General features: G+C 30.3%; 8 protein-coding genes and 1 pseudogene across 16 annotated transcripts in view; 4 read left to right on the top strand and 5 right to left on the bottom strand.

Annotated features, from left to right (window-relative positions):
- The window catches only part of LOC111301206 (CBL-interacting serine/threonine-protein kinase 3), an 8,597-nt gene extending 2,910 nt beyond the window's left edge, over positions 1–5,687 (top strand). For 3 of the 4 annotated variants that reach the window (XM_089744681.1, XM_022896710.2, XM_022896705.2), the window contains 11 exons: positions 53–160; positions 280–360; positions 1,445–1,498; positions 1,592–1,717; positions 1,798–1,887; positions 3,110–3,232; positions 3,354–3,464; positions 4,172–4,285; positions 4,369–4,425; positions 4,501–4,575; positions 5,294–5,687. In XM_089744681.1, coding sequence (XP_089600807.1) covers positions 53–160; positions 280–360; positions 1,445–1,498; positions 1,592–1,717; positions 1,798–1,887; positions 3,110–3,232; positions 3,354–3,464; positions 4,172–4,285; positions 4,369–4,425; positions 4,501–4,575; positions 5,294–5,368 — 1,014 coding nt within the window. In that variant the 3' untranslated portion in view covers positions 5,369–5,687. The remainder of the gene's footprint in view (positions 1–52; positions 161–279; positions 361–1,444; positions 1,499–1,591; positions 1,718–1,797; positions 1,888–3,109; positions 3,233–3,353; positions 3,465–4,171; positions 4,286–4,368; positions 4,426–4,500; positions 4,576–5,293) is intronic. The other variant, XM_089744682.1, reaches the window with a different exon arrangement.
- Positions 5,688–33,549: 27,862 nt separating this feature from the next.
- Positions 33,550–37,382, bottom strand: LOC111301205 (uncharacterized). Of its 3 annotated transcripts, none has more exons than XM_022896703.2 (5): positions 36,462–37,380; positions 36,232–36,324; positions 35,153–35,421; positions 34,263–34,328; positions 33,550–34,173 (listed from the first exon to the last, which is right to left on the bottom strand). In XM_022896703.2, exons 1-5 carry the CDS (start codon positions 36,522–36,524, stop codon positions 34,122–34,124), a joined length of 543 nt encoding a protein of 180 aa, XP_022752438.1. In that variant the 5' UTR covers positions 36,525–37,380; the 3' UTR covers positions 33,550–34,121. The 3 variants fall into 3 exon arrangements, with proteins under 3 accessions (XP_022752438.1, XP_089600806.1, XP_022752439.1); XM_089744680.1 differs by having other exon boundaries at positions 35,153–35,638; positions 36,462–37,376; XM_022896704.2 differs by lacking the exon at positions 34,263–34,328 and having other exon boundaries at positions 36,462–37,382.
- Positions 37,383–37,820: 438 nt separating this feature from the next.
- Positions 37,821–41,436, top strand: LOC111301204 (transcription factor GAMYB-like). Of its 2 annotated transcripts, none has more exons than XM_022896702.2 (4): positions 37,821–38,330; positions 38,872–39,219; positions 39,821–40,730; positions 40,875–41,436. In XM_022896702.2, the coding sequence occupies exons 2-4, from the start codon at positions 38,893–38,895 to the stop codon at positions 41,039–41,041; spliced, it is 1,404 nt and encodes a 467-aa protein (XP_022752437.2). In that variant the 5' UTR covers positions 37,821–38,330; positions 38,872–38,892; the 3' UTR covers positions 41,042–41,436. The 2 variants fall into 2 exon arrangements, with proteins under 2 accessions (XP_022752437.2, XP_022752434.2); XM_022896699.2 differs by having other exon boundaries at positions 37,827–38,330; positions 39,821–40,793.
- A 1,381-nt stretch (positions 41,437–42,817) lies between these two features.
- On the bottom strand, positions 42,818–46,472 carry LOC111301203 (proteasome subunit alpha type-3-like). Its single transcript, XM_022896698.2, has 9 exons — positions 46,161–46,472; positions 46,035–46,074; positions 45,846–45,929; positions 45,660–45,733; positions 45,370–45,541; positions 45,188–45,234; positions 44,432–44,497; positions 43,836–43,926; positions 42,818–43,211 (listed from the first exon to the last, which is right to left on the bottom strand). The coding sequence occupies exons 1-9, from the start codon at positions 46,262–46,264 to the stop codon at positions 43,140–43,142; spliced, it is 750 nt and encodes a 249-aa protein (XP_022752433.2). The 5' UTR covers positions 46,265–46,472; the 3' UTR covers positions 42,818–43,139.
- An 814-nt stretch (positions 46,473–47,286) lies between these two features.
- LOC111302034 (10 kDa chaperonin, mitochondrial-like) lies at positions 47,287–49,471 on the top strand. The gene is made up of 3 exons (XM_022897975.2): positions 47,287–47,496; positions 47,575–47,714; positions 49,205–49,471. The coding sequence occupies exons 1-3, from the start codon at positions 47,392–47,394 to the stop codon at positions 49,251–49,253; spliced, it is 294 nt and encodes a 97-aa protein (XP_022753710.1). The 5' UTR covers positions 47,287–47,391; the 3' UTR covers positions 49,254–49,471.
- A 678-nt stretch (positions 49,472–50,149) lies between these two features.
- Positions 50,150–53,906, bottom strand: LOC111301201 (uncharacterized). Its single transcript, XM_022896694.2, has 6 exons — positions 53,694–53,906; positions 52,771–52,824; positions 52,578–52,650; positions 52,285–52,325; positions 50,561–50,620; positions 50,150–50,457 (listed from the first exon to the last, which is right to left on the bottom strand). The coding sequence occupies exons 1-6, from the start codon at positions 53,757–53,759 to the stop codon at positions 50,407–50,409; spliced, it is 345 nt and encodes a 114-aa protein (XP_022752429.1). The 5' UTR covers positions 53,760–53,906; the 3' UTR covers positions 50,150–50,406.
- Positions 53,907–54,498: 592 nt separating this feature from the next.
- On the bottom strand, positions 54,499–56,598 carry LOC111301202 (uncharacterized). Its single transcript, XM_089744245.1, has 5 exons — positions 56,516–56,598; positions 56,270–56,375; positions 55,527–55,589; positions 55,196–55,296; positions 54,499–55,097 (listed from the first exon to the last, which is right to left on the bottom strand). The coding sequence occupies exons 1-5, from the start codon at positions 56,540–56,542 to the stop codon at positions 54,819–54,821; spliced, it is 576 nt and encodes a 191-aa protein (XP_089600371.1). The 5' UTR covers positions 56,543–56,598; the 3' UTR covers positions 54,499–54,818.
- A 1,607-nt stretch (positions 56,599–58,205) lies between these two features.
- LOC111301200 (tubulin beta-6 chain-like) lies at positions 58,206–60,741 on the bottom strand (annotated as a pseudogene). Its single transcript, XR_016328246.1, has 4 exons — positions 60,386–60,741; positions 59,892–60,303; positions 59,217–59,486; positions 58,206–58,605 (listed from the first exon to the last, which is right to left on the bottom strand). The product of XR_016328246.1 is annotated as a tubulin beta-6 chain-like (transcript).
- A 4,784-nt stretch (positions 60,742–65,525) lies between these two features.
- LOC111301199 (large ribosomal subunit protein uL30y-like) lies at positions 65,526–67,989 on the top strand. 2 transcript variants are annotated; one of them, XM_022896691.2, is made up of 7 exons: positions 65,527–65,683; positions 66,305–66,483; positions 66,577–66,674; positions 66,754–66,811; positions 67,267–67,346; positions 67,437–67,539; positions 67,621–67,989. In XM_022896691.2, the coding sequence occupies exons 2-7, from the start codon at positions 66,307–66,309 to the stop codon at positions 67,834–67,836; spliced, it is 732 nt and encodes a 243-aa protein (XP_022752426.2). In that variant the 5' UTR covers positions 65,527–65,683; positions 66,305–66,306; the 3' UTR covers positions 67,837–67,989. The 2 variants fall into 2 exon arrangements, with proteins under 2 accessions (XP_022752427.2, XP_022752426.2); XM_022896692.2 differs by lacking the exon at positions 67,267–67,346 and having other exon boundaries at positions 65,526–65,683; positions 66,754–66,851; positions 67,421–67,539.
- The last annotated feature ends 2,099 nt before the right edge of the window (positions 67,990–70,088 follow it).

Below are 70,088 nucleotides of genomic sequence, written 5' to 3'. Positions count from 1 at the left end.
ACTCACATGGCTTTACATTCCATATGCCTTTAACCATTTCTAAATTCTGAAGGTAAACCATGGACGGATGAGAGAAGATGAGGCACAGAGATATTTTCAGCAGCTCATTAATGCTGTTGATTATTGCCATAGCAGGGGTGTCTATCATAGGGACCTGAAGGTATTTTAACTTGGCACCCTTTAAAGACGAATATATTTATACTTGTATATGTGAGCATGCATGAATGTTATGCTGACAGGAAATGAAGTTCATTTATATTTCTCTTGATTTTGTTGCAGCCTGAAAATTTGCTGTTGGATGCTTATGGTAATCTCAAAGTTTCTGACTTTGGATTGAGTGCACTGTCTCAGCAAGTCAGGGTAATTATGATATCCTTCTTTTCCATTACATGATGGGTAATCATGAAACTTCAATATCTGAAAACTTAAGATTTGTTGAGTCTTCAACCTTTTACTTTGAACTACGGAGTCATTCAAATTTGTTCTATCCTGATCTTGCTGATGGTGAAGACCTTATAAAGTAAAATTGTCGTGGAGTGGAAAGGCAAATGAAAATTTGTCATAATGATTGGAGAGTGAAGCATCTTTATCAATGTGTTTTTAAACAAAAAGCACAAAAAGGATGAAGAATTGTTGGCATCTTGTTTAGTATCAAGTTTGAAGAGTTTAGAATAAAAGCTATTTTATTTAGCAATTGATTGGAAATAATAACATACCTTTAGGGCCTTCAGAGTTGTTGAAAGGACAAGTTCCATGTGAGCATATTGAATTATCATATAACATATATGACGGAAGTTTTAGTTTTAACCTCTTTGTAGAAAATATATATATATATATATGAAGGGGATTAATTTGTTTCTGGTACAACTGTGATAGAATCAATCATGTTCATTTTGCCATAGAAAATAGTGATTCTTTGACATCACCATTTCAAGTTACTTCCCACTGCACAGTGTCTGAATATGGAAAAGGCTTCGATATTTAGAAAATCTATACTACCAAATGAGAAAAGAGTGAATTAGATATTATTAGCAAGATAATTTGGTTAAGATCAAAATATTAAAGCATGTGACAAATGTTGTCTTCATTTTGTGGTTTGATCATTCTTGATGAGAAGATGAATTTTCTTCATAGATCATTCTCCTTAAGTAACTGTCTGTAATTGTAAAAACCAGCAATGTTGAACAGAAGTGAATTAATTGAATAAATTTGAGCTTGGTGACCTTAAAGCTTGTGAATAAGGAAAAGCATGCTCATTTCAAAATAAAAGATATTCTGTTATCCATGTTATTTGTCCACATATTAAGTATTTGTATGAGTTTTTTAAACTCCTGAATCCTGATTTAACGATTTCGTAAATGTGTAAGATTTGTTCCATCTCTATTTGTCTTTGATGGCTTTTGGAAAATCGAGAAATATTTCTAATCCAAAGTTGAATTTATAGGATGATGGTCTCCTCCACACTACCTGTGGCACACCAAATTATGCCGCTCCTGAGGTGCGGACAATGGTTTAATCACACTATTTTCTTCCAGCATTTGTAACCCCTTAGAAATACTGGTTATTAACAAATTTCTGTCTTCCTATATAGGTCCTTAATGATAGAGGCTATGATGGGGCAACTGCAGACCTTTGGTCGTGTGGCGTGATACTCTTTGTGTTGCTTGCAGGTTACTTGCCTTTTGATGATTCTAATCTTATGAACCTCTATAAAAAGGCGAGCATTCCTATTTGCATGTTACAGTTATCCATTGATATTCATTGCCTGTATTTCACTCTCATTTTCCAAATCTGCAGATTACAGCAGCTGAATTCACTTGCCCCCCTTGGCTATCGTTTGGTGCAATGAAATTGATAACTCGAATCTTGGATCCAAACCCAATGACTGTAAGTTATTATACTTAACTCTCTAACCTGAATGTGTTTCTGGCTTCAGTACTAAATTCTGTGTGCACCGAATAGGAAGAGGGGAAAAAGATTGCTGTACTTTGTATCATGAAGGCGTCATATTTGCTCTTCCTATTGCAAGTGATAAAAGATTGTATATTTCTATGATAAGTAAAAGCTTCTAAAATTAGATGAAATAAAGCTCTATTCATGAAAGAAAAAGATTGTCCAATCAAAACATCATCTTGGTTAAATTCTTGTTGAATGTGTATTTACCTATGTGCAATAATTCTGTGAAGGAATACATATTATACTGAAATATGGTTCCTTAGTGATGGAACTGTGAAGTTTGTAATCTGTGCTTTTGCCCTTTTATCTGTGGCTCTTCCATCAGCAATATAGTTTGACTCATTTTTCTTGTTAGTGGACACAAGAATGGGAGATGAAGTCCAAGAAATCTGCAAAATAGATATTAAATATGTATAGTTCTATCTACTCTATTGTTTTTCCTCTTTCCCTGTCCGACAGATAGGCAATTGGCAGTCTGAATATAGTTTCTAAGGAAGATAACTTGCCCCTGATGTAAGGTTTTTCATACTCTGCACTATACCTCCATATATTTTTTTTATAATCCATTTTTCATCAAATCCACAGTTGGATTTTACTCTCTATATATATAGATCATCTATGCCAAATTTGAAGTTGATTGTCTCTAATTATGTTACCAATGTATAATAATGTCAACGACAAGAATATATAATAAAAAAACTAGTTTCTTTAATTGCAACAATAACCAAATAACAAAGCCTGTCCCTTCCAGGTGGTTCGGCTATGAGGTTCTTATTATGGTTTTTTTTTTGTAATGGCTACAATTAAGATTATAGAAGTAAGGTACTTTTGATTGCGTTGATTTGGTCAAATAATACTAAATAGTGAAAGTTGTTAAGAGCTGTTAGTGTCAAATAATCCTGCCATTTGAATTTACTCAATGATCAAGCAATTATTTTTAGCTCTTCATCTGGGGCACTGCCTGCACATTTTGCGATGGCCAAACAGATGCTTAAACTGAAGTGCTCCACCATTTAAATCTTTGAGTAGCACTTTGGGCCTGCAAACATGTGGCCATGCATATTTATGTTGGCCTTCACAAGTTTTTGTTTTGCTTCTTTAATTATTGACTTGCATAATACTGATGTGTACATATCTCTTTCTTGTGTTGCAGCGCATCACCATTCCTGAAATTTTGCAAGATGAATGGTTTAAAAAAGATTACAAACCTCCATTTTTCGAGGAGAAAGATGATACGAACTTAGATGATGTAGAAGCCGTTTTTAAGGATTCTGAAGTAAGTGTATAAGCCGTTCTCCAAAGTTATAGCAATATTGAAAACTGCATACTGGACAGTGCTGTTATATTTGGTGCTTAACTTTTTTCTTAATAAGTTTGCCTTGTCGGTTCTATAACAGGAGCACCATGTAATGGAAAAGAGAGAAGAACAACCAACAACTATGAATGCTTTTGAGTTAATTTCTATGTCAAAAGGATTAAACCTTGGGAATCTGTTTGATGCAGAACAGGTTTGCATTATAGAAGGCTTTTCCTTCTTGACTTTATTTTTGTATATCAACTATCAAAGAGTGGTGGTTACGTTTCCTTTACATGACTTGTTATCATTAGAAGGGATATGCACGATATGTCCAATGCCAGATAGAATATTATAAGATATTGTTAGGTTATCAAGACCGATAACCATCTGGCCTCCTTTTGCTCTTGGTTTTACTTTCTTAATTGTGTTTTAAGAAGTTTATAAATTTGGGTTGTGAAAGTAGCAAGTGTTTCTAATATTGCATCAACAGGTCTTCAAGATTTCGGAGGATGAACTGAAACTGAATTGAAACTGAATTGGATGTCTCAAAATCATTTTATTGATTTAAAAGCAGACATATCGTGTCCCTTTGCTTGAGAAAGATAGCTACTAATATTACGCTGGCTATTTCGAAGTTTTGGCTACTAATATTATTCTGTGACAAGTAAATAGATAATATCTTCAAACTACTAGCTCAAAAGCTACTACGCAAAGTTTTGTTTTATTTTTATTGTTTATCATCAAATAATCAAAATGAGGTTTTGGCCTTTTAAAATTATATATGTAAATTGTGACAAAATTAGTTGGCTAGCAGGTGGACTCTATAAGGGGTTTACAGTGGCTAACTCTAAAAGTTTTACAATTATGAAAATTGAGTTTCATATTAAAATTAACAATTAGTTGCTCTATTTTCTGCAGGAATTTAAGAGAGAAACAAGGTTTACATCTAAATGTCCTGCTAATGAGATTATCCATAAGATCGAGGAAGCTGCAAAGCCACTTGGGTTTGATGTCCACAAGAAAAACTACAAGGTGAGCGAAATCTTACACATGCTATAAAGGTAATTATTGAAATCTCTATATCCAATATGCTTATTTCTTATTATTTTATGTAGATGAGACTTGAGAATTCGAAAGCTGGGAGGAAAGGAAACCTTAATGTGGCCACAGAGGTAACTTATAGCAACATTTTATTTAAATCTAGGCTTACATTTATACTTAAATCTAACTTTTATTATGTCAATCAGGTATTTCAAGTGGCACCTTCTTTACATATGGTTGAGGTGCGAAAAGCAAAGGGGGACACATTGGAATTCCATAAGGTACCATTTAATTATCTTGTTATAATTTTGTTACTATTTCTAAATATAGTGTTTTTTCTTCTTCTTTTTTTCCCAATTTGGACAAACTACTGATGAGAGTTAAGTAGTTGCATAGCATTAGTTACAAAGTAGATAATCCTATTGTCCCCTACTGATTGATTGATCAAAGCCAGTGGGAAGGGAGCCGAATGAATTTTCTTTCTGTCAAAATTATTGGATTTTTGTTTGTTTACTGCATGATCAGGTTCTAATTATGGATGTAAATGATGTGTATTGCATCAAAATCCATTCTACAAGTCCTCAGATTGTCTCTGTGACATTATATCATTTAGAGCATATTTGAGCGGCATAAGCATTTTACAGGTCAATAATGTCACCACAAAAGTTGCTTGTCAGATCTGCGAGGTCAAGATCTCTCTTTTTATGAGCAAATGTTCCAATTTTAAATATATATATATATGCTCTAATCTTCTTGCTCAAACCAAGTTTTCGGAAAGGAATAGTGCTATTTAATATTGAATTGACAGTGGATTCAAACATTGTTTTAATGAATATGAGACTGGTGAGAAGAAAAGCTCTTAAAAAACCTGTCTGGTGGTCTTGAAATCTCTTGGCCAATTTAATTGTAGTTGATTTCTTGTCTGTTCTAAAGTCACCTCTTCATTAATGAGATTATATTTTGCTGGCGATTAAACGTTCATATGTTTTTCCTATGCAGTTTTATAAAAACCTTTCAACCCGTCTTGAAGATGTTGTTTGGAAAACTGAGGAGGACATGAAAGAAGTAAAGTAAACGTGCGCCGTTCCATGTTTCCAAGTGTAAGGACTTTGATCTTCTGTCCAGCTGTTGTTAAATGTTCCTCAGTTGCTCTATATCTTCATTCTTTTTTCCCCTATCTTTTTGTTTTCAGGATTGTTTTCTTTTGTTTCTCTTTTCCTGTATGATTAAACAGCCATGGTTGTTCCAATTTTTTTCCATGTCGTTAATTAGTGTTGGAAAGCGTGGATGATTCCCATGGAACACAATGGTTTTGTTTACCCTTCTACACTAAAATGTCGATGATAAATGGTTAATGATATTTGAGTAGAAAAAATGAAAACCTTTGTCTTCATTTGTTTCTTCCTCGGAAAATTATACTATAGTTCTGGTAGTGTCTTTGTTCTTTTGGTAAGAATATTAGCAACTTTATCATTCTTTTTGTTCTTTGGAAATTATATGCGAGGAAAAGGTGTTAGGTCTGTTACCATTTTTGGAAAACATTGGGAGAGCTTCTGTCACGTCCTCAAGACTAATACATAATATGGTCATAATATCTTAAAATAAAATTTTAAAATAATATGAGACTTTTTTCTTAGTTGTTATAACAAAATTCCTCAAAATATCCTTTCAAAAAAATCCATAACCATAATCCAATAAAACTAAATAATATACATCTGATAAATTAGCCAAACTAATAAAAGTACTCAAATATCATTACACTCATTGATCAATAATGTTTTCAATACCCAAATAATTTTTTCATTTTGATCTTTAGCTTCTCACAAATCTAAATAAAAGTCTAAATAAATTTATCATTTTATTATTTGTAAAGAAAAAATAAAAGGAGATGAAGTAAACTACAACATCGTATATATAATTTCACACGTCTTGTCAAATTAAGAATCGTTTTCATACATATGTATAAATTATTTAGAAATATCATTCAAATTATACTTTCAAAACATTTAAAAAATCATTTAAAAGATGGATATCATATCAAAATATATATCTCATCCATTATAAATTATAAATCATAAATCATGATCAAGTATATATTATTTTATTCAAATCATGAATCAATCTTCAAAATCATAAATTCATAATCATAACTCATTTAATCATTATTATTATAAATTACGATCACTATTATAACTCATTATAAAAATCGTATCCATAATATCATTATCACATAATTACTAACTATTATAATTTGTTAGTCAAAGTTTTATGCTAACTATTATAATTTGCTAATAAAGTTGTATGATTATGACTGCACTAACTACTATAATCTGTTAATCAAAACTTTAAAACTAGTTTTAGTGTCAATAATCTCACTTTCATAAATGTAAATTCGTAACTTTCATAAATCATTCTTTAAATCTTATCAATCATTTCATATTTCATTCATAAGCTCACATTTAATCATAATCATTTTTTTAAATCAGTGTCGTAGCAATCTTTTTCTATCTGTCATTCATGAGCTCGTAATTCATCATCTATATATATCAAAACAATATATATATATATATATATATATCACTTAACCTTTTTTTTATAGGAAATTCGAAATTCACTTTCGTTTGTTTGTTTGAAAGTAAACTCAACTAACTTTTCATACATATATAGTTCATATAGTAAAAATATGTATATTAATATAGAATATTGATTTAACCCTATTCTGCAGACAACTCTTCGTCCAAGGACAGAAATTTCCCCTTTGTTTCCTTTACAATTTCAGTTCCTTCTTAATCTCTTAATTGACAATTAAATCAAAGTTTTAAAGTTCTCAATAAATTTAAAAACAGATTCCCAAAACATTGATAAACTCCTAGGGTTTTTCCTCTTTCAACTTCAAACTTCTCATTCTAGCAATCTGAACGATAATTTTTTTAAATTAAACGTTATTCTTTTGACATAAACCCAATCAAATACTCTTAACACCAGCAACCAAGAAGAAGCTTGAGAGATTTACAAAATCACAGGTTTTCTCCATGGTAAAGGCTAAAAATTTAAACATAGTTTTTTCCTAAATTGAAAGATGATCTTTTACTTACTTTTGGGAGGTAAATCCCCTAATAAACTTAGTTATTGATCTTCCATCTTGAATCTGCTTTAAAATTTTTCCAATTTTTTTTTGTTGCATAAGAAGAAATGAATAAGATTATCTTAAATGGATGTTTGGTTTGAGAGAAAAGTTAGATTACCTCTGAAATCTTACTTTTCATAATTTGATTTTTTAGTTTGATTCACAGAATTCGATTCCTGAGGGTATTCTAATATTTTCAATAGTGTACAAATAGCTCAACGTAAAAAAATCCATCTTTCCCTAAAGTTTTTTAAGATTCTTGAAAGAAAGTAAATTTTGTCTCACTTTTGATCTTAATAATAAAAATTTTGGTCTATTTTACATTTAAAAATCAACATAATTACATGATAAATCGAGACTCATTTTGATATGAAAAGCTGTATTCATAGCTATATGAGTAGGTAAAACTACATTCTTAACCATACGATTGAACACTTGATAATGACTAGAGATGTAGTAAATTAAATATAATAAAAATAACATTTTTGAAAGAAAAAAATAGCATATTACTGCAAATTTAAGATTTTGAATTTTTTTATTTTTAAAAGCACTTTGTTTTTACATATGAAATGTAGTTGATCAATTAAATAATAACAAAATAAATTGGATATTTTCAATATTAACAACATTTTTTAGTATGGAAACGTAGTAATAGAGATAACATTTATAATAGATTATTTATGATATTTTTAACTACATTTTTTATGTAAAAAAATACAAATTTGATAAATATAAAATTTTCTCTATATCAATAACTACCTTTCTTGTTATGAAAATGTAGTCATTGATAAATATGTATTATTATATGCACTACATTTTTTACATGCAAAACGTAATTGATCATTTAAAAAAATAACAAAAGAAATTTGATATTTATATTATCAATGACCTTGTTTAGTGTGGAAATGTATTAATAGATATAATATTTATAATAGAATATTTAAGATATTTTTAACTACGTTTTTACATAAAAAAAACTTAGTGTTTGATAAATATCAAATTTTTTTAAAATCAATAACTACATTTTTTGTTATAAAAACATAGTCATTGATAAATATAGTAATTGATTAGCTAGAAATGTAGTAACTAACAATGAACAGGTTTTTTAGTTTCAAAACGTTATTGATAATAGATACAAAAAATAACAAAATAAACTGACATATGAATATGATATAAACCACATATCCTTTTCAAACAACATTGCAAAGCTTTAATCAAACCTTAGATTGCATCTTTTTTGTTTCACACAACTCCACCTTCCAACTTTGTAATTTCATCTTCGTATGGTTCATTTTAGCTTATTTTTATCATTATATGATCAGTCTGCTCTTTGTTTTATACGATCTGTTTTGTATTATTTGTTTGCACCAAATGTCTTCTTGTTATATTGGTAGATTTAAGTTAGATCTTAATTGAAAAGCTATTAATTTATCATATGTGTTATTGTTATTGGTTTTTTTGTTTTTAATTTGCAAATGTTTTCTTGTTATTTCTTGATCTAATCAAATGTTTTTTCGCTATTTATTTTTCGTTGGATGTGGCTTAGATTTCGATATATCAAATGTACATGGTTACTTTCAACACATGTTTTAAACATTAAAAAAATCTTTCTTATAAGTAGTTAAGGCTCGTTTATCAATAAGAAAGAAATGTGTAGACACTTCATTTTGTTTGAGGTTAACTTTGTAGGATAATTCTATTTATTTATTTATTTATTGGCTTGGATTTTGTTAAATTAAAAAAAATAAAAAAAAAGAGTTTGATTTGATTTGAAGTTTAGTGTTTTTAATTGAAAAAGGGAATGTATTGGGTTGAGAGATGGACTTAGTTTAAAAATTCGAAATTGAATTTGATTAGAAAATATAAACCAAGAAAACATACTCATTTTGTGATTTGGACTAAATGGCTATGAAAAGACCCCATTACAATTTATGAGGAAAGATCAGAAACAATCATGAAATAAAAAATATCAAAGAAAAAAGCAAGAAAAATTCTAGCAGTATTTTTTTTTTTTGGGTTTTTGATTTTATCGAGTTCTCAAAATCTCTTCTTGGTATCGGGTTGAAACTTTCTATAGAATTCAAAGAGGGTTTAGGCGACAGCAAGAGGTGGAGTAGTAAGCAACAAACTATTGGATTTTGGAAAAAGAAAGGGCGTTATTGGTTGGAAGCATAAAAAGGGGAAAGAAGCTAAAGGCTTCTAAGAGAATGAAGAAGCCAAAAAATGAGGGCCATTTGTTTGATTCAAAAGCTTTGGATTTTAACCCAAATTTTGGTAATTGGTTGTCCATTTTTTTTTTTACTTGCATATATATTTATTTACTTATTTATATGTCACATGTTAGAATTTCTAGATTAGGAATATTTTTATAGATTATTTGAAAGTAAGTAAAAAGTGAAAATTTTAAGTTTTGAAAATAAATGAAAATTCATCCAATGATGAAATTTTAAGAAAGTTATAGGTGTATAATTTTCTTAAAAATTTCTAGGTGAGAGAACTTTTTCTAAATTTAGTTAAGGCATTGGAGGATTTAGAAATTTATCTCGATATCATAATTTTTATTTATTTCTAATTTAGAAAATCAAAATTGAAAATAATTTATAGTGATTTAATTACATGATTAATTAAATTATGCTTACATGATTATTGTATTTTATTGAATTGTGTATTTTTATTTATGTTTTGTGTGTTTTATTGTGTATTTATATGTATCTCTTTTTCATAAAATATTTAATATATCCTATGAAAGAGCCTCTTTAAGAAAACAAGTGTGTTACTTGAATACTCTTGAGGTGAGGAATATTTTTAAGAGATCAACCAAAGTGTTAGAGAAAACCTAAAAATATGTCCAATATTAAAATATTTAAATTAACAAAAACACATGAATTAAATAATAGGAATAAGTTAGGTTCATTGAATTAAGGCTAAAAAATAATTTTGAGATTAATTAGTACCATTTTAGGATAGGCATTGTAAGGGTGCTATAACCTTCCCTCCATGTAATCGAACTCCTAAACCCAGTTATGTTTATAAGATTAGAACCTATTCTTTTAGGAACCCTTAGTTAGGATAACCTTAAAAAAAATAGATTCACTTAGGTAACCAATCACATCTAGTTAAAAAAGATTGGTGGCATCTCTATATTTTGTATTTAATAGGTAGGTTCAAGTGTCACAGGTCGAGATTTAACCTTCAGACTCATACCGCTCTAAGACCCGAGCATGGACTCATCTAGCATCCCAAATCAACCTAATTGTCACAATTCATATCCTTATGAGGTATTGTCCACTTCAGCCCCCCTTGACCTTACGGTATTATCCCACAAAAGATGCCTCACAAGTTGAAGGTGGTTTGAACCCTTATATCCCATTACCAACTCTAGTACACAGTCAATATTGGATTCATGGCTCCTCTTTAGGACTGTGACATCCTCTTCTACTCCAATGAAAGCCCACGTCCTTGGTGGCACATCGTTAGTACGCTTAAAGCTAACTTTGATACCACTTGTTACAAGATGAGACTCAACCTTCAGGCTCATACGGCTCTAGAAGTCGAGCATGGACTCATCCGATATCTCAGATCAGTTTAACTGTCACAGTTCACATCTTTGTGAGGTATTGTCCGCTTTGACCATCGTTTGGCCTCACAGTTTTGTTCCATAAAAGGTGTCTCACAAGTTAAATGTGGCGTGAATCCTTATATCCTATAACCAACTTTAATATACTGTCGATATGAGATTCTTGGCTCCTCCCTATGACTGTGATACAAGGATGACACATTATGAAAAAATATAATTAGTAACAGTGTTTATTTTACAAATGAACCAGATGAGGAGTATATTTCAACTGTTGCTTATTGTTGTTGTGATATTAGTTGCTACAACACTTAGAAAAAAAATATAAAATTTTGAATGCTAATGAAACTCTTGATAGGCTTCAAATTAGGTAACTGAACTTAAACAAAGTGGTCTTTGATACTAATATATAGAGTGTGAATAATTGTAGAATGGATAGGAGCGCTTTTGTAAAATTATGTTAATTACTTCAAATATAAGAAAGATTAAAGGCATCTAAACATATATCAATAGAAGAAATGGTTATTAGCTTCCTTCACATTATTGCACATCATACAAAAAATAGGGTTTGAAATGTTAAGTAGCTGGATTTGGAGACAATTAGTAGGCCACTTCATGCTGTATTGAATTTTGTTTTGAGACTACATTCAACGTTGTTTAAAAAATCAAAATTGATAGTAGAAAATTTAACAAATAATAGATGAAAATGATTTAAAATAATGCATTCATCATTGCTTGCTTTGAATAAATATTAATAAATCTTAATTTTGTATAATGTATTAATCAGAGTTGTTGGGTTTAAGGTTGTTTGGGTGCCTTAGATAGAACATACATAAGGGTGAATGTAGACTCAATTGATAGACCTAAGTACAAGACTAAAAAAAATGAAATTGCTACCATATTTGCACACCAGACATGCAATTCATTGATGTTCTATTGGGATAGAAAGGTCCTGCAACAGATGACAAAGCATTAAAGGATGCCCTTACATGTAGAAATAGTTTAAGGATCCCATAAGGTATTAGCTTTAATATTTTAGTTTTAGTTATGCCATGGAACACAATTTAAATGTATATTAATGTTGTGACACTAGATTAAGTTTTTACTATTTGTGTGATACTAGATACATAAATAAAAAAGATTTTTTTTATACCTTATAGAAGTCAAATATACCACTTGAATGATTAGAGACCAAGACAACAACCATGATACCCTAGAAATACTTCAGTATGAAATACTTTCATGCAAAAAATTATATTAAGAGATATTTTGGTATATTAAAAACTAGATGGGAAATTTAAAAAAAAATCATTTTATCCAATTACAACACAGTGTAAAATAATTTTTACTTGATGCCTTCTCCATAATTTTATTTGGTCTAAGATACTAACTGACAATATTGAAGATGATGTTGTTGAAGTGACTAATAGCCAAACAGAAAAAAATGATGATCAAGATTTTATTAGACATGTTGAGCTAAATGATGCTTGGACTGAGTTTAAAGATAAACTAGCAGAGAAAATATTCACGAATTGATTGGAATTCAATAGTTAAAGACAAATTTTTTTTTTTTTGTTTGATTACTGACATTGTTTTGTGTATGATATGTTGAGTGTACTATTTGTTTTCTACATTTGTTTTACATTTATTTTCTTATTTGTTTTTTTGTTAAGTGCACAATGTAGTTGACTATTGTTTATAATAATATTTATTTTATTACCGTGTCTATTGGTTTTCTTCCTTCACTAATTATTGGTTCATCTTCATTGGTTTAGTTTGTGATATACATTTGTTGTATGATGTCTAATTATATTATTAGGATATCAAAATGTCATCATTTACTGCCAACATAAAAAGTACATCCTAAAGAAGAAAACAAACTTCATCTATTAGTGATCACACATGAATAAAGGTTAAGGATGTCATACTTGTCTAATGACTATATGTTTTGGCTGATGATCCTAGATGAAAAGATAACAATGAAACATTCAGATTTAGCTACCTAGGATATTTAGAAAGGATATTAGAGGACAATTTTCCAAACATAACTACTAGTAAACCCCTAAATTGAGTTTATGATAAAGTTATTAAAGAGATAGTATCATGCTATTTGTAATATGGTAGCCAATGCAATTGGATTTGGTTGGAATGATAGGGATAAATGTGTAATTATTGACAAGAATTTTTTTATCAGTGGGTTTAAGTAAGTAATTAATATAAATATAGAAGTTATTTTGATTTCTGATTTCTTATCAAAATATTTTATACATATACTTACATCTATTTAAGTTAACTTTTGTGTAGACTCACCTCTATGCTAGAGGGTTAAGGAATAAGGCCTTCTCTCAGTTTAATGATTGTCAAGATTTTTTGTCAAGACTGAGCTACTGAAGCAAAATTTGAAACTGCAACTGATGTCGTGGAGTCATTTCACACTGATGATAATGCTGACTTTGGATATAATAAGAATAAAGTCAATACTGATTAGGATGAGGACAAATTAAAGATTGATGAAAGGTTTAGCTTGCGCGACAATCCCCACTATAAGTAAAATGTTGTCAGGTGTCATAACGTATAGATTCGTAGACATACCACTAGACATAGATTAGAAAAGTTACCACAAATCTTTTTTGTTAAGGTGTGATTGGCCAACTGATCAAATTTGATCCATAAAATCAGATTTGAGTTTAAGAGTACGGTTACACGTAAGAAAGGTTAGAGCACCCTCATAGCGCCCATCCAAAAATGATACCGATTTGATTTCAAATTATCCAAGCCTTGATCATATTTGTAATTTATCAAATTATTTAATATTGAAAACTAGTCTAAAAATTATCCTAATAGTTTGGTAGCAATTTAAGATAATTTTTTTACCTCAGAAGTATTCATGAAGATTAATATCCTATTCTAAAGAGGCTTCATCATTGGATTTATTAATTTACTTTATTTCAAAAAAATTAGTAAAGTCTCAATAGTTTGGTAGGACTTACTTTGAAATAGATTTTCCAATAGTTTGGTGAGATTTTATGATAAAAAGATTTATAAAAATTTTTATGAATTTCATTAAATCTCCTAATAGTTTGGTATGACTTAATTTAAAAAGTAATATTCTAATAGTTTAGAAGATAAAAAAATATTTATTTATTATTATTGTTAGCTTTATAGGTTAGATGGTGATCCAATAAGGGGGTGAATTGAATTTCTCCAAATTCTTCTCAAACAAATGATTTCAATATAGTTGAATGAAAATTAAAACAATAAGTACTTTTGATGAAAATATAATGCAAACAATAACAATTAATGAAACTAAAATCAAATATAAACAACAATAAATTGTAAAGAGATAATGATAGAGAAATCAAACACAATGATTTATAGAGGTTTGGTCATTCTCCACAAGGCACATACGTCCTCTCTTTTTGGTTATCCATACCAAGGCTTCAATCCACAATTCTTGAATTGAAAATACAACCTATCTTTTTTTTTTCTAAGGCTTAAGATAGAAACCTCTACCTTTTGTAGTATTTTATCCAATCTTACTACAAAGCTCTCAAGAGGATACCTCACCTATTGTTCTCTTTCACCCTTGTATATCAAAGGTAATTTTGCCAACAATAGAACAACCTCTCTAAGGCTAAGTGTTTGCTAAGTTTAAGTACAAGAAAATGATGAATGAATAACAAATAAAAATTGGATACAATAAATACAAAGATATGGACTTTGAAGCTCTAAAAACTCTCGATTCTTTGAGAGAATGAAAATGTGGCTTATTGGCTCTTGCTAATCTTCTTGGTGTGTTGGAGTGTTCAATTTATAAAGAAATTGAAGAAGTAACCATTGGAAAAGCTTAGAGTGAAGAAATGCCCGTTGGAATGATGAAAAAATAGCCGTTGGAGTGCCCACGCCCAGAACCGATCAATCCCTTCCATGAGGGGATCGATCCTATCAGCTGTTGGGTGGTTGTTTCCTGTTTTATACTCTACTAACCAATTTGACCATAACTTGAGTTATACAAATCCAAATTACAAACCGTTTGAAGATTTAAAAACTAGACTTAAAGGGCTTTCTATCCATATAAATTTCATGACCTAATTTACTGTGTACGAATTATAGTGAATTTTCAAAGTTACACCTTATGCAGTTTTTTTGACAACTACAGAATGTCTAGTAAAAATTCAAAATCTTTTCTTAGAAAGTTTAGATTTTGATTTTGTTTAATCCATTAGAAAGTAGACTCAAATAGCTTTCCAACCATATAAAATTCAAATATTAAGACTTTGTGAATTAATACATAAAAATAAAACAAGTTCAATGTTGGAAAACTTTGTTCTTGTAAAACAGCTTTCTTAAGTTAATCTATTTCTCAAAACCAATATTATCAAAATTGTATTAAGTCCAAAATGAATAAGTTCACTTTAAAAACAAAAATTGGACTTTCATTTAAGCTCAAATAAATAATCTTTAAAGATAGATTTGGTTTGAGAAATATGACACCAAGAAAGGTTTGTTTAAACTTTGAAAATCATATTATTTATTTAGTACCAAAATATAAAACTTAAGAACATGTACTAAATAAATCCTTTTTCAAAATTTTGATCAAGTTTATTTAGCTTTAATATTTTGTCATTTCAAAATAAGGATCAATTCAAGGCTAACAATCTCTCCCTTTTTGATATGACAAAACTTAAAGATAAATTTGCTTGATGAAGAACTTTCTTTGAAACATTTAAGATTTTGAAAGACATTTTAGAAAACTCCCCCTTAATTAATGCATGGAAAAATTCCCCCTCAATTTGTGCATCCTAATCCAATGGCAAAACTCTTCCTCATTTTATGCATCATAATCCAACACAACTCAACAAGCACGCATAAACATATGCATATCAAGCACAAACAAATTTGTCTATATGATATTTCTTCCTCTTTTTGTCATAGCAAAAAGGCATGAGCATATCAATAAGCAAATAAACACAAATATACATCATTAACAAATATATTTATGATACATTTCTCTTCCTTTTTGTTTATGCTCTTTATACCAAATGTTTAAGCTCATATATCAATTGCAACAAGCATACAAGAAGAAATATCTCTAAACTCTTTCCCTCTTTTTGTCATTTCAAAAGAAAGAGAGATCTATTCAAGGCATAAGACAAAATGTTTGATACCAATAATATCAAGAGTATTTTGAATGCATGTAATCAAGTGTAATATGTACAATAAAGTTCACATACATGTATTCAAGCATAAAAGCATAAGTGTATCCAATTTTAGCATTTTAGCACAAGTCATCAAATTTTCTACATGAAATTTATGAGCTAACGGATAATAAAGGATATGTAACCTACTCATAAATCATGTTATCATAAGATGTGCTTAGAATCTAAAATATCAATAGCAATTAAGCATAAATTCAAGCACATGCATACAAGCTCATGCCAATTGTTAAAGATATGTTATCATAGAGCATACCAATTGTTATCACAAAACAAATCACGCAAAATTGTATTGTAAGATTTCTTTTCATTTTCAAAATAAAGATTAATCAATATAAGGCACACATAATTTTGCATGAGACGTACAAGCTATATCAAGGATAGGCACATAAATAAGTATCTATGAAAGTTAAAAAATTTTTAGCAATTTTGATACTAGTTGTTACCAATTGTTACCAATTTTATTCAACAACTTTTATAGAGCACACATATTTCAAGCATATGAAAGATTCATTCAATACATGCATAAAATGATAGTAATAATCTTTCATAAATTGTCCTATCCAAACAAGAACCAAAAGCTCATATGTATATAATAAATCATAAGTACTAATGAGCAATGAGGTTCAATTATCATCATGTCATAACAAAGATTATTCGAGTAATTTCCAAACATGATGAGCACATATGCTATAGCAAAGAAATAATGAAAGCATAATTGTTCAATTATAATCCAAATTATTTCAATGCATAACAATGTGCTTAATCTAAGCATATGCAAGTAATCAAACATATATTTATTTCAAACAAAATCACACAAGCATATGCAAAAACATTTCAAAACATGTATAGCAATATACCAAAAAAAATACAAACCTTTAGACACAATATGGTACATGCTATCTCAATGGACTCAATCAATGAACATGTTTAAAGAAATCAATCTATTTAACTCATATCTATGTCCAAAGATTCAAACGAATATTCATGCAATTAAAACTATTAATCAAAGTAATCAAGAACTAGGCATGAATATTAATGAATGTGAATTAATCAATCCAAGCTTTAAAAAAAAATTAAAACTAATTTTATCAAATAGCTTGGTGATTAATTTGTGCAATGCGTTGATATTTTCAATCATAAAATCATATATTTACACATATTAAAGCAAGTATGTATATGTATTCAAACTCATACATCATATCACAAAGTTGATACATTTACCTCCATCCATGTCAAGCTTTGTTGTTGTGCTCATTTGGCTTTGAATTCTCCAATCCACTTCATTTCAGCAAAACTAGGCTTGATTGATAAGGATGACATGCTTTGCTTGCTATACTTGAAATTCCAAAAATGTAGGCTCTCATTCATGCTCATTTCAAGTTCTCCTAGCATAGATTTAGAAAAAAATTTTGACAAAAGATTTTCATTACAAGCACCAAGAAAATCAATAGATAAAAATTATACCAATTGTTAGAAAACAATTTCATATTCTAAGTCATTATAGGCAAAAGAAAATTTATTAACTAAGCACAAGTTGCCAATTACAAGGGAGATATATACTTAAGCTAGAGGTCATATATCAAGTTAAGTATTAAATATCACAATATTGGCACTAAAGCTAAAGTCCTCATGTAATGTGCAAAATCAAAGTTTTTAGATTAATCATGAACACAAAATAGACATATTCAATATTCATATATATTCAATAAATCACCAAAGAATATGCCAAAATAAATTTTAGGTCATATGAAAACTAAAAACTCAAGGAAGACATATTTATCATCAAAAAAATGTTCAAAAAAAATTTAGCACAAAAGCACAAATATGTCTACACAAATTATAGGTCATAATCAACAATGACTTAAGTTAAAAATAAGCATCTTAAGAAATTCATTTACTTAAGTCATGTTGCAACCATGTCAAGTCAAGAAAAATCACATTTATCATATATGCACACACTTGGCAAGAACAATAGATGAACCAATCACACATATCATTTACAAGCAAGTAATTCATCATATTCAAAATCACAAATCAAGAGATATATCAATTGAGCACAAGATCCAAAATATTTCACAAAATTAATGAATCAATTTAGCACAAGAGCAAGTATATAAAAAATATTTTAAAAATCAAGAGATAAAAAATTTAAGTATTTTCAAATCATAAGCATTAAGGTCAAGTTGAACCAATCATCATATGAGCACTTATCTTGACCAAAAATATAGATGAACAAAGAATCAATATATATCACTTAAGCACATAATGTTCATCAATTCATCAACATAAAAGAAGAAATAAATCTTGAATTAATAAGGATAAAGAATTAAAACATATTTCAAGACTATTTCATAAGAAATCAAAAGAGGAACAATCAAACAACAATATTTATAATTTAAGCACAAGATGTTCATAAATTCATAAATCAAGAGTTATAACAATTTAGAATATAACAATCAAGTTTAAATAATATTTCACAAGATCTAAGCACTATAAACAAATTGACCAATTTTTAAACATCATGGTCATTCATGCTAAAATCATTCCAACAAATATATTTATGCAAAATAAATGCATGTTCAATTCAAGCTCACATTTTCTCAAGTAAAATCGATATATTCAAGATATATCAATAAAAGCATATACCAATATCCATTAAACATCCTATGTCCAACAAGAATAGGCAACCAAATTTTCTATAATCAATCAAGCATCCAAATTTTATCAAGAATAGGTAACCAAATTCAAATTCTCTTCAAATAAAAGTTTAGAGGTTACCCATCTCCATTATGTGTCTAGAGTATTCAATCTTCAATCTCACATTGTAGCTTCTTGCTCTAATACACCTACAAGAAACAATCTCATTTGATTTTTGGTACCCAAATTGCTTTGGGTCCTTGAGAGTTAGTCACCAAGTCTCTTGTTCCTTTTGAAACCCATACTTGCCTAATTCTAAATGGGACTTTTCTTCTAATAAGACAAGTATGTGTAGTATGACCATGAAAATTATAAAAATTACATTTAATCGTTTTAGTACTAAATGAATTCTTTAAAAGATTTTGTTTTTCATTCATCAAATCATCAAATTTCTTTTTCAAATCAAAATTTTTTTTTCTAAAAATTCATTTCTACTTAGAGAGGTTTTTAAATCTATTTTCAACTTTTCATTTTCTTTTTCTATAACATTTTTTACATTCATCAAAAGATCATTTTTAACTTTCAATTTTGAAATCATTTTCTTATATTTCAAATGCATATTTTCAAACTCAATTACTAAATCATTGTAAACATCTTGTAACTCATCAAAAGCATAAGAGTTTGAATCACAAGAGTTAGAGGTTACATTTGGTTCTTTAATAGCCATGAGACATGTTGGATGTTGGTTAGAAATTTATCTTTCATGTAGCTTATCCAACTTTCTTCATATCTCATTTGAGGTTGAGCGTTTTGAGATCAAGTTGAAGTTGTAATAATCTAAAGCTCCATAGAGAATGCGCTTAGCCTTTGCATCATCCATCACTTGCCTCATATAGTTTGTATCATTTAAAGGAGTTTCAAGCTCTCTTTCTATCATTAACCAAGCTTTAAAATCTTGGGCCATTGTGAACATCTTCATCATCTTTTTCCATTCACAAAATTTAAATTTATCAACCATTGGAGCTTTGAAGACTTTCTCACCATCTTGGAACTAAAATTGAGCCATAAGATCTTTTCTCAAGGTGGTTAAACCTACAAAAAGAGACCAAAGCTCTTATACCAATCGTTAGCTTTATGGTTAGATGGTGATCCCAGAGGGGGTGAATTGGATTTCTCCAAATTCTTCCCAAACAAATGATTTCAATATAGTTGAATGGAATTTAAAATAATAAGTACTTTTGATGAAAATATAATGCAAACAATAAAAATTAATGAATCTAAAATCAAATATAAACAACAATAAATTGTAAGGAGATAAGGATAGAGAAATTAAACATAATGATTTATAGAGATTCGATCCTTCTCCACAAAGCACCTACATCCTATCTTCTTGATTGTCCACACCAAGGCTTCAATCCACTATTCTTGAATTGAAAATACAATCTATCTTTTTCTTTCTAAGGCTTAAGATAGAAATCTCTACCCTTTATAGTATTTTACCCAATCTCACTACAAAGCTCTTAAGATGATACCTCACCTTTTGTTCTCTTCCACCCTTGTATATCAAAGGTAATTTTGCAAACAATAGAACAGCCTCTCTAAAGCTAAGTGTTTGTTAAGTTTAAGTATAAGAAAATGATGAATGAACAACAAATAAAAGTTAGATACAATAAATACAAAGATATGGACTTTGAAGCTATAAAAACTTTTGATTCTTTGAGAGAATGAAAATGTGGCTTATTGGCTCTTGCTCTCTTGATTCATCAATCTTCTTGGTGTGTTGGAGTGCCCAATTTATAGAGAAATTGAAGAAGTAGCCGTTGGGAAAGCTTAGAGTGAAGAAATACCCGTTAGAATGATGAAAAAATTACCGTTGGAGTACCCACGCCCAGAACCGATCAATCCCTTCCATGAGGGGATCGATTGGTTCATGTTTTGAACCAATTTGCATCTGAAAATCCCAACCCGATCAATCCCTTCCATGAGGGGATCGATCTTGTCAGCTACTGGGTGGTTGTTTCCTGTCTTATACTCTACTAACCAATTTGATCATAACTTGAGTTATACAAATCCAAATTACAAACCGTTTGAAGATTTGAAAACTAGACTTAAAGGGCTTTCTATCCATATAAACTTCATGACCTAATTCACTGTGTACGAATTATAGTAAATTTTCAAAGTTACACCTTGTGTAATTTTTTTGACAATTACAAAGTGTCTAGTAAAAATTTAAAATCTTTTTTTAGAAAATTTGGATTTTGATTTTGTTTGATCCATTAGAAAGTAAACTCAAATAGTTTTCCAACCACATAAACTTTAAATATTAAGACTTTGTGAATTAATACATAAAAATAAAACAAGTTCAATGTTGGAAAATTTTGTTCTTATAAAACAGCTTTCTTAAGTTAATCTATTTCTCAAAACCAATATTATCAAAATTGTATTAAGTCCAAAATGAATAAGTTCACTTTAAAAAAAACAATTGAACTTTCATTTAAGCTCAAATAAATAATCTTTAAAGATAGATTTGATTTGAGAAATATGACACCAAGAAAGGTTTGTTTAAACTTTGCAAATCATATTATTTATTTAGTACCAAAATATAAAACTTAAGAACATGTACTAAATAAATCCTTTTTCAAAATCTTGATCAAGTTTATTTAGCTTTAATATTTTGTCATTTTAAAATAAGGATCAATTCAAGATTAACAATTATTTAAAAAGAACTAATTTATGAAATTTCTCAATAGTTTGGTAGATTCCATAAATTTATTTAAAAAAGATTTTTTTTTTTTTAGACTTATTTGAAGAGATTTTTTATTTACTTATTTTTTCATTTTTATTCTCAAAGAAGAAGAAACCCTTTTTTTAATGAATATTGTATTACTAAATAAGGTAAATAAATAAACTAGTAAAATATAATATAATAAAAAATAAAAATAAAACTAAACTCAAAATATGAAAATAAATAAAAATCAAAAAATAAAATAGAAATAGAAAAAGAAAACCTTGCAATTGGGTCATGTTAGAGTGCAGGATAGTGAGTCAGCGCGCAAATCTTGGGTTGTCCAAAATTACATTGTTTTAGGCTACTATAAAAGGCACCTCTCAGTGTTTTTTATTTAGAAGCCTTAGCCCTCTCTCTCTCTCTAAACTCCATTTTCTCTGCCTTTTTCTTTAAAACCTTAAGAACAGCCACTGAAAACTTCAACAGAAAATTGAAGAACCCACCGGTCTCTAAAATAGTCACTAAAAAATTTAACTAAAACTGAAAAACCCATTAGTTTCTAGAAAAGCCACCGGAATCCCACCAAAAAATTCAACCTCATTGAAAAATTCAATCGAAAAATTCAAAAACTCATCAAAAAATTCATCCAAACTCAGATTTTTCAAAAAAATCCCAAATTTTCTTAGATTCACCTAGATCTTTTCAAAAACCCTTCAAAACTTTCATCCTAACTCCAAAAGCCTAAACCCAAACCCAGAAACTTCAAATCAAGCCTAGACAAAAAAAATCAAAATCCTAGAAATTTTTTGTTGCCAAAATTTTCCAAAATCTGCTCTTTTTAAAATCCACCATTTGTGTTTGTCCTCTATAATGCTAGTTCAATTTATAGGTAGCCTTAGAACCAATTTTAGAAAATGGAAAAAATCAATCTCATGCTTAAATCCTGGGATTGAATTCTATCAGAGCATGATTTTGGGTCTGGATTCTTACTAACATCCAAAATTAAGGGTTCTATGATCTTGTGTCATTAAACACTATTTGATCGTAAACATCTTCTGATCAATTGATTTTATTTCCATTCTCAAATTCACACCAGATTCAAAAAAAGAATGGAAAGAAGAAATAATAATAATAATAATAATAATAATAACAATAATAATAATAATATGATATGGTATACTAATAATGATAAAAATATAATAATACCAATGTGATGTAATATATTATACTATATAATATGATATAATAATACTAATAGTAATAATAATATACTATTATATTACTATATTATCATATTGTGTTGCTACAATAATATATACAAAGAAAATTAATCCCAAACACAAATGGGTGTTTACAACTGTCCCTCTTTTCACATCACTATTAGATAGAGATGATGCAAAGACCTAAACACCCACTCTATTTGAGTCAAATCAGCGAGTAAAATTGACTAGGACTGAACCGCGAGTCTAGAAATGATTTGGATGGTGCCGAGATCAAATGATTGACACAATGCCCTCAAGTTTGAAAGTAACTAGGATCGAGCCAAGATCGTAAATAAATGACTGAGATGATGTTACAAGTTTAGAAATGATTTGGCGTGAGTCGAGATTAGATGACTGGGATGATGTCGTGAGTTTAAAAGTGATCAAAATCGAGTCGAGGTCATAAATGAATGATCAAAACAATGCCGCAAGTTTGGAAATGATCTGGCTTGAACTAAGATCTGATGATTGTAAAGATACCGTGAGTCTAAAAGTGATCAAGACCGAGTTGATGTCGTAAATGAATGATCAAAACGATACTGCAATATGAAAATAACTTGCCTGAACCGAGATCAAATGACTGGGACAATGTCACAAGTTTTAAAGTGACTAAGATCGAGTCAAGATCATAAATAAATGACCAAAACAATGCCATGAGTCTAGAAATGATTTGACATGAGCCAAGATCAGATGACTGGGATGATTTCATGAGTCTGAAAGCGACCAAGATCAAGTCGAGGTCATAAATGAATGACCAAGATGATATCGTGAGTCTGAAAGCGATTAAGCTCAAGTCGAGGTCATAAATGAATGATCGAAATGATGCTGTAAGTCTGAAAATGATCTAGACTAAGCTAGGTTCATAACTTATGATGAATGAACATGCAATGATATGAATGTATACTTCATCTAAGATGCAAATGAAACACCCATCATGGTACTAAGACTTTCACAGCTTTCATTTGCATTCTCATTTCTATACATTTTTAGTAAGGAAACTATCGTTCGTTATCCTGAATAAGTATTTATTTTCATTTTAAGAAAAGTTGTTGAAATCAGTGATTTTCTCTTATCTAGAAAAGTTCATCTAGCCGTCATTGTCTCTTTCAATTTTCTCAAAATAATACTTAATTTTTTATGATTTTATTCAATTACTATTCATTATATCAATTTTAAAAAATGAGATGCAAGTTATACACTTCTTCTATCCATGGCAAAGTATAAAGAGAAAAGGTAAACATATAAGACAAATATAATTTATTAGGACAAGCAATAAATTACAAATGATGGCTAGAAACCAAATAAAGTTATATGATGATGACTATTCGGGATAGCAATGCACCAAAACAAACGATCAGATAATCATGATAGCAAATCTTAGATTTTTTCAAAAATTTTACCAAAATATGATTCCCTAACACCTCTAAGTTCTTTAAAATTTACTGTCTCCTGTATGCCTTTTCAAGTGATACCATATTACCCTCATTCAATTCAAGTCACCCTTCTAGGTTTTCAACTTAAGCTCTTTTTTTTTTTTTTTTGTTCAAGTTGCCCTTTCAAGTTTTCAACTTAAGCTATTTTTTTTCAAGATAAGTACTTTTTCACAGCATCGAAATTAATAAAGTTAGAAAGCTCATCTCTATCCATTTCTGATAAGATTAAAGCTCCTCCTGAAAAAGCTCTTTTTACAACATATGGTCTTTTTCAATTTGGAGTCCATTTTCCCTTATCATTATGTTGACTTGAAAAAATTCTTTTCAATACCAGCTTTCTTTCTTGAAATTAAAGAGGTCAGACTTTTTTGTTATGAGCTCTCATCATTCTCTTTTAGTACAACTGGCTATGGCAAAATGCCATCAGTCTCTTTTTTTCAATAAAGTTCAATTGCTCATAGTGCTTCCGAATCTATTCAGCTTTTTCTAATCCTACTTCCTTTAGGACTCTCAAATATGGGATTTCTACTTCTACTAGTAATACAGCTTCCATTTCGTAGACTAGGAAAAATAGAGTTACCTCGATGAAAATACGTACGGATGTTTGATAAGTATGTAGAGCAAAAGGTAATTTTTTGTGTCACACCTTATATGTTTCGATCATCTTTTCCAGAATCTTTTTGATGTTCTATTTGCAGCTTTCACTACCCTATTCATTTTTAGGCGATATGAAGCTAAATTGTGATGCTTGATCTTGAACTGAGCGCATACTTCTTACATCATTTTATTATTCAAGTTCTTTGCATTATCTAAAACAAACCTCTCTAGGAACCTATATATATAGATTATCTCTCTTTTGATAAACTTACAGACTATTGATCTAGTCATTGTTGTGAAGGAAGCAGTTTTAACCCATTTAGTGAAGTAATCAATTATCACAAAAATAAATTTATTCTCATTTGAGGCCTTTAGGGTAATGGGACCAATGATATCCATCCCTCATATAGAAAATGGCCAAGGCGGTGTCATAACATGTAAAGTAGTAGATGGGGCATGAATTTTATTTGTATAAATCTGATACTTGTGATATTTTTGAGCATAATCAATGTAATCTTTTTCCATTATCAACCAATAATATTCAGTCTGCATGATCTGTCTAGCCATCATATGTTCATTTGTATGTGCATCACATATGCCATCATGGACCCCAATAATCTTTTTGGCCTCAAAGGCACTTACACAATGTAGTAACACTTGATCTCTACTGCTTTTATACAAAACTTCTTAATCTAAAAAGAATCCTATAGCCAATCTTCTTAAGACTCTCTTATCATTTTTTGTTGTTTGATCTGGGTATTACTGATTTTTTATATATTGTATAATGCGTGACACCAAGGATTACCATCTTTTTCCTTTCATAGGTTGGTATAATATGTCGGTGTATTTCTCATATCTAATTTGATAGGTTCAATTTTAACAGTATCACCAATTTGCACCATCATAACTAGAGTTGCCAAAGCATCTACTATCTAATTATCTTCACAACATAAATGTTCAAACTAAATGCTTTTAATTTGCTTACATAACTCTAAGATGTATTTATGATAAGGGATGAGTTTTGAATCTCCTGTCTCCTATTTATCTTTTAGTTGATAGATAACCAAAGCTGAATCTCTGAACACCTTTAATGTCTTAATTTTTTGTCCAAAGCAGAATGCAATCCCATAACATAAGCTTCATATTCAACCACATTATTGATGCAGTTGAAATTTAATCTTGCTATCTTGGGATAGTAATATTCTGTTGGGGATATTAATACTACTTTAATCACATACCCAATAGCATTGGTAGCCCTATCGAAATATATTCTTCATGTTTCTTTTTCATCCTTATCTTCTTTTACTCTTGAGATGGCTATTAATTCTTCATCTGAAAAATTCAGTTTTATAGGTTTATAGTCTTTAGTAGCTTGATCCGTTAGGAATTCGATAGTGACGTGCCTACTTTTTGGCTCACATATACTATGTCATATTTCTAAAGCATCACTTGCCATCTTATAATTCTTTCTGATAGCAATAGCTTCCTAAAGATGTATTTGACTAGATCTAGTTTAGCTATGAGCCAAATTGTATGGTATAACATATACCACTTGAGTCTTTTAGCTGTCTAAGCTAAAGCACAAAACATCTTCTTGAACGATGAATACTTGGACTCATATTTCATAAACTTCTTACTCAAGTAGTAAATAGCTTTTTTTTTCTTATCGAATTCATCTTACTACATTAGCACGTATCCTATTGACTTCTCGTGTATCACTATATATAGAATCAATGGCTTTCTTGAAATGGGTGGCGCTAATATCGAGAGATTTGATAAATATTGCTTGACTTTCTCAAATGTCTTTTGGCATTCTTCATTTCATTCATCAGAATCATTCTTTCGAAGGAGCTTAAAGATGGGATCGCATTTAAGGGTGAGTTGAGAAATGAATCGAAAAATATAGTTCAGTCTGCCTAAGAAGCCTCAAACCTTCTTTTATGTACTTTGAGGGAATAAGTTTTGGATGGCTCGAATTTTATCTGGGTCAACTTTTATCCCTCTTTCACTAACTATAAATCCTAATAGTTTCCCTGACCTGGCTCTGAATGTACATTTAGATGGATTCAGCTGAAATTTCTTTAATTTTTTAAATAATTTTTTAAAGTTAGCTATATAATCCTTTCTTTTTTAAGATTTTATAATCATGTCATCCACATATACCTCAATCTTTTTATGCATCATATCATGGAAGAGTGTCACCATAGCCTTATAATAAGTTATCCTGGCATTTTTCAATCCAAAAGGCATATAATTTTGTAATAAAAAGTTTCCCACATAGTGACGAAAGTGGTCTTTTTCACATCATCTTGGTCCATTTTTATTTGCTTATCATCGAAGAATCCATCTATAAAAGAAACATCAAATATCGGGTCATATTGTCCACTAGAATATCAATATACGATAAAGAAAAATTATCCTTAAAACTAGCTCTGTTCAGATCTCAATAGTCTACACACATCCATACTTTTTCATCTTTTTTGGGGACAGATATTATATTAACCACCTATTTAGGATTTTTAGTCACTTACAAAAAGCTTGCATTAAATTACTTTTTTATTTTCCTTTTGATTTTCAATAACATCTTTGGCTTCATTCTTTTCAATTTTTGTTAGACTGGTTTGCATTCAGGCTTCAATGTAGCCTATGTTTTACTATTTTCATGCTGAGCCCAAGCATATCTTGGTAGGATCAAGCAAACACATCTATAAATTCTTACAGCAACTCTTCTAAGCTTTGATGATCAATCGTCGAAAATAAAGTGCCAACTTTGACTTTTTTTTTATTTTCGGCATTACCCAGATTAATTATTTCAGTAACTTCTTATAAGGCTCAATAGATTTATCTTTTTGCTCAATTAGTCTCATTAAATCTGGAGATAAAATATATTCTTTAGAGTCCTCTTCAACATAAAGTTCATCAATATTAATTGAATTTTTGAAATTAAATCTTGAATCATTATCACGATTACCTTCATATTCATTTGGGGACTTGAAAGTTAATAAAATAAGAAATATTAACGAGATGTTTTGATGGGATAATGGATGGAATAGAAAAAATGGACAAAATGCATGCTTCTACTTTTATTGAAATAATGAAAAATAAAAGGCTCAAACATAAGAGTTTATTCCAACGCTTTTGGGCATAAGCAATTAGGAGATATGATTACATTGAAAAAATATCAAAAATAACAGGCATGCGAATGACCCTCCAATTCTTTAGTTTATAGCCAGGTGGGCATAGGTAAACCAAAGCTTCCTCATTTTGACTTTCATTATCCACCATATGAATGGATAACTTGGCAAAAGCTTCATTTTATCTTGGTTCTTTTCTTGTATCTTCCTCAGCTTCTGGGTACATGTATCATCTAAAAATAAAAGTTTTATTTAGATGGGGAACGACCATTATCCCATTCTTCCTTCTTTTGTTGTTGCTTCGTATTTCTTCCCCCTTATAACCTAATCATAATTTGCCACTATTGTTTTCAATTTTTAGAAACTCTCTCATCTCTTGAAAGCTTTTGCCCAAGCCGAACCCAATACTCAAATCCTTGTTAATCATTTAATTGATCATAATCTAACTGAATTTGAGCCTTTCACCTACTGCATTGACAGGTTTAAATGATCAATAGGAACATTCCAATGACTATTCTGTTGTTTCTACATATAAGGCATTTATAGGTTGAGTCACCAATAAATCTTTTTCCTTAGATATAATCACCTATTATCCTTTCACATTGAATTTGATCTTTTGATGCAATGAAAAGAGGACAACAACTGTCTTATGGATCCATAGCCTTCTTAATAAGTAATTATATGATAGAAAGATATCCATGACTTAGAATTTTATATTAAAAATGCATGGCCCAACTTGTATGAGCAACTCGATATCTCTCAAGATTTCACGTCTGGTCCCATTAAATGTTCAAACCACTATATGACCGCTTTGGATATAGGATTTGTCGAAAGATAACCTTGTCAAGGTAAACATTAGCATAATATTGATAGCTGACCCATTATCTATGAGGACTTTAGCTATTATATGGCTTTTGCATTTAATAGTAATGTGTAAAGCCTTAGTGCTCCTTCTACTTTCAAGTGGAATCTCATCATCACTAAAAAAGATAAATGCACCACCACTAAGTTTTTTACTAAGTGATTCACATATTCTACGGACACATTATGGGCCACATAAGTCTGATTCAATACTTTTAGCAAGGTATTACGATGTGGTTCTGAGTTCAAAAGAAATGATAATAGAGATATTTTGGTTGGCATCTTATTTAATTGCTCCATCATAAAATATTCACTATGTTTTACTAGCTTCAAAAACTCACAAGCCTTTTTTCTAGCACAGACCTTAAGACGACTTACTGTGGAATCTTTTCGGTCTAGTCTACTTCTCATTCCTTTTTCTTGTTTTTTCTAAGGTTTTTAAAATATAATATCTTTCACTTCTAGTTATGCCTCTTACACCCATTATATTGGTAGTTTCAAATTTTGGCATAATTTTTTGCTACCCCTAAGTCATCACCTTACACTCATATCTCTAAGGTACTACCTTTTCATCTTTGTAGGGAAATGGGGTAGGACTTTGAGAGCTACTGGTTTGGGAACAAACCTATTCCTAACTTATTTTAACTTTTCATTATAGTAGATGGTGATAAACTTTGGCACCCACTTATCTATCATAACCACTCTAATATCTTTTAAGGTTTCTGACTCCTCATATAATTCTATCTGGTAAGAGTCTATTAGTTTATGTACCTCATCATAAAATTGTTTACAAATGTTAATAAAGTTTCTTGGAGCTCCACTGTAATACTTACATCTTGGTTGGGGGTGCATCTTCCCGTATAGGTGTGTGGGGCTACTAGTTATATTAACTCAACCTTACATAAGGCATCATACAGCTGGTTAAATGACATCTTAAGTTCTTTCACCTTTCTTTTCATATGCCTTTTGTCTTTGTCCAAGGCATTGATTGTATGATTGGGTAAGGGACTCCGCTAACATTGGGTGCTAAGTTCTCATTAGTATCGAAACTTATCAACCCTTCTTTAATCAGATGTTACACTTTTTACTTCAAAGAAAGGTAATTCTCAGTAGAATGGCCTGTTACTCCATAATGATAGTCACAATGAGTGGTGGCATCATACCATTTAGGATAAGAAAGTTCAGATTATTTTACAGGAATGGAGGAAACGATGTGATTTTTGTAGAGCTATTGATATAACTCAGTGTAGCTTATAGGTATAAGATCAAACGTAAGTTTTTCCCTTGTCTGTGGTTTTCAGACACTACATGTTATGCCAATTAGGTGAGCAAGTGATCATGGTAGGATGGATAAGAATGTTATGTTGTTAGTTGGTAAGAGGAAATAGAAGTATGATTTAAAGTATGGTGGTATGTAGGATAGGCTGGCTGAGAGTAACTTTTGAATTGTTGCCTTTCAAGACTTACAGCTTAAGTCTCACTCTTTTTTTCTTAAATGACTTATATAACAAAAATGTTATGCTTGTTATAATGAATTTTTTTTATTTGTCAAAGACTACGTTTATTGTGAAAAAAACTATGTCTTTGAACCTCATTATATATATTTTTGTTCATAATATACCATCTTATTTTTAACATAATGAAAAATAAAAACCTTCTTTATTTTTGTTGTTTAATGGTTGTCACATATTTAATTTTAATAATATAATTGGCAGTTAATATGTTTGTCACTTGCTATTCACATGTAATGAAGGGCATTATAGTAAAAAGCCTTTATTACATAATCTAAAATTCTGCAACCAAACACAAAAATCTAATATTCCTATAATAGGAAAAAAAAAAAACCCCTTCATAGGAATCAACACTTCCCTAGAGATCAATTTCCCTTTCGAAATCTAAGATTCAGTAAACTAAACACCCCCTAAAAGTGATTTGTCCAAATATTTAATTTGTCAAAACTAGTAATGGGTTATTTAGCTCTTCATCCTTCCATGTTTCTTTGGTTATTAAAATAGACCTTGGCAAATATGTTTACTTTAATAACAACCCTTCAGTTCATGAGACTTTCGATTAAACTCCTATATGTATATATATTAAACCATGGTATAACATTCTACTCACCTTATAAAAAGTTTCGTCCTTGAAACTTGATTTACCTTTTATCTTGTTCTTTCGTTTTTCAAATTATTTCTCTTGCCACCTCAATTATCTAGTTTACATAATGTGTTATATATCTATATTAAGAGAATATGATCTTGATATAGATAGTTTAATTTAATATGAATATTTAGAAATTCAAGATGACATGTAAACTTTAACATATAAAAAGTACTTTTTAGAATGGTTGATTGAAAAGAATATATTTATATTTTGAGACAAAATGATTATTTTTGTAAAAGTTCAATGAAAAAATCATGTGGTAAAAGAAATAATTTAAAAAATAGAAAAATAAGATATAAAAATAAAGTAAGTTTCAAGAACGAAACTGTTTATAAGGTGGGTAGAATATAATACCCCACTTTCTATATATATATATAGAATAACCACATATGTCTTGGACTATTTTAATAAAAGAAGAAACATGGAAAGATCTAGGGCTAAATAACCCATTACTAATTTTCACATATTAAATCCTTGGATAAATCACTTTCAATAAAACCCTATTATTTTCTCCTTATGCAAAAAATAAAAAGAGGGTTGGAAAAATTGAAGCAGATTCAAGATAGAAAATCAAGAACCAAGTTTACAAGGGGATTTACCTTCCAAAAGTAAGTAAAAGATCATCTTTCAATTTAGGGAAAAATTATGTTTAATTTTTTGTCTTTATCATAGAGAAAACCTAGAGTTTTGTAAATCTCTCATAGATTCTTCTTGGTTGTTGATGTTAAAGTGTTTGATTGAGTTTATTTGTGGAGGTTGCTGATGTTAGAGTGTTTGATTTAGTTTATTTGTTAAAATTCAGTTTCAACTTGTAAAATATTTATTTATTTTAATTCAAAATTTTCTTAATTTTATTCTACAAAAAATGCTTCACAAATGGATTTAAATCTTTACATATATATATATATATATATATATATCATATCATATCATATTTTCACATTTTTCCCGAGATCAAAGGTGTTATAGCATCATCCCTTTTGTTATTCAATGAAAAGTTTTCTACATTTTGAAAATGTGATAAAGAGTCAATGTCATATTGGATGCTTTACCATGTGACTATAATTAAGATTCAAATTGCAATAACATTCTCTCTCTCTTTGAAAGAAAAATAGTGTTGTGATCATTTTTTTATAAAGGAGATTGCAGATTGAAAACAAAAAAAAAAAATTACAAATATTGAGACATCTCTACTGAATGTTAATTCTTAAGGTAATTAAATGAACCAACTGTATTAAATCTCAAACTCATGTTGTGACCACATTTGAATCAAGTTTACATGGGCATATTGGCATAATATTACTAGGAATTTGTTGATTGTTCCTTGTATAATCTACCAATTCAAGACTTTTGAAAAAAAAAAATTGTTGTAACATACATTCTTATCGGAATAACTTTAACAACGATTAGAGCACAAGTTTGAACTCTTTTTTGTTTTGTCCGAAATAGATTGTTTTTTATAGATATATTCTTCACGTTTTAGGTCCTAAAGTTAGGGGGTAAAAATAATTATACCAATTACATCGCGAATGATCAGATTCTATGCTTCAAGTTTTGTTATGGACATTGAAGTCTTAGGGGGAAAGAAAATTATAGTTATCCACTATTTGGTCGGATTTTGCTGTTATAACACAATTAATAGAATTTAAAAATTAATTAATTAATTAATTAAAAAAAAAAAAAAAAAAAACTCACAATGCAAGCCAACTTTCTGAACAAGGCTACAGCCAAAATGGAATCCAGATTTCTTTTGTTTCTTTTATTGAAAGGAATATACATGATGCATAAACAAGACTATGGCAATAATGTTATCATTAGAATAAAATCCCGCGTTTTACTGAGGGAGTTCAATAAAGATACTAAACATTTATAAGCATTTAAACATTGAACATTTATAAACGTTCTGCGATTGGATCACAACAAATATATAAAGTTTTGTACAGACTAATTATGATCTTTCAAAAGAAAGCTGTACGAAAGTGTAAAGCTTTCCATCAGCAACAACTTAATACAAGAAAAAACACCTAACAGCTCAAGACAAAAAGAAATACCTACCAGCAACTTACACACACAAAACCATCTAAATAAGGTTTAAAGAAGGAATCCTAAATGGGGTTTAAAACCACATCCCATTATGATTATGACAGAGAAATTCCATCTTTTTTCTTATTTTTTTGCTGTTGAAAGACTTTGTTGAACCATTAAGCTTTGTAGGTTTCTTAATGGGCAATGTCTTCTTATTTTTCTTTGTTGTATTGTGCTTCTCAACCCACAAACAACTTTCTTAGTGGATGTATCAATCTTTTTAGACCATTTTCACAAAAAAAAAAAGGGTGTCCAATGATTTCAACTTCTATAACTAGCTATACTCATCTCAACATCACCCTTTACAAATATCTTTTGTATTTTTATCAATCCACCTCCCATTATCATGGTTAGTGTGCTCTTAACCAGTTGATCTCAATCATGATTTCTCATCCTAATTGATTTCGATTCATTTAAAGACTAAATTATTAGTCAATCTAAAAAAAAGTAATAAGTATTTCATTAAAAGAACAAATGACAGCGTAGAAAATTGCTAAGAAGGATTTTGATAATGCCTCTCCTAAGTGAGGAATTCTTTTTGGATAATCCAAGTTAAAACCCAACTTTTCTTGATGATCAGTTGCGAGTCAGAAATTCATAAAGTTCATACCATATGAATTATCAAAATCAAACTTGAAAATTTCCCTGTCAAATAAATTATTCTTCATGGGAGTTGCAGAAGCAAAATCAATTCCCTGAAATATTCCCTTGCTCAAGGACTTCCATTACTCTGACTAGCTTTCCATCTAGACCTTCCTTGATTAAATCATACTCCACATGTTCAACCATGTCTACCTACAATCTGTACGATAAGCCTTTGGTATTCTGGACTATTCCCACACACTAATGCCTAACTTCCATGATAAGGTTTACAAACCATAAACGTGGCAATGCACCACAGAAACTATTTTGCTATAAAAATGGTTAGAAATTGATTAATAACCATACCATGCATCAGTCGCAAACCCTCCCTAACTGGTTGAGCATTCTCATTAGCAGTTGGAGCGATTTTACTTTGGATACAATTGTCTCAAAAATATCCCAACAGTTCCTGCAGTGGTGCTGAAAAGAAATGAAAAAAGAGCATTAAACTTAAACGAGAAAGAAAGGCAAGTAGAGAGCTCTTTTCATAAACAAAGGGAATGATGTACCTTGTACACAAAAGCCCTAAAATTAGTTCCATATCTAATGCACTTTGAAACAGCTTCATCAAGGATCTAACAAAAAAATAAGAGCTTTTTAAATTTGCTTTTATTTGAACTGCAATTTGCAGGTGAAAGAAAAAAAAAACTCTTCCTTATGACTAATTTTTACCCAATGATCTTTCTCCTTAATGCTAGGCGTTATCTAGTTCATCCAAACAGCAAATCCTCCTTTTTTTTTCTTTCTATAGGTTTTTTTTATAAGCTTAGATTTTATTATCCAAAAGAAGTAGAGTATAGCCTACTACAAAGAGGATTAGAATAATTCAATTTGATTTTTTTTCTGAATCATTCAATGAATATTGTCATTTTCAGTTTTTTCATAACAACACATTCTGAAAAGACAAATAAAAGGAAACGTATGAACAAACACACAGAAAATTAGAAGACCATCTTCTGAAGTAAAACCCAGAGAAATTAGTTGTAGCTAATGACATCTCCAATCATTCGAAACCCATGAAAAACATCACAAAATCATGTGTTTCACCCCATATGACTACAAATAACATCGAGTTGGAGACATAGCTTAGCACATACAACACATAAAAAAAGTTGTTCTTTTCAAGTTTTCAAGACTCCGGTAATGGAAAGCTCTCAAGATTTGCAATTTTAATGACATTCTTCGTAATAAAAATAATTACTAAAAAGAAATAAAATAAAAACCCAAATTGTTGTCTTTTCTTAATCACCTTTGTTAATCATTCAATAATCATAGCTAATTCAAACACCAAATCAAGAATTTTAATTAAAAAATTAAAAGTAAAACCCTAACTGAAATTAACATATTTTACAAAAATACCTATCATTTTATACCAGAAGTAATTAGAAAAAAAACTAACCTCGCATTGGTGAGCATTGCTGCGGCTGAGCCACTGAAGAAGGCAATCCAGGTGGACAAACTTGTTGCTGCCACTACAAACGTATACCTCTTCTCTGCAGGGGTATCGAAGTGGATTCTTTGCATCTCCCTGGTTCCTGTAGATCCTACAAACATCTTCTCTTCTTTTTTCTCCATCTCCGCATCATACTTCACCTCCATCCCATCAACACTGATGACACCATTGATGGCATCACTTTTTCTTCCTTCTCTGACAATGTGTATGATGTTCTGTGGAGGAAATAAGGTTTTATTGTTTTTGTAAATAGATATATTCATTTCTTCCTTAAATTATCTTCTAATTATTTTTTATGACACTGATGACATGGCTAACAATCTTAAGTGCTCTGGAAGATAAGTCCCATTAGCCACTGGCTCAAAGACTTCAGTTTTTGTTTCTTCTTCACCCATAAGCAATCCAATTCACAGCAACACTTCTTTTCCTTGCCTTCCAAAATTGTAGAATGGAATAACAAAAAGGTAGTAGAAACCAAGTAAAATATTTATAACAATAATAAAATAAAACAGTTAACTGAACTCAAGACAAAAGAACCATTAAACTATCACTACCAGTCAGCAACAAACGCCATACCCCCCCACAAAAAAAAAAAAAAAAAAAAAAAAAAACATGGAAATTTTTTCTATGAGAATTTAAATAATACTGAATACATTTGGAAACAATTGGGCATTGGCTCATTAAACATTTCCAAAATTCAAGGCCATACTAATTTTGTATGCGAATGTTCTGACACAATCTTTTCACATAACAAAAGAAATCTTTCACAACTTAGGCCATATTAATTTCCAAAGTTCCATAACCAACTATTTTTCTCCACCCATGCTAACATGACGGTTTTCTTTATATCTGAGATACACAAATGATGTTAGGAAAGCAATTGATTAATCCAATGTTCATCTGAAACCAACCAAATCACATCTTACTAATAAGAGAAAATCTACCATTATGAAAATCAACTTCAATTTAATGATTCTTTATCAGATTTGGACAAAAGGGGAGATAAATATAAATTAAAACAGCACCTGAAGAAGGGCAGTCATAAATATGTGGAATGCTTGTGTGTTCTGGTTTATCAGAATACATATCCAGCCAAAGAAGTTAATAACACCTTGCATCTGCAATCAGTGAAGAAAGCAATTATCACTTCGACACGGTGAAAGAATGCAGATTGGGAAAGCAAAATTTACACAAAAAATTTATAAAACCATGTCATGCAACAACTTGCCCCAAATCTGAAAGGATTGTGACTGACCTTTTTTGCAGGACATAGGATCGATGCATCATGAACCATCAACAGCATGAGTTCAATTAGCATCGAAACCCATACCAATTGGGATGCCAGATTGGGACTGATTTTTTGAACCCGTTCAAGCCACCGCTGGTATTCGATTTCCCTTCTCGTTTCTTTTCCATTTTTCTTTTATTTTTCCGACCGTCTCCCTCCACCACCGTCAAAACGCATACCCAGTAGGATGCATGCACCCAGTCGAGACTGATCTTTTGGTCTCCAGAATACTCAGAATACTCCAATTTACCAAGTGAAAGGCTTTGACTATTCGGGCAAAATTTTGGTCGACGAAAAAGGAAGGGAGAAGAGAAGAGAAGAGAAGAAAGAAGGGAGAGGCAAGAAGAGTGGAGGGGTTAGCCAAACCCAGGCTCATTTCTACGAAGCTTCCGGAAACGAAAGGTACCCAAAATTATCCTCAATTTATTTATTTTTACATTACTGGGCTATCCCCTTCAACACAAATAGGGGACAACTTTTAGAGTATAGATTCGGAGATCATGATTTCCAGCATTATACATCATCGACAAACTATAGATTGATTCAGGCTAAACTATATGAAACTTTTAAAGATTAAAAAGGCATGAACAGCAGCTAGCTGTATAATCAAATGGCAGGCCTAAAATGGAAGTCATGAAGCAAAATGAAGCACAGCTATCTGACCAAGGAGCTCGATTTTAAGACCATCATGTCCAACCTTCTTCCCATGTATTGGTTCCATAATTACCTCAAAGCTTTACCAACGCTGAACGAATCCGTTGTGCGTGCGGGCGGTAGAGGCAACTGACGCTGCCTTCGTCTTGGGCCCTAAATCCAATCCAAGTCACCTTTTCCTTTTTTTTTTTTTTAAGATCAACAAATATTTCATACCCCATGTACGTTTAATAGTTAATAATTAATCATTTTTTATAAAATAAATCATAATTTTAAAATAAAAAAATTATAAATATTAATATTTAAATTTTGTTGAGTTAAATTTTAGATTTAATTAATTATTTTGTTAATTTTATGTAATTAAATTAATATGTTTTAAAAAATATTTAAATATCAATTTTATTTAAGTATTTTAAAAATTATAAATGTTAAATTTTAAATTTATAGAATTAAATTTTAAATTTAATTAATATTTTTATTAATTTTAAATTATGAAATCAAATTAATACATTTTAAAAAAATCTATAAATATTAATTTATCAAAGTATCAGATTAAATCACATCAATCAAATATTTTTTGAACATATGAAATATCTAAAAATAAAATAAAAATAAAGAGAAAGTAATTTTAAATAAAGATAGATATAAATAAAAAAGAAAATATTGGAAAAAAAAGCATTATTCTTTGGCCATAGGAAAAAAAAAAAGATTAATTGTACTTTTTATTCATTTGAAAAATGTTACTAGAAAATTAAAAAAAAATAGAGAATGGAAGTAGCTGAGCTGAGCTGAGAGAGAAATGGAGAGCCGGTCCTTTTCTCCTCTGCTCTCTCCTATTTTCCCTCTCCTTTTGCCATCTCTACTTTCCTTTCTACTTTAGGTTTCTCAGCCTTTTTCTCTTTTTTTTTTTTAATTTTTTATAAAAAAATCTCGAAACTTCTTCACTCTTAAACCCAATTTAATCAGCTCTCACACTACCCTTTAAATTTCAAATAAAATGTGGCTTTCTGTAGTTGATTTATTCATGATTTCCTCTTCCAATATCTGATTTGTATTTCTCTTTTCCTTTTTTTATGACTTTCTTTTTTCTCCTTTCTTTTGCTTTTGGTTCCGGAACTCCGTTATAAGCCATTTAGGGTTTGGATTAGCTCTGCAAACTCCACTACTCTTCAACTCATTCAGGTAAATACAGTTTTTAATTTTGAGTTTCGGTACTTATATTTTGATGCATTTGGTGCTCAGTTTGTAGTTTTTCGAATTTGTTTTGCTAAAAAAAGGTGTAGGAAATGTAAATAAAAACTTAGCTTATTGGTAGCGATGCTTCCATAAATCCAATTCGTAGAAAATCAGAGAAAAAAGATTAAGAAAGGAGAATCGGAAAATGTGATTTTCGGAACATATTGTCACTCACTTGATCAAGTTTTTAAAGAATTACACTTAGAATATTTCCGGTGTACCAAAAGAGATAATCAAAATCATCCTCTTATTAATGTTCATAAGCTTATTGTAGATTGGTTATTAAATTTAATTGGTAGAAAGAGTCTACATGGAAATCATGCTACATTAGTAGAGTAGGTTTTAATACTGTTAAAGGTCTTACATATAACTGGAAAGAACGAATAAAAAGGCAGTTATCTCCGGTTAAAATGGATAAATGTAGTATTATCCTAATTGTTATGATCATGGTGGTGAAGAAATCTTTGTATTTTGGTTTTTGTAATAGGATAATAGAGGCAACAAAAAAATGAGTAAGTGTCACTCTGACTTATCATTAGTTGAAGAAGTTAGTAGTAGAGGCAACATGAGAGAAAGCAGTCATATGAAGAAAGGGCCTTGGACATCAGCAGAAGATGCGATTCTGGTGGACTATGTAAAGAAGCATGGTGAGGGGAATTGGAATGCTGTCCAGAAAAACTCAGGACTTTCCCGATGTGGGAAAAGCTGTCGTCTACGTTGGGCAAACCATCTAAGACCGGATTTGAAGAAGGGTGTGTTTACTCCAGAGGAAGAACAGCGTATAATTGAGCTACATGCTAAGCTGGGAAACAAATGGGCACGAATGGCTGCAGAGGTTGGTATTGCTTTTGACAATTTCAATTTGATAGCATATCTTTTAATTTTCAAAATGAGTTTTATGGAATACAGCATTTGCACTATATCAATACAAAATATATGCAATCTCTAATGTTTCTTTTTATATTTGGAAGTGATCTTTCTACTTTAATAAAAAAAGATAGTAACATATTATGTCTCCAAGATTTTAGTTTTGCAAAATATTTCAAAGAATCCTTGCATATAATAGATGCTTAGCTATGTATATCTGCATTTGTATGTGTATGTAATCAATATTTTGTTTTTCTGTTTAAGTTGATGTACTTTTCTTGTGCTGCTAATTGCAAACATATTGTAGGTTTTATTCAAGCATTTTTTATGTCATGATAAGCAAGCTCTTCTCGTATTCATGTTCTGTGGATTGCCAGGGATGCTTAGCAATTTAGCATGGAATACTAGTTAGAGAATAGTAAATTTTCCCTGAAAGGAATCATCCTTTTCATGAGCTATATTATTTTTCTTATTGTTGATTCACTTTTATAATCATTTTTTGGTCGGACTTTTATAATCATATTTTTGGCCAGACTTTCATAATCATTTAATCCCTTTATTATCTCTAGTTGCCTGGACGTACTGATAATGAGATAAAGAACTACTGGAATACAAGAATTAAGAGACTGCAACGTGCTGGCTTGCCAATTTACCCTCCTGATGTGTGCTTGCTAATGAATAGAAGTCAAGAAGAGAGTCATAATGTGGCTTCAATGCCAACTCGGAACTCTTTTGGTTCCAATCTCTTGCATTCAGATGCTTTTGAGATTCCACAAGTGGAATTTGAGAATTTAGAGCTCAACCAACAAATTTTGTCTTCACCAGCGCTTCTTGACATTCCTGCAAAAACTATGTTTAAACGAGTTGTTGGTCCGTCCCATGGTTATGGCCTTATGTTCCCAATAGCACATCCTCCTAAGCGTCTTCGGGAAAGTGTCAGCAGTTATCTCTCAATGCCCAACCAATTGACTGAATATGCTTACAAGAAAAGATATGATGAGCCCTACAAGTTATCTTCTCCATATGATTCTGATCTCAGTACCAATGACCTGTCATCATTTGGTATTCCTCCTGGCAGCAATGCCCTTCTAGATAGCAATTTCTCTCCTCCTGAGCCCATGTCTGGGCCTATCAAGTTGGAGCTCCCTTCATACCAATATTCAGATATTCAACAAGATAGCTGGGGCAACCCTGCAGTCCCACTACCTTTGGTTGAGTCTGTTGATACTGTGATCCAGTCCCCTTCAATGGAGCGGGTTAAGTCAGATTGTTTTACATCTCAAAACACTGGTCTCTTGGAAGCAGTACTTTACGAGTCACAGAAACTTAACAGCTCAAAGGATGATTCATTTCAGCAGTCTTCTTCTACTTCGATGCTTGATGATGTCGCCAATTTTCCCCTAAAGCATTGTGAGATAGAACTTGAAGCACATTGTGACCCAAATTCTCCTTTAGCTCATTCTGCTACATCAGTTCTTAGTGAGTACACTCCTGTTGGTGGAAGCTCATCAGATGAACCACAATTTGTTGAGAGCATTCTGAGTGAGAAATATTTTGCACCCAATGAATTTTGTGGCATGAATTAGTATTTTATGTTTATATAATTCTTTGTGATTCATGCAGGATGTAAAGGCAAGAAAGAAATTCCGAACCAGATGGCTGATTCCAGGCTAGATGATTTTCTCGAACCTGGTCAGTTTGGTCACGAAAATAGGTGTGTGAGGGATAAACCCATTGTGATAGATGCTATAGCGGCTCTTCTTGGTGAAGATACTGGCTGTGGCTACTAGCAAAATCTTCTTGTGTATGAGGTACTTTGTATGTTCAGCAATCTTCTGAAAATCGTTGAAAGTACTTGGAACTTGAATTGCCATCACAATCTCTTGCCTTTGGTAGGTGAAATTTTTATTGAAGATTTGCTCATTTTGTGAACTACTGGAGGAGGAGTTGATTAGTATTTTTTTTTTTTTTTTTACGAAACTACATTAAGTCATTTAACTTTTTGCTATCTTGTGCTGACATTTGAAGCAGATGAAAGCCCTAGGACTAGGTACGTTAATAGTACTCAGAACTAGAGGCTGATGTTCTAATGCGCTCACCAGAGAATCATGACACTTGTTGGTAGACCAATTGGATAGTAAACATTTATGTGGATCAACAACTTAGATACCCGACTGTAACATGAATGATTTGATCTGGCTTGTCATGGTACGACCCAATACAAATCGACTTCCAAAAACCTATATGGATGGCAAAACCAAAAAAATGACCTAAATAAATTTTTTTTTAAAAAGTAAATCTTTTAACAAAATTTTAATGAAAAAGGATGGATTTTGCCTTATATTTCAACGCAAGTAGTGAACTGTTAAATCCAAGGCTGATTTAGTGAAGTACAAATCAAAGAAAAAATATTTGAGAAAAAAATCATTAATTTCTAATATATTTCTTCAAGGTGTGCATACAAGAGAAGTTTCTAGACCTTTACAGTTTTCATTTGCATGAGCGGCAAGTTTCTCGACCTTTAAAGTTTTATTTGTGTGAGCGATCAGATTAATTCCGATAAAATTAAAAACAACAATTAGATTTGTTCCTGAATAGCTGTGGTAATGCTACTTTCTAGGGATTGGACTAGGCAATAAAATACGCCCTCTCTTTATTATACTATTTATATTATAGAAGGAGATTTCCAGAAAGAAAGAAGAGACTTATTTGCTCATACACCCTTTGCTTGGGTAGCCTATACTTTGCAAGCCGGAATGGTACTAGTTGGCTGTGTCTTCATATATGTAATTTATGAGGTATGATCTTTCACACCGGGAATCCGAGTTCTCTTCTACCGGCTCTGTTTCGTCCTCGGTAGAGCATTACCTTATCTTTATGGAGGAGACCTGGTGCCTATTTCTATTACATAAGTATAGTCATTTCATGTTATCATGTTCGCCCGTGGGAAGCAGAGTCAACCAACCCACACTGGATGCGGAGTTATATTCTATTTCCTACCTCTGAAAGCAAAGAAAGATATCAGATTAATTCGGATAAAATTGAAAACATAATTAGATATTGTAATGATAAAATTAAAATTAATGATAAGTTATATATTTGAATGTAATTATAAATAAAATATAATAAAAAATCATTAAATATATTAAATTAAATTTTTTTAAAATAAAAAATTAAATTGTTTGATATCATTTTATTTAAAATAATTTTGTTAATAAATATTTAAATTTAATAAAATTTATTACAATATATTAAAATAATTTTTTAAATAATTAAAAATAATATATTTATTTAAATTCATAACAATCTAAATGATGATAATTATTTTTTATATTAAAAGATTAATTATTTGTATTCAAAATAAAATTTAAAAATAATAAAATTGGAAGTGGCGAGAAATGGGAAAAAAAACTTTTAAATAAAAAAATAAACAAAAAAACAAAAAAGAAATGGACAAGAATAGTCTAAATAGATTTTAATTGCTACATAGAATATTAAAAAAAAAAAAATTAGGGCTGGTTTGGAAAGTTGGGGTCCAATCGAGTGAAGCTTAAGAAGCGGTCAAATTTTAGAAATACAGCACGGTGAAGATTCATTTCTGCTGTGCCATCCATGTAAGCCAAATGCATATTTTTGCACTATACGGTACAATTGGCACAATTTGCCACGTTAAATGCAGCTCAAGTTAAATCAAAATGCAGGCTTGGTCTATGTTGATGTCTTAAGGATGCCTAAAAAGATACAGTTAAAAGACAACAGAAAATTCATGGTTTACAGAATCCATGGTCCCATACAAAAGTCTGCTGATCTTATCTGATATGATCATAGAAAGACCTTTTTTAATCAGCAATGACTCCAAACATAAGATGACTCTGTCACCCATAATTATTAATCAGCATCCATTTCTTCCAACGCAGCCCTAGCTGCAACCTTGGCTTCCTCTAAAAGTTCATCAGGAACCTGAAATCTCGTGAAATTGAAAAAAGAAAACTCAGATGGAAGTACATATAAGATAACCCTGTCAAAGTGAAAAACTAACCATCCATAGCTACAAATTCCACAGATCAATTCCACCAAAAATTCAGATTCCATCACATGAAACAAGCATGAGGGAAATCAAATTATGCATGAGATATAAAAGTGGATAAGGTCATGGAACTGACACTACTTGTTTCTTTCAAGATAGCACAAAGGAACAGAAAATTACTTCACATGTTAAGTTAATTGTTTATTATTAGAGCTGGAAGCATTTGAGAAAAAATGAAGCTAGCAACAATGGAGGAAAAAAATGATAGAGAAACATCTAACACGGTTTCACATGTGAAACAAAGGTTTATCAATGTTCATGTAAGATGTTAGTAAAATGGGAAGATGCCCATGTCAAAAGAAACCAAAATGAACGTGGGTAAAAACTACCAAGAGGATTCTCTTAGACCGAATTGAACTTTACTCGACATAAAATCCTAAATATAGTACAATGGCATAATTGAATTCAAATAGCCAACCACATGTAATTGCTGCTTGCTGTTGTAGCTAGCAAGAAGCAGAAAGTGATGCATATCTTAAATGGGCATTGGAAATTACCTTTTGAAGTTGTTGCTTTGACTCATCACAGACCCAACTCATCTCAAGTTCAAAGGCCTTGTCCTTTGCTTCATCATGTACCTTGTAGATGCTGCTTAACAATAACTCACATGAAGAAATCGAGTACATGCATCAAAGACTTGCATTCTCAAAGAAGGTAAAATGATATCATGCATTCACATGAATTGTACATGCAAACATTTATGATTTGACTATCTGCTTGAATGCGTATACATTTCTTTTCTTAAGTCTTGGTGGTTGGCTATTTCCCAGCTACATTCTGGTAAATATGTCATATATTGTGCGCAACTACCATGGTTGTCATTGTGCTAAACCAGACATTTCACAAAATAAATAAATAAATAAATAAATAAATAAAATAATTGAAAAAATATTGAGCATATTGTCTAGATTTCCACTTATTGCAAGAACAAAAAAGAATTATTAACATTCAAAACAATGATACAGGCAATAATCTAAAAGACAAAAAAGGAAACTCAAAAAAAATACATAATTTCAATGAACCACCAATAAATGCAGCAGATTCCAAAATAAGTACATAACAACAGAAACAACAAGAAATTAAGATAACTCACATTTTGGCTACTTCAATAACCCCATCCCTGCAAGTCATTTCTGACAGCTTCAACTTTTCAATTTCTCTGTCCACATAGACCATTCAACCATAAGCTTAATAGTTGTTTAGTATTAGTTATTAATGAGATGAATGTACGGAGGAAGAGATAAACCAAAGATTACTACAAGCGTTGAGATCATAATAAAGGTTTCAATTTCTTTAGATATTTCAAAGGACATAGCCAATAATCGAACAGAAAGGAGCAATGAATTTAAGTAGCCAACGCAACAAGTTTAGTGTCAAGCTGAGTTGACTTGACTTTTGAGTACTCAAGGACAAATGGCAACGTGACAAGTGAAAAAAAAACATGGAGGACCCATCGTTTCATTGTCTTACTTGCATACATCTACTTCAATTTTACATCCTTTCTTTTTCTTCTTCTATATTTCTTTTAATGCAAGTTTGGAAGTAAGGCAACTTGCATGGACTCAATTGAGAAAAATCTTTTTATGACTTGAAAGGATGCCAGGAAAACCTTACAATTAGGACCCAGAAAAGAAAGAAAAATGAAAAAAAGCCCATCAAAAGGCTTTTCAATTGGATTTAAAAAGCATGAAAGCATTACATTATCTTGCAATAGTTGACAAGGCAAAAACAAATGTCCACAACATAAAATGCTCCAATCATCTCATCTAACTACCAAGCATGACCATATGATTTTATCAAATGTCTTCCAGCAAGTTTCACAGGATCAAAGAAATAGTTTATAACTTACGTTTTCGCAGCTTGTTTTCCCTTCCCCATTGCAGCACCAAAGTATCTCTATATAAATTTTAACATACAACAAGGCAAAGAAGGAAATACATTACCCACTAGTGAAAAATATAAATATACCAGTAGACTTAGTAACGGCAAAGAAAGAGAAAATGCAGCCCTAATTGGGAGAAATGAACTTACATAGGAGATGCCAGATGGTTCAACCATATATAATTGGGGTCCATCTCTATCATAACCTCCGAGTATTATCCCACACCCAAAGGGCCTGAGCCACCAGTAGAGGGTACATAAATGTACATAACTTGCAATGCGTTCAGCAAGTTCTTTGACAGGAATGGGCTCACCGTACACACTACACCATCACCAACAAATGAAACTTACAATTACATGGGCATATAACAATACAATCAAAGCTGAATTTTTGGAATTGAATGTAAAGAAAAAAATTTAAAAAAAAAAAAAAGGAAAACCTTTCATAATTAGTAGCTTCAGATTTAGCACGTGCCACAATTTGCCTGCCATCAGCTGCTAATCCAGCCACTGCCTGAATTATAGTATTCAATATCAGAGAAAGAGAAATAGAGAATAAGAATCCAAATGCAGCATTGGAAATGTTGCTAAAATAAAAGAAGAAAATATTCATTTTCTACGATAACCATGCCAGAATGACGATGAACAGAGTGGATTCTACGATTAGAACCAGTTAACATCATTTTTGATGCTATCAGCTTCTCCACCCCCTAAAATAAAATAAAATAAAATAAGAAAAAATCATTTTAATATACAAATAATATATATATATATATATATTTAGTAACCAATGGAAGATGAAGAAAAGGGATTACCATCACGATCCCATCTTTGCATTTTATTCCAATTACAGTTCTGCAAAAAAGAAAAGATTTTTGAGCATCTAAAATTATAAAAGAACTACAGTATGTATAAATATTAAAAGAGAAAGAAGAACGGACCCACTGTTGTCGACGGCTTTGGCAGCATACTCGATCTGGAAAACACGGCCATCGGGAGAGAAAGTGGTAACCGAGAGGTCGTAGCCTGTTCCGATGCTGCTCATCTTTCTTCCTTTGCTTTTCCCCTACTCAACACTTTGCGGTTTGCTCCTCCCTTCCCTCCGGAACTTCAATTATATGTTCCTTCGTGTCTTCTGTTTTTTTTTTTTACTCAAGACTTCACGCCGATGGGCCTCATTGGGCCTTCCAATTTCTCCCTCCGCCCTCAACTTTTCTCCCTAAGTCCCAAGCAACTAAATTGTGGTCTAAGTCTTGGATCGGGCTTTAACTTTTCGCATATATATTTGATCATTCGTATTTATATTTTTTTTATAAGTTAAAGAGAATAAAAAGTCTCTTAATTATAATTAAAAATTATTAAAATTTTATTTTTTATTATAATTAATCAATTTTTAAATATTTAATTAAATTTTTATTTAAATAAAAAAATTAATATCGTTAATTTTTTATTAATTAAAATAAAACTTTATATCATATCAATAAAATAAATAAAAATTTATCATATAGTGTAATTAATATATGTAAAAAATAAATAAAATAATTTTTTTCATTTTTTTAAAGATTTTTTAAAAAATTCAATTGATTATAATTCAAAAATTGATTGATTTTATGTTGTCACATAATTAAATTTTATCTAATTAAAGGATTTAATTGAATTGAAATAAAAAAATAAAGAGTTTGATTTATTGTAATAAAATATTAAAAATTTAAATTAATTTTTTAATTATAATTTAGGGTATTTTTTACTCTTTAACTTTTTTATGTTAAATATATAAAATATAAAATTATTATATCAAAATTTAGGTAAGAAACATTTTTGTTTTTTACTTTGTAAAATTTATAATATGATTTTTATGGAAAGTTTAAATTATGTTATTTCTTTCATATATTTTTTATATATTACCGGATGTTCTGTCACGTGCCCTAATGAAAATGAACAGGCGATCTATTTAGATAAAAGGACAAAACAGGAACGCATGTCAGGGAAGAGTCTTTGAGAAGGTTGAGGGGTACTTTCGTAATTCAACAGAAACCATAAATCCATCTTAAACCCTACTTGCCCCCATTTTTCATTCCCCTTCCATTGCAGAACGAAGCTTCTAGTCCTTCTCATTCTTTACTTTTTTTTTTTTCTCTTGAAAATAAATTATTTTTTTCCTCTTCGACGAACATGGCGAAGCGTTTGATTCCTTCATTTAAGCGTATTTTGGTTGAGAAAATAATCCCTCCTTCTAAAACCAACTCCGGAATCTTGCTTCCTGAGAAAACCCCCAAGGTTACAATCTTTCATTTTAATGAGCTTTGATTTTTTTTCTTTTTTTTTTTGTAATTTTGGTTTTTTTTATTGTTTTAGTTGAACTCTGGAAAAGTGGTAGCAGTGGGACCAGGAGCATGGGACAGAAATGGGAAATTCATCCCAGTTAATCTGAAAGAAGGAGATACAGTTCTTTTGCCTGAATATGGAGGCATTGAAGTTAAGCTTGGTGAAAAAGAGTTAGTCTTCTTTACTTCTATATGTCATTTCGTTTTCTCATTGTTTCTCTGATTTTTTCTTTTGTTGCCCCTTCAAAATAAGTTTTTTTCTTTCCTCTCCTTGTTAAATTGATAGTATTATTTTGGTTGTTGTGCTTGAACATGTTTTGCCTAAACTAAGCTTGTTTTTGATTGTTACGTTTTGTTTTCGAAGAATTGTGTAACAATTAGAAGTTTAACTTTCACGGACAGCAAATGGGTTCACCCATTTTTCTTTTGGTAATTGAAGTTTTTTGGGAACTGAAACTAAGAGTTCGGCATTCTGCCATCAGAATTTTGAATGATGCTAATTGAATCAATTATGGATGTTGTAATCTGTGTGACGTTTATACGAGGCCAATTTTGTTTGCTGTTTCACATTTTAAGGTATATTTGGTGGAATGAAAGTTAGCTTTGCGTAGAACAGAAAACGATTGCTATTCAAGCAGGACAAAGTAGTTAGTGAAATTGCTTTATCACGTTATTGACATTGCATTGTTTCCGTTGTAAAGTTGCAATCTTTCATGCGTACACATTCATGTTTTACTTTCCCAGTTATGGATCTACTGCAATGCCAAAGCTTTTTCTAATTTTGGTGCAATTCACCTTATTTGTACTCCTATCCTTGTTTGCTTATCTGCTTAGGAAATGTTTTCACATTATATAGTTGCAGGTGATGAATCTACATTAAAATATTTAAATAGTGGTGTTTATTGTAGTGATTTTTTTATATTTGAATATCGGAATGGGAAGGATAATGCTGCATATATGGCTGCACTGCTCCTAGGGGAAACAGAAAAAAAAAAAAAAAGTTCTTGTTAAGTGTCAGTTTCTAGTGAAGTCTTTAGAAGTGTGTTATCGTTCTTCATGGTCATAATTCTTTTAGGAGAGTCAACTTGCATCTGACCTATCATTTTCCGAGTCTGTCAACTGGAAACCTCTGAGCCAGGTTGGTTAAGAGGTTAATATGGAAACAAGGTAATTTGGCAGTCTTGGCCCTTGGCATGATATCAAAATTTATGACCTTGATTTTTTACTCTACTTTACAACCCATGTTCTTGATAGTTAAGTCATTGATGTTGTCGTTTATAGTGTGAACTCAAACTTTTGATTCCTCAATCCCTTAAAACATCCTAAGTTGCTGGTGCAGCCATTTTTTTTTATAGCAAAATGCAGTGTGTGCTTGACGTTGACAAATTTGGTTTAACAACGAAGGAATGAGATATTGTCATTTACCAAAAGTAATTAGCCGATATCCATTTAGAAATACCAAGGTTTGTACCATCATTTGCTCTTATTTTACCAAAGTGCTGCATGGCAATGGCAATAGCATTGGCAAGGTGTTAGGTTTCCACAAACTTGCCTATGTTAAAAATCTTATCAATTTGGTCTTTTGGATTCTACAGCCATCTACCATTCATTGGCATCAGTTCATTTCAGTGTTAACATATTTTCTTAATCTACTGTTTCAGGTATCACCTATACAGAGATGACGATATCTTGGGAACACTTCATGACTGATTTGGAACATTGCCCTATGATTACTTATAATGTGTCGCTGCTTTTGAAGGAACAAGTGTTTGTCTCAGACTTGTGACTTTATTACTAGTTTTATGCATGCAAGACTTTTTATTGTTTGGCATTTTGGATAAGAAATGTTTTCAAGGATCGAATTCAATCGTGATGGAATAGTTTGCTAATATCTTCCATCAATCATATATTTATACTTTTCGGGTTGATACTTATTCTTCTAAGTTTTCCATAGGCGTTGTCAAATGAACAAAATTCAAAGTTAACAATACACAAACCTGGATAACGAGAAATAAGCATGAAAATAAAGACAGCAGGAAAAATTAGTTAAATATATACAAAACACGAAAATTATTATATCATAATTTGTATTGTCATATCAAACACTAAATATATTTATTTTATCAAATTTATAAATAATTTTTGCTAAACTCTTAAATTATAATGTTTTACAATTTGTATTTTTTCATATCATATCACTATCATGTCTAAAATTATTAACAAATCTATTATCAGGTCTTGAGACTGTTACTTCAAATTCAGCGACTTCAAAGCAAAAAAAGAAAAAGGAGAGCGTTCAAAACCTTTTTGAATTAATAATCTTCAATGACATGAGAATTTCCATCTATTACTACAGAATGCCATCATAAATATTTGTTTTTTTTTTTGGTTCTCTGATATTATAAAAAAAAATTGGCAATCAAAAGGTTTGAGGAAGCAAACCAAGAATAAAGTGTGATGATGAGTGAGCTTATCTAGCGTCCATACCTCAAATTTTACAAGGGATAACTAAAAGTAAAAGGCAAAAGCAAAAGGCAAAAGCCAAGAATAAGCAGTTCCTCATTTTTTCCATGAGGCTTTAAAGGTGCTTATGGGACAAGCAGGTATTGAAATTAAAATGTCTTAGGCTTTAACTTGAATGTCTTGGTCTCTTGAACGTAGGTTATTATGAGAATGACTATCAAATTTTATCAACTAATTTAACAAGGCACAACAAGAAGGGTTTTCATCATAAGCTTCTCCCAAAACAGAATCTTCAACTACTCCATAAACCTGATGAAAAAGAAAGAAAGAAAGAAAATAACCTAACAAGAAGCACACAACAGAAACTAGCCATGCAGGGACTATCCATCCTTCAGCAGTTTCATGAGTTTAGGAACTTCTGAGCAGCTTCAAAACTCAACCCCTCGTTCACCTGAAATTATTGAAATTTGAAATTTCATTCAATCAAATACCAATTATTGGAAATTTATGAGAAAAGGAAATCAATGGTTCTGGGACAACTATAATATGCATACAAGTTTCGTGTGAACGTGTTGAAATGCCTTGCAAAATTTGTCTGCCTCTTCTGCACCCATCTATATCAGTAAACAAGTACCCATTATTAACATTTATAAAACATTTCCAACACAAAGTTTGTCATGAAATATTAAATATACGAATTCTATCAACAGTAAACAAAAACTTACAATGACATTAGTAATTTACTATCAACAACTCAAAAAAATATTCCATAAGAAACTCAAAAACAAAAAGAAGCGACACTATGTGGAGTTGCAGGCAAGGACCATATAAGTTACAAATCTCCTTCTATGGTTGATTTGACATGTAATTGCAACACAAGTTACTACAGCCTACAGCAGAGGCAAGATTGGATTCAATTTTGATAAATATATTGCATGACATAGGCAGTGGCTGGCTATTATACATCAACAGTAATTCAAAACGCAATTTTTAGCCAGTTAATCATTCCCAAAAGGAGCATATAGAACCTTAAAAGACCTCATTATTCCGATGCATTATGAACAGTAGGATAATAAAGGTTCTATGTCATACCCAATCTAATAAACAATATAAAGCATCAAAGTCAAAATGCAGATAATTACTAAGATCTAATACTTAAAAATTTGTTGATCTACTTTAAAGGAGAATACTATCCAGTAAATTCAGAAAAAAAAAAAAAAAAAATCAAAAGCACAAGTATGCTGAAACTCTTGGTGTTTGTCATTGAACACAATATATGCTTTCCACCCTAGTTTATCTTTAAAGCACGTAAATAATCAAAACTTTTGCATGGTATAAAGTATTCAATCCATATCATCACAAAAGGATCCATGTTCCTCCAAGACTTAAAAAAAAGGTACAGGTCAATGTTGCCCAGGACAACAGCTGATAACTGGATCTCTAGATGCAGTGCCATTGAAGACAATAAAAGGTGCTTTCCACCCTCAGTTATTGTTAAAGTTCATAACTCACCTAAACTTTTAAAAAGCAAGGCATTCAATCTTTATCATCACAAAGAGGTTTGAAAATTGCCAACTGTAACTAATAGAAAGGATCTTCTTAACAGAAAAAAGGTTTAGAAGAGCAAAAGAGATGGTGTCAGAATAATGGTAGAAAGAATGTAAAGGCCCCTCAAGAATAACATTATTGGTGTTGTAAAAGCAATCTCACTACAACTGCTCATTGTCAGTTTCACAAACTTCATTGAAGTTTCACGGAACTATACATGTAATGATGAGAGACTGTTGGAAGACTTCAGGGAGCTATGCATGTGGAATTAGAGACCATGGGAAGACCACTAAGTCGAAAGAAAATCATATGGAGGAAACATCTACAATAGTTATCAATCTCATCTTTTAGTTACATTTTGGTAACTACATTCCATTTTACTTTTTGCTCCTGAACACAAAAACCCTATTGGGTTACCACTTGTTCTTTTCCCTTTTTTTTTTTTTTGTGAATTTCAGTAAGTAAAGTACAAGGTTTATTTTCAATAGAAGAAAATAACATTTTGATTCTTAAAGCACCTTGCCTCGTCAGATCCACAGTAAATCTTTCAAATTATCAGTATTAATTTTATAGTCCAGTAGTAGGTAATTTAATCAGTTACCATAGTAACTTATACATCATTTATTGCAACAAATGCCCGTTCAGAAGAGAATAAATTCAAATAAAACCTAATCCATTTGGAATATTGTGAACATTTATTTAACTTGAGGTGATTAGATTTTAACCATACCTTCCCCTCAGCTGTCAATTTTAGCTTCTGCCAGAACTTATCTGCCAAAACAAATTCATGCAAGTAAATTAAATAAAAGTTGTAAGAGTCTATTTTCAAAGAAAAAAAAGAGTGATTCTCATTATTTCCCAAAGGTTTGACATAAAATGGATCACTTGATGACAGATCAAGACTTTCATCCAAACAAATTCGCAACAGAAACATCTAACTATTCTCTTTAGCATAGATAGATATATATATATATATATAAACAAAGAGATATTTTATTCTGTGGACTCTGTGTGATAAGTTACCATGCAGATCAATTCCTTGATTTTCCATTTCCTTTCCTTCAACATCATGCCAAGCATCTTGCCAATCCTTAAGCTGTTCAGCAAATGACAAACATGACAAACCAGCATATAACAGATACAATTAAACAGAATACACAAAATTGATCTATTGTAGAAAAAGTAGCAGGAGGAATTAATCAGTTTCACAAAATACCGCTTTATTTGATGCTGAACGAGAAGTTGACTGTCTTGATGAATCTAACTCAGCCTGAAATTTTAAAATTAATTTCAAACAACAATGAATCTAAAATCTTTAGCATCCAAGCATTTGGCTCAGCTGGTTGATGCATGATCCTCTTATTCAAAGAGCTGGGTTTGAATCCCTCTTTCTCCAAATCAAAAATCTAAAATCTTTATATCAAAAGGAATGCAGTCATAATCCCTAATATTATTGCATGATCAACTGCTCCCAGTGATCAAAATCTAAATGTTAGATCATTAGAGGCCCCCATCAAACATTTTTCAAATGTAACCAAAATCAAACAATAATCTCAAATCCTTTCCTATTCAATAACGAGACAATAAAACATTTTACCAACAGCGAGCAACAATATTGATTAAATAATATATATATATATATATATACATATATATATATATTTTTTTTTGCTCAAGTCCCACAAAATCCCATATTTAGCTCTTATAATACTCTCTCCAAATACAGGGGCATGAAACACACACAAAAGAAAACAAAAAAAAAAGCAACTTAGCATTATCCCAACACAGATCATCGACCAAATCAAAAAAAAGTATAAATCAATAAAAACAAAGATTCAAATATACCAAAACATAAGATTATAACACTTACACAAAACGAGGATCTTTCAAAACGTTTTACAACGTGAAACTAAAGAAATTCACAAAAAAAAAAAAAAAAACCTTCAAATGGGTATTCCAGAAAAATGACCCTATTTCCAGGAAAAAGAAGAATCAAACAGAAGCAAAATATTGATGTCCGTGGTTAATTAAATCGAAACAAAGAAAGATTAAAGAACAGATAAATTGATAAACAAATAAATAAGCAAAAAGGCAGAACTGAAACATAGTGTATAAATAAGAATGAAAGATATTTTTTACGTGGTAGTCACGAGATCGAACAACAGGGAAGAGATCGAGAACGCGTCTAAATTCTTGTTCATCCATTTCTCAGTGGTGTTTTCAGAATTTTTTGTCACTCGCTTGGAGTCAAGTAGTAAACCAAATCGCCCTGTGAAATTAATATAATAATAATTTCTTTTTTATAATAGAATTAGAAACATAAAACAAATTTTAAGCCATTTATGATTTTTAACTGGTAATTCCTTACATATACAACCAGTTGAGTTACTTTCAAATGAAAAAAAAAAAAAATACTTTGCGAAGTTAAATTAATAAATTTTAACCAAAGAAAAGTCTATGAACCAATGGTATTGCTTAAACAGATAAAAATTGAATATTTTGTTTGTAAAGTTTAAGTTTGATTTTTACATTCCATAATTTCTTTTCCTGAATATTTATAAATTTAATATAAATTTTGGCTGATCCTAAAATAAAATAAAAGAATCTTTCTTCACCTAAATTTAAAAAAAAAAAATTTATTAAAATCAGAAGATTTTATAAATTTTAATCAAATTTGAAGTGAAATATCAATATAAATTTGAAATTTGAGACACATGTTCTAATAAACTTAATGCTTCGGGTATTTATTTTGAGTTAAATTTTATTTTAACATTTACAACAATTCCATAATTTTATTTGTAGTAGTGGTTGTTTTCATAAAATTTCTAAAAAGGCTTGTTGAAACGTATATCATGGAATACAAGCCTGGAGACATTTTGCATAGGAATGAAGCATTTACAAATTTTGTAAAATTTTAAGCAATGCTTGAAGTGGGAACAAAGAATAAACATAAAAGAGGAGAGCGAAAGATTTCATATGCAGAATAACCAACACCAGGTTGTGAACAAATTATGCAAACAAATCATCAAGACTCAATCTCCTATCAAATTTACTGGTCGTTCCTATATTTGTCAAGCAGCTATGTAGTTGTGCTCTCTGCATACTTGAGGGCCTTGAAACTGAAAACAGCTTTAGCATACAATAATAGAACATAGGCCAACTGTGACAATTTGTCAATGCCCAAAAAAGGGCTATTCTATCAGTTTCAAATATCCAAAACTGGCATTGCCAAGGGGGTGAATCTTCTTAGATTAGATGTTTCATTCAATGGCGCTTCGTGCCACCACCACCCCGGCCACCACTTTTCTTCTTTCCTTTATTCTTTTTAACACTTCCCTTTTTATTTTTTGCATTATTAACCGCATGTCCATCAAAGTCCTTGTCATTAGCAGAAGCCTTACGAAACAAATGCTTCACATCAAGTACACCATTTTTAAAATGACCTTCACTTGACTTCAGAACCCTCTCCTCAGGCCTCCGCTTGTCTGCTGATCTTTTAACACCACCACCAAGCTTCCCTCTAAATCGGCCGAGAAACATATTCTAAAGGAAAAAAAAAAGGAAATAAAAGGTTAATGAACCACAATAAATTTTGTAACAGCTAAAAGAATTATGGTCAGAAGGTGATGAAAATAAATCACCTCTTTTAGCATTTTATCTTCTCTTTCCTTTTGTTTCTTCATGACCACCCTAGCTACACTTAAGGGTAATCTCTGCTTCTTAGGTGGCTGTATCCAGGCAACTAAAAGTTAATATTATAAAATTTAAAATCTTAATCACTGTGCTTTCATCAGAGCTTGTATACCCTTTTTTTTTTTAACAGCTTAGAGATAAGGGAAGGAATTGCAGATAGTGAGATTTGAATCTTAAACTTGCGGAATGCCACCTTTTAAGGTGATTGCATGAACTAAATATGTTAAACTAAGGATTCAATTTGTATCTTTTTTGCATACAAAAGTTCTTACCTTCCACCCATAGAAACCACCTTCCTATTCTCCATCTCTTTCCTCTCCTTCCATGTCATGTACGAGGATCCTAAATCAGCAAAATATAAACAACAACAAAACCACTATATTACTACATTGCAAATGATAATCCATAATTGGGAAGGGAGGGGGAAATTGTTTAATTATAGCATGATCATTTCACACATGGAGCTATGAATATTTGATCTCAAATTAATTCGAGAAATATATGTTTCAAGTTCAATATAATTTCCGGGCAGCAGGCATAAATCCTAAACATTTTAACTATTTAAAAAATATTCCAAGAACTCGAAGCATTTCACCAAAATTTGAGGTATAAGAGCCCACACCCTAAAACTGTCCAACAAAAACCTGTTTAGCTACAGCCTACAGGTTTCACATACCCAAAACTACTACTCGGAAGCCTAAGCAGTATATAGTATTTAATATATCATTATTAAGCACAAGATGCTCAAATTTCAGAACCAATATACATATTTAGCCATTGTTGCAGTAAAGTATAAGCAGCAACAGTGGAATTTTCATTCTTATTCATGGAACCAACACGTTAGAATGCATTGAAAAGCTTTCAGCAAAATCATGTAACTTCACGGCAGAACTTTAGAAACAAAATCTACTCAATTCAAGCAAATCAGAGAATTTAAAAGAACACCAACAACAACAACAACAAAAATGAAACGAAACGAAACGAAACGGCAAAATTAGAAGGAAATAGAGGGGGATAAATACCCAGAAACTCAATATCCTTCATAATATTCCTTATGTTAAATCGGTGGTCATTCGCGGCGTCCATCTGATTTCTCATATTTGGCTTCTTCTTTGACATTTTTTTGCACTGAAAAAAAAAGGATTTGTATATTGAATAGTAAAAATATCGTTTCGAAATCCTGAATTTGACAGGGGACAGTCGGTTCGGGTTTCAGAGTGGGGTTTTGCAACAGAAGAAGTAGAAGCGGCTAACGAAAAAGAACATACCAGTAGGGAGAACAAAGTGGGCCACATCTTATAGAGTATTTTGCAAACTGGCCCATTACCAGCTGTTGGACAGGGGTTTTGATTAATCGTTTTAGATCCACTTAACAGTCCGATTAGAAAAGACCAGTCATTAAAAGCACTTTTCAATGTGATGAGAGCCTAATCGAATTCCCAAACGACCCTTAATCCCAAATTTGAAGGTTGTTTGCAAAAACATTTGGAACGTAATAAAATAGTTCTGAAATGTGTTTGGTAAAAAAATAAAATGAAATAGAATAAAATAATGTTATAATATCATCTTATTTTATTTTTTATATGCAAAAATTAGAATATGATAAATTTATTTATTAATTAAAATTATTCTTTTTCAAATTTTATACAATTTAAATTATTTTAAAAATACATAAGTTTAATCTCATATGTTAATAATAATTCTCTTCATTTTGAGAATTAAATCATCTTATACCAAGAGAATGATTAATCCTCCTTACAATATCATTCCTTTTTTTTATACAAACCAAATAAGATATAAAATTATTATTAACTTATCCTACCAATTATCTTATACATCAAACATTATCTTAATAACTTATAGGAATGAATTTTATTATTTAAGTTTATAGTATTTTACCTTTATAATTAAAAAAATTATTTTATTCATTTGAAAATTTTTAAATTCCAAGAACAAAATTAATATTAATACTTAACAAGATTGTATACCCGTTTATTGTATATTAAAAAAATTAATATAACAAGTAATGGGAAATGTTAACAAGTGTCTTAATAGTATTAGTTTTTGAAAAAATTTAAAAAAAAAAAATTCATTCATAATTCAAGGTTACAAGACCTGACAATCTAATTCAAGGTTACAAAACCTAACAATTTTAAACATGACAAGATGAACAAGATATGAAAAAAAAACACATGAAAGTAATAGTTTAAAAGTTTAACAATAGCTACAAATAAATTTAACAAAACTAAAAAATTGTATTGTATATTTTTGTGTCAATACAAATTATGATATACAATTTTTATATAAAATACAATATAAAAACATAAATTTTAATATTTTAAATGGAACAAATACACCATCTCACTTACAATCTGCATGAACAATATGGGCAATCATGTCTAGACATTCCTCAACCCAAAACTTATCTACTGCACTAGGTAATGCATGATTTGCTAAGGTGTCTAAGGCTGTATTTATATACATAACTCAAAATAATACTAATTTTCATTATAGAAAAAGAATAGAACAGCAGGGCAAGAATTTCAAACATAAAAGAAAAACACAAACAGCTTTTCACATATTTAAATACTCAAACTAGCAGAAAATCACCACTTTTCAACTCTCAAGCAGTATAACAAGGCATTACCACATCGCACAATATAAAGCAGCATATAGATCTCTCACATCTCAGTAACACCTTCCTCCTCATCCTCATATTCGAGTTCCTCCTCAGCTGTTGCATCCTGGTACTGCTGATATTCAGATACAAGGTCATTCATGTTGCTCACAGCCTCAGTGAACTCCATTTCATCCATTCCTTCCCCGGTGTACCAGTGCAAGAAAGCCTTCCTCCTGAACATAGCTGTGAATTGCTCGCTCACTCTCCTGAACATCTCCTGAATGGAGGTTGAGTTACCAATGAAGGTAGATGAAATAGAAAGGCCCCGAGGAGGAATATCACAAACACTGGACTTCACATTGTTTGGAATCCACTCGACAAAGTATGAAGAGTTCTTGTTTTGGACATTAATCATTTACTCATCAACCTCTTTGGTGCTCATCTTGCCCCTGAACATGGCTGAGGCTGTAAGGTAGCGACCATGACGTGGGTCTGCAGCACACATCATGTTCTTAGCATCCCACATCTGCTGGGTTAGTTCTGGGACAGTTAGAGTACAATACTGCTGAGCTCCCCTTGAGGTGAGGGGAGCAAATCCAACCATAAAGAAGTGAAGACGGGGGAAAGGAATGAGGTTCACTGCAAGTTTTCGAAGGTCAGAGTTGAGCTGGCCAGGGAACCTAAGGCAGCATGTGACACCGCTCATGGTTGCAGAGATCAGATGTTTCAGATAACCAACTGTTACAATCAACAAAAGAAATTTACTTCAGCTTTAACCTTGTAGCAATGTAGCATGGGAAAGCACCCAAAGTACTTTCCAGATTAGAAAACCCAGAATTCTTAACTAATCCCTGTTTATGAGTTAAAAGAAGGAATTTAAATTGCTTTTTCTTTAAAAAAAAACTAAAAGAATTAAGTAGACCAATTGATATGTATCAAAAGAATAGGAATACTCAGCCAAGAGCATCCTCTGTTTTTGTGCACCATATAGGAACAACTTGAGGCACACAAGATACCCAAATCAGGGGACTAATATAAGTCTCCTTTTTCCCTTCAATACCATTTGATATCATCACCTATTCCAGTAAGATGTGAGATTCCATTATCTTTTAGAATGCAAACCAGACAATAAAACTATGACTAGATTAAAACTTTAGGCACAGACTGCAAAACAATTCAACTGAAACACATTCCACAAAGTTACTCTATAAATTAGCTACTTGTCAAGTTTTGTGCTGAAATTTAATGGAACTAATACAAGATAGCACACTAACAAAATTAACTAATTTTTGTACTACAAAATTGTAGGCAATCATTTATTAGGATCAAGACAAACAATAGAAACGCACAGCTAGGAGTAGTTAACTTCAGAATCCTGAAACAGATATCATACAAAGCCTCATTGTCCAACACCATGCACTCATCAGCATTCTCAACAAGCTGATGAACAGAAAGGGTGGCATTGTATGGCTCAACCACCGTACCCGAAACTTTTGGTGATGGGAAGACAGAAAAAGTGAGCAACATTCTATCCGGGTATTCTTCTCTGATCTTTGATATCAACAAGGAGCCCATACCAGAACCAGTTCCTCCACCCAGAGAGTGGCAAACTTGAAATCCTATTCAGACAAACAAATAAATATGTAACTAAAAACCCAAAAAAAAAAAAAATAAAGAAACAAGAAATACCCACCATAATCCCTATCAAAAAATTAAAAAAAAAAAAAAAAAACAGTGGAATCTTTAGCGTTCAAAATTTGCCTTTAACACCAAGATCTACAAAGCAACTTTCATTTGCATTGTCATTTTATCCATTGCCAAAGTTGTTTACGTTGAATATTCTAACATAATACTAATTCAATTTTGATTTTGTTTTAATTAAAGGGACATAAACCGGCCTCTAAACATCTATAAATTCAACCAACGGTGTATAATATCTAGTTATCTACAGAAATTAAATTGTCACTTAAAGCATCAATATTAAAAGGGAAAAAAGGTTAAAAAATCTAACAAAAAATTGATACCTTGGAGACAGTCACAATTCTCAGCTTCCTTTCTAACAACATCGAGAACAGCATCAATAACCTCAGCTCCTTCAGTGTACTGCCCCTTAGCCCAATTATTACCAGCTCCAGATTGCCCAAACACAAAGTTATCGGGCCTAAAGGTCTGTCCATAAGGTCCAGTTCTCACACTATCCATAGTCCCCGGCTCAAGATCCATGAGCACGGCGCGTGGACAAACTTTCCACAAGAAGCCTCATTGTAGTAAACATTCACGCGCTCCAATTGCAGATCGGAGTTTCAGGTGTAACGTCCGGCAGGGTCGATGCCGTGCTCGTCGCAGACCACTTCCCAGAACTTGGATCCGATCTGGTTCCCGCATTGCCCGCCCTGAATGTGAAGGATTTCCCTCATTTTTTAAAATTTTTAATTCCTGCGAAAGTCAATAAATGGTAAGCAAAAAATAAATTAACTTTATAAATAAGAAAAATAAAGATCTGGAGATTGGGGCTTACGGGGGGCAAGTGCGAGTGGGGAAAGATTGGAGGATCAGAGAGAGAAAGAGAGCGAGGGACGGGAAATGATCTGGGGGGAAGAGAAGAAATGAGGGTTTAATTGTGAGATCGGACGGTTGATATTGGTTCCCTCCCTTGCCGTTCTTCGATGCCGTTTGATTTTGTTTTCGGTGTATTTTTATGTTTTTTTTTTATTATTTTCGGAGGCATTTAGATTGACGGAAATGTCCTTTTTTCGAATGACTTGTTTACCCTTGAATCATGTGAATACGGGTGGTGAGTCAAGAAATTTGTCCAATTTTTTTGTTATATTGGAGTCGGATTTGTGTTTCATTTGAATGCATGCCGAGAGAATTCATATCTTGTTGTGTATATGATTTTATTTATTGAATTTAAGAAGTTCATTCATAAAATATAACTATGACGGTAATAGTTTCTTCCATCATATAATTAAAGAGATTTAAAAAACAAAAACAACAAAATAATTTTGGATAAAATCTATTTTTTTTTAGCCCAATTCAATTTAAAATTTTGTTTAATATTATTTAAAAATATATCATATTATATAGAATTCGGAATACGATATTATACATAAGGTAGAATTGATTTTCATCTAAATTGTACTTCTATTTATTTTTTGAGAAGGTAAAATTTTAATAGAGTATATTTGTTTTGTATAATCTTTTGAAAGCAAAGCTAGTAATAAAAGTGATAATTAAGTACTTTGTCCCTTTGTATATCCATATGATACATGAACAAATATTTTTTATTTTTATGATTTATTAATATATGTATCTAATATATTAATTTCATGAGCAATAAAATATTATATGAATCCGATGAAAAATAAAAAGTGCAATGTAGTAAAAAAATTCACTACATTTTATTTTCAATTATGACCTATTTTGTTAAATGTATGTATATATATATATATATATATATATTTGTTTGTTGCATCCACCATAGCCCAATAGAGACAGAGAAGGTAGGTTTGCAGTAAGGGCCACATGAAAGAGAGAGATATGGGCATGTGACCTGCCAAGTACCTATGCCTAGTTGACACTCCTCTTATCAATTCCTTAACTCGTTCTAAATTTTTGCTTAGGTTTTAGGGCAAGCATATCCCTCCACGGACCAGCCAATTTCCCAACCGATTACTTACTAGCATTTGTTGCTTCTAAATTTAGGAGTCTTATTATCAATAAATCTCACAAAAAATGGAAGAAAAAGGTAGGCATGATAATGAAGTTTATTTCAAAATAAGGTGTCGGTCCAACTCCGTTTAAAAATAAAAATGAAGAAAAATATTTTAATTTCATGATAGAATTATAAAATAACACTTTTTGTTAGGTAACTCAAATCATTAGATTCAATTTCTTTTATCTTTCTTTTTTTCTTACCAAACGAAATGTTAAAGTCGTTTAAGTTCAGTTTTTTTTTTTTTAATAGAAGGATCTAAATTGAAGTATTACGCATACTTTGTATGCATGGTGATGCAAATAGTCATCAACTTTGTCTTTAGGAGGTTCTTGGGATCGTTTGATGTTAATGATAAAGGATCACGTTTAAAGTGAGATCACTAGTGATAATAACCTTTAGGGTTAGAGTATTAACTCTAAACTCTAAATAGTAGTCTATCTCCTTTTAAAAGGTACTTATGAATTAGTATTAAGCCAAAGTTAGGAATGATTTAATAATGGTATAAGCCATGTATACTGTAGATATGTATGTGCACATAGATAAAATGTACGTGTCATTGTTCTATCAAATGGAAAACAAGTTCTCCATACCATTTTTTTTTTTTTTTTTTTACAAAAGAGCATAGATAGATCTATGGCTTAAAGTTAATGGCCACCTTCAAAGACTTGAAACAAAAAATTTTGAAGAAAATTTTTTTTTGGATATCCTAAAAATTAAATTTTTTTTGAACATTTTTTATGTCAATAAAATTGATAAAGTCATTGTTAATTCTTTGTTGAATGATTGTTTAGTTAAATAAAAATATGTATTTGATACAATTAATAATGATGCAACTATGTTTTTTTAGGATTAAATATAAAAATGATCATTAAATTTATATTTTCTATCAATTTGATACCTAAATAAATAAAATTGTTAAATTGTTTCAGGAACTTTCATTTTGTTGTAACATTGGTATTCCGTTAGTCAACTTTACTAACATGACATTAATAACTAATAAGATATTAACACATGTAATAAAATGTGCAATTAATGCCACATCATCACTATTACATCATTATTAAAAGAAATTTTCTAAAAATTTTCAAAAAGAAAATTCAAAATTCAAAAAAATTTTAAAAAATATAAAAGTGTAAGTTTTTAATTATAAAAAATAAAAAAAATTAAAATTTCAAAAAAATTATTTAAAATTAAAAAAATCTAAAATAATTCTTAAAAAATGAAGGAAACTTTAAAATTTTCCAAAAGTCTCAAAGTTTAAAAAATTCAAAAATTTTTAAAAAAATAAAAAATGAATATTTTAATAAAAATAAAAATTTCTTAAATAAAAAAAAAAACCTCACAAAAATTTTAAAATAGTTGAAATAAAAAAATTTTAAAACAATTTGAAATTTTTTCATACTTTTTGAATCTTAAAATTATAAATTTTATATAAATTTCTTGAATTTTTAAATTTGTGTGGAATTTTATTAAAATTTTAAAATTTTCTATTCTTTAGATTTTTAAAAAAATTTTAGAATGTTTTAAAATTTTAAAATTATTTAATTTTTCAAACAATTTAAAAAAAATTTTAGAATTTATTTTTAAATTTTAAAAATTTTAATTTTTTTTTAATTTTTAGTTTTAAAGTTTTTTAGATTTTATAAACTTTAAGAAAATTTAATTTTTATTAATTTTTTAGAATTTTGGAATTTTAAAAATTATCATAATTTTTATAATTTTTAAAAATATTTTATATTTTTAATATTTTTATAAATTTTAAACTTTCTTAAATTTTTTTTAAATTTTCAAATATTTTTAGAATTTTTTTATAATTTTTAAAATAATTTTTAATATTTTTTGAAAATTTTTTATAATTTTTAAGAATTGATTTGAATTTTTGTTGAAATTTTAAAATTTTTAGAAATTTTCAAATTTTTTATAATTTTTAAAAAGTTTTTATAATTTTAAAAAATATATAATTTTTTTAATTTTTTTAATTTTTAAAAATTTTAAAAAAAATTTAAAATATTTTTAGAAATTTTAAAATTTTTTAGATGTTTTTTTTAATTTTCTTTTGATACTGATGTAACATTGATTATGCAACGTTGATTAAATTTTTTTTAGACGTATTAGTATCTTGTTAAATGTTAATGTCATATCAATAAAGTTGACTAACGGTGTTAGTCTCAGATACCAACATGATAATAAATTAAAAGTTTAGGTATTAATCTAACAGTTTTATTGTTTTAGGTATCAAACAAATAAAAAGTATACAGTTCATGAGTCATTTTTATATTTAACCCTCTTTTTAAAATATGAGAACTTATCATGAAATATTGTAATAATATAGTAATACATCATTTTAAATTTTTATATTTATTATAAGTATGCACCTATGAAAAAATTCTTCTAGATTCATCGTTCGGAAAAATTTTTAAATTTGTTATTATAGAAGAGATTACAAATAAAATAAAGAGACATAAATATTGAAATTTAAACTCAAAATATATTAGATAACATCTTTTAAGAGTGACTACATAAATTAATAAGTTCGAATTTCATATCAAGTTAAATTCACACTGACATTTATATGTATTCATCAATTATCATACATTAGTTATTATTTACATTATTTCGGTTTTGTTGTTCTCTTAAGCCTAAAAATCCAACAATGTTCCCGTTAGTGAAAGGAAAAAAAGAAAAGAAAAATGCCATAGGCAAAAATGTTTAAAGATCACCATCAAAAGGGATGACCCAAAGATACTCAAATTTTAGGGGTAATTTGATTACTAATCATGACATTATTAATTAATGATATTTAATATGTTAATCTTATATATTATCATGTGATAAGGTCGGTCCATTATTTGCAATGAACATGAATGGCATGTGCCGTTGGCTGCTATAATTGAACAAACCAAAACCAATAAACAAAACTGAGGCACACGGTTTCTAAGAGGCCAACACCACTCAAAGATTCAGCCCCAACAGAGCCATTTAAGAGCTATCTATCTCTATCTACAGCTACTTATATTTTGGACATACTCAATTTTGGGTCAAGCAAAAAGGATAAATTAAATAAAAAATTAGGAACTAAACATTTGATTTAATGATAGACATATGTATTTTTTATTTAGAATACAATCATTAAATATGAAAAATAATGTAATAAGTTTTATATAATTGTAACCTCTACAATTTCTAATTGTTGGATAACCAAATTTATAATTTACTTTTACATAAAATTATATTATATTTGAATCAATATTTTAATCATTCGATTTCTTTTATATTTAAAATTATCATAATTTAAATCATAATTACTGAAATTAAAAATTTAGACATTTTATTAATAAATTATGCGACTGTTGGTTAATTATTGATAATAAATGCATTTTTCCCTTATATTTGTAGAGATATATATATATATATATATATATATATATAAATGTAATCGATATGATTAGACAAAAGACTTTGTTTATTATGTAATTTGACTTTACATTAATATAAGAAAGATATCCTTTTATCTTTGTGGGAACATTGATCCTCCAATAATTTCACACAGATCCAGTAAACAATTTGATAACATTAGTTTTAAGATTACGAAGATGCATCTAAAGCGAAAAGATGCAATAGGAAAGAGTAATTAGAAAGGACATTTCAAGCGGTGTCTTTTGTTCTCCTTTTTTGTTTTTTTTTTACCGAAAGGAGATGACGAAAAACATTAAAAAATATATATAGAGATTAACGCACACATCAATCTGGTCCCTGGCGGAATGGTAGAGCGTGTGACTCCAGTTCAGAAGGTGCGTGGTTGATTCACATCGGGTTCAATATTCCGATCTTATACGGATCTCTTTTTGCCTCTTTTCTGTTGGTTTTGATGCGATTTTGGGTTGGATCATGTCAACCCTAAATTTAGATCTGTCCACAAGTAATTGGGCCACAAAAGAGGATTTTTGAGTTGGATCATGGAGACCCAACCCTAAAAAAGAAGCTTGACTGACGCCTAAAAACCCTAGAGTCTAAAAATCGATATATTTGTTAGATTATAAGATTTGCACAAACCCTAACATCGCCTTTAGCTCTGCCGTATCCGATCCACAGTTCTAGGTATGCCCTCCGCTACTTTTTCTGGCAAACCGAATCCCTTTTAGTTTCTTTGCTGAAAACTGTAAGAACGGAACAACATTTCTTTGCAAAAACCTGTATTTTCATTGGTTATTTGCTGTTGAGGATCCAAGATTTTTGTGGGGTGTTCACTTATAACACATGTAAAACACTTGCTACGATTTATCGACTTTATACATGAAAATGGTATTCAAAAGAAAATTTTGGGGTGTCCAGCACAAAATTTTCTTTAAATTTTTTTTTTGTTTTTCAATTTTTGGGATGTCCATGGCACCCCACGATACCATGTAAATCCTCCACTGGTTATTTGTGATTTTCTTAAATTTTATTAATGATTTATTCGTACATGCATTGATTTTGGTTTATCAGTCCTTGAAATGACATGGTACAAGCTCAGTTTCCATTTTTGTAAAAATAATTGCCTATTAGAAAAAATGTGTCCTTCTTCTTACTTAGATTTCCTAGTTTTTATTCAGTAATAAGCTTGATTAATATAACCCATTTGATTGTTTCACTCTTTTGTGTTTATATTTTTCTTCTAGGACTGTTAGATATGTAGAATTTGTTTCCTGATTGGTTTTTGTTTGATATAATTTTGACAAGAGATGGGTGAGGAAGTTAAGGCTCTGATTCCTGAGTCACTCTTGAAGAAGAAGAAGAGGAATGAAGAGTGGGAGCTTGCCAAAAAGCAAGAGCTTTTAGCTGCAAAGAAGAAGAGAGTCGAGAACCGCAAGCTGATTTACGCTAGGGCTAAGCAATATGCAAAGGAGTATGAGGCTCAGGTGAGTCTTCTGTTCTTTTTGGATTTATGTAAATTTGTTTTTTATCAAATCCAAAAATCATTTGAATTGTATTATGTGGTTTGTAACTGTCAGGAAAAAGAGTTGATTCAATTGAAGCGGGAGGCGAAGTTGAAAGGAGGATTCTATGTCGATCCTGAAGCTAAGCTTTTGTTTATTATTCGAATTCGTGGGTATGTATTTATTATGACATTTCATTGGTTTATGAATCTAAATTCTAAATGGTAACATATTGTGAATGTTTGTTTGCAGTATCAATGCCATGCATCCAAGGACAAGAAAGATTCTGCAGCTCTTGCGGTTGAGACAGGTAGCTTACCAAATATTTTCGAAAACTAAGAGCAATATGGGTAATGAGAATCAATTCCCTACTTTTCCTTGTATGTATGTTGTGTGTTAATGAAGTGAATTTCCCGTTGAGTGGTCAGATGTGTGTTAAGATATCTGGTTGAAATAACCTTGCTCTTTTGATATTTTAATGTCAATATTCAGGTGCTTGTGTTTGAGAAAAAAAAATTTTTTGGTCTAAAATTAGATTAGAGTGTGTAGCTTGTATGGTTTAAAGTTGTTGAAACTTGGTCATCTTGTCATTTGATAGTGTAACTCAAAATTGAAGTTAGTGTGGTAGTGGTTGTGAACTTATTGTCAAACTTGCATGTTTTGGTATGATGCTGCTTTGTCATGTGGGTCTTTCTTTCTAACACTCTAGGGAGAACTTTTTGATATTTTCTTCTAATAAATAAATAAAATTTGAATCCATTGCAGATTTTCAATGGTGTTTTTCTTAAAGTGAATAAGGCAACAATGAACATGCTTCACCTGGTTGAACCTTATGTGACTTACGGGTATCTTTTGCCTTTCCTGCTTCCTAGCTTTCTCTTTTAATAGTTTTATATGCTTGCCATGTCTTATTTCTCAGTCATGAATGCTTCTAGATACCCTAATCTCAAGAGTGTGAGGGAATTGATTTACAAAAGAGGTTATGGGAAGTTGAACAAGCAGAGAGTTGCTTTGACTGACAATGAAATCGTTGAGCAGGTCTGTATCTTTTTGCATTTACAGAGTTTCATGTTGGTGCTGAACATTTACTAAGCATAGTTGTTTTTTAACGGGTCGCAGGCTTTGGGCAAGTTAGGTATCATCTGTGTGGAAGATCTCATCCATGAGATAATGACTGTGGGACCTCATTTTAAGGAGGCCAACAACTTCCTCTGGCCCTTTAAGCTCAAGGCACCATTGGGTGGTCTGAAGAAGAAGAGAAACCACTATGTTGAAGGTGGAGATGCTGGCAACCGCGAGAATTACATCAATGAGCTAATTAGGAGAATGAATTAAAGTTGGTCTATTTGTTAATTTAGTGGTTTGATTTCGTACATCTGGAAGGCTCCTGATTTTAATTTCTTTTGGAAGTTAGAAACAGTTTTCTTAAAAGCTTGGAAATTTCCTTGGTGCTACCATTATCCAACTTCGTGACTGAACTTTCTGGAAGTTATTTCTCTAGAAATTTTCTTTGCATGGGACAACATAGTGGTCTTCGGAAAACATCCCAGAGTTACATCAACTGTTCATTGCCAAGTGATGCATTACATGGATTATGGGCTTTGGACAGCTCAAGTGCTAAAGAATTAGTGAAAAATATAAGAGTTATATTCGTTGGTTATTCGCAAATCGATGGAACATTTGTTCTCCATCTTCTATTTCAAGATTCAACCAATTCTCAGGGTTAGTTCACAAGCCAGGTCAAACATTTATGCTCAGACTTCTGGCAACCTAAATACTGTTTTTCAATCATTTCTTCAAATTTGAACTTTAGTTCGGTAAACTTATTTAACTTTTAAATTAAATTGAATGATATGAGATAACTAATTTCTAAATTATTTCAGACTTGGACACAATTGTAAAGTTTAATCATTAAATTAGTATTTAACGACGGTTTGAATTTTGAGAAGTTTTGGTGCACCTCAAAAATCATTCTGTTTATATATATAAAAAAAAATCACACACGCTCGTCTAGGCGGTCAGGCGACGTTAAATAAATGTTTGTTCGTTTGGTACTCTACTTTTAGCTTTCTCCCATTAAATTTGTTGTAGCCTGATTATCAAATCAACTAGTATATATTTGACTCTCACATCTCTCATTTAATGTGATCGACATTCAAGGCAGTTATCCACCAAGATTACTTATCTAATTATCCCATCAATAAATAATTTCAGAATAAATCAATTAATCTAAAATTATTAAATGCCAACAACTCACAATCCACTTAAACTCCCATCAACTCTGTTAAACTCTTCATTAGTTATCAATTACTCATGATCCATTGTCATGAATGCATCATATATAAAGTATTACATATATAAACATATACTATTTTGAATTTTCTTCTTTTAAGATTTCTATTTTGTTCTCTTTACTTTTATTTTTTTTTCTTTATCGTAATAATAATTGACATGATAATGATTAGATATTTATGATATGATATAATTTTATTAGATATTCATATAATATCAACCACTAAATTAATAAAATATTACGAAATATTAAAGTGTTTGACAAAATAAAAATTAGAATATCAAAGTAAAAATTTTATTTTTTTAGATAATAAATTAATAAAAAAATATAATACATGAGACATTTTACATATTAATCCAATTAAAAAATAATAATAAAATTAATTATTATAATGATGAAAAAAAAATATTTATGCTCCTATAGGAAGAAAGATTAAAAAAAAAAAAACAACTTTAATAGAAAATTTTATCATTTCTTAACAGTTATGGTAATTAAACTGGGAATTTAGTACCTTCATTTGCCAAAGGAGAAATTTATAAAATAGTACAGTGAATTGGGTAAATACAACGTCTATGTATTCCTCTTTCAATTTTTATGTTTATTTTGTTAGATACTTTGTCAATAAATTTTTTACTTTCTCAAAAGGAAAAAAAATACTAAATTTATTTAGGATGATATTTTTTAGAAAATATTTTCATATTAAAAATAGTGATTAATACGATGGTTGTTAAATCTTTTTTCAATTGAATGAAATTACAATCTTAAATAGTAATAGCAAATTTCACCATTAATCACTAAATTTATACTCAAATCTTATTTGAGTCACTAAATTTTAACTTGTTCTAAACAGGTTTATTAAAATTTATTAATTATACTAAAATTAATCATTCTAATAAATTTTATCTAAAATTTGACAGAAAAGTAACATAGTTGTCAAATCATTGATTACTAACTAAACTGATATAATTTTATAAAAGGTTATTAAACTTTTAACCAATTCTCAAATAAGTCACCGAACTTTAATAAGTCATTATAAGATCACTAAAAATTATTAAATGTATTAAATTTGGTTAATCTAACAAATTTCATTCAAAATTAAATTTTGATAAAATCTAAATATTCAACTCAACTAATTAAAATCCAAATTTTTTATGTAACCAAAAATCCTATCATACTCCATAGAAAATTAAAAGAAAAAAAAATTAAGTAATCCTAAAGTAGATAGACTTTAATGAATATTTATGTTTTTAAATTTGAAAAAAACTAATTAAAGTTTAGTAATCTATTTGAAAAT

This window comes from Durio zibethinus, chromosome 15 (assembly GCF_047325235.1).
Source record: "Durio zibethinus cultivar Kanyao isolate XHJ-2024 chromosome 15, ASM4732523v1, whole genome shotgun sequence".
In the NCBI taxonomy this organism is placed as follows: Eukaryota; Viridiplantae; Streptophyta; class Magnoliopsida; order Malvales; family Malvaceae; genus Durio; species Durio zibethinus.
This window is presented reverse-complemented; position numbering and strand designations above follow the sequence as displayed.

Excerpts from the sequence above, each read along its gene's own strand:
- LOC111301205 (XM_022896703.2), bottom strand. The coding sequence starts at position 36,524 with ATGCTAATTGAACTCATGCTGTTGATGGTTCATGATGCATCGATCCTA. Across the intron at positions 36,325-36,461 it reads TCCTATGTCCTGCAAAAAAG|ATGCAAGGTGTTATTAACTT; the intron begins GTCAGTCACAAT and ends CACTGATTGCAG. Across the intron at positions 34,174-34,262 it reads TTAGGGCTTTTGTGTACAAG|CACCACTGCAGGAACTGTTG; the intron begins GTACATCATTCC and ends ATTTCTTTTCAG.
- LOC111301204 (XM_022896699.2), top strand. The coding sequence starts at position 38,893 with ATGAGTAAGTGTCACTCTGACTTATCATTAGTTGAAGAAGTTAGTAGT. Across the intron at positions 39,220-39,820 it reads GGGCACGAATGGCTGCAGAG|TTGCCTGGACGTACTGATAA; the intron begins GTTGGTATTGCT and ends TATTATCTCTAG. Across the intron at positions 40,794-40,874 it reads ATTTGTTGAGAGCATTCTGA|GATGTAAAGGCAAGAAAGAA; the intron begins GTGAGAAATATT and ends TGATTCATGCAG.
- LOC111301203 (XM_022896698.2), bottom strand. The coding sequence starts at position 46,264 with ATGAGCAGCATCGGAACAGGCTACGACCTCTCGGTTACCACTTTCTCT. Across the intron at positions 45,542-45,659 it reads GAAGCTACTAATTATGAAAG|TGTGTACGGTGAGCCCATTC; the intron begins GTTTTCCTTTTT and ends GTGATGGTGTAG. Across the intron at positions 44,498-45,187 it reads GGAAAACAAGCTGCGAAAAC|AGAAATTGAAAAGTTGAAGC; the intron begins GTAAGTTATAAA and ends CTATGTGGACAG.
- LOC111302034 (XM_022897975.2), top strand. The coding sequence starts at position 47,392 with ATGGCGAAGCGTTTGATTCCTTCATTTAAGCGTATTTTGGTTGAGAAA. Across the intron at positions 47,497-47,574 it reads TTCCTGAGAAAACCCCCAAG|TTGAACTCTGGAAAAGTGGT; the intron begins GTTACAATCTTT and ends TTATTGTTTTAG. Across the intron at positions 47,715-49,204 it reads GTTAAGCTTGGTGAAAAAGA|GTATCACCTATACAGAGATG; the intron begins GTTAGTCTTCTT and ends CTACTGTTTCAG.
- LOC111301201 (XM_022896694.2), bottom strand. The coding sequence starts at position 53,759 with ATGGATGAACAAGAATTTAGACGCGTTCTCGATCTCTTCCCTGTTGTT. Across the intron at positions 52,326-52,577 it reads TCAAGGAATTGATCTGCATG|ATAAGTTCTGGCAGAAGCTA; the intron begins GTAACTTATCAC and ends TTGTTTTGGCAG. Across the intron at positions 50,458-50,560 it reads AACACGTTCACACGAAACTT|GTGAACGAGGGGTTGAGTTT; the intron begins GTATGCATATTA and ends CAATAATTTCAG.
- LOC111301202 (XM_089744245.1), bottom strand. The coding sequence starts at position 56,542 with ATGTGGCCCACTTTGTTCTCCCTACTG. Across the intron at positions 55,590-56,269 it reads GAAGGATATTGAGTTTCTGG|GATCCTCGTACATGACATGG; the intron begins GTATTTATCCCC and ends TTGCTGATTTAG. Across the intron at positions 55,098-55,195 it reads AAGATAAAATGCTAAAAGAG|AATATGTTTCTCGGCCGATT; the intron begins GTGATTTATTTT and ends TTTTTCCTTTAG.
- LOC111301199 (XM_022896691.2), top strand. The coding sequence starts at position 66,307 with ATGGGTGAGGAAGTTAAGGCTCTGATTCCTGAGTCACTCTTGAAGAAG. Across the intron at positions 66,812-67,266 it reads AGCTCTTGCGGTTGAGACAG|ATTTTCAATGGTGTTTTTCT; the intron begins GTAGCTTACCAA and ends AATCCATTGCAG. Across the intron at positions 67,540-67,620 it reads ACAATGAAATCGTTGAGCAG|GCTTTGGGCAAGTTAGGTAT; the intron begins GTCTGTATCTTT and ends AACGGGTCGCAG.